The sequence below is a fragment of the Ictidomys tridecemlineatus genome, chromosome 6 (genome assembly GCF_052094955.1).
Source record: "Ictidomys tridecemlineatus isolate mIctTri1 chromosome 6, mIctTri1.hap1, whole genome shotgun sequence".
Classification (NCBI taxonomy): domain Eukaryota; kingdom Metazoa; phylum Chordata; class Mammalia; order Rodentia; family Sciuridae; genus Ictidomys; species Ictidomys tridecemlineatus.
The window spans coordinates 169110361-169182449 of NC_135482.1; the positions used below are offsets into that span (position 1 = coordinate 169110361).

The 72089-nt window shown below is 38.5% G+C and overlaps 1 protein-coding gene across 3 annotated transcripts; it reads right to left on the bottom strand.

The window, feature by feature from the left end:
• Positions 1-20535: 20535 nt before the first annotated feature.
• Positions 20536-42523, bottom strand: Sertm1 (serine rich and transmembrane domain containing 1). Of its 3 annotated transcripts, XM_078016110.1 has the most exons (3): positions 42283-42523; positions 41522-41755; positions 20536-23446 (listed from the first exon to the last, which is right to left on the bottom strand). In XM_078016110.1, exon 3 carries the CDS (start codon positions 23257-23259, stop codon positions 22936-22938), a length of 324 nt encoding a protein of 107 aa, XP_077872236.1. In that variant the 5' UTR covers positions 23260-23446; positions 41522-41755; positions 42283-42523; the 3' UTR covers positions 20536-22935. The 3 variants fall into 3 exon arrangements, with proteins under 3 accessions (XP_077872236.1, XP_005317163.1, XP_040137524.1); XM_005317106.5 differs by lacking the exon at positions 41522-41755; XM_040281590.2 differs by lacking the exons at positions 41522-41755; positions 42283-42523 and adding an exon at positions 41883-42236.
• Positions 42524-72089: the final 29566 nt, after the last annotated feature.

A 72089-nucleotide genomic window follows, 5' to 3' on the forward strand; every position in this document is an offset into this window, starting at 1 on the left:
CCAAAATAAACTTTTCCTTCTCTACATTGTTTTTGTCAGGTATTTTGGACACAGTGATGCGAAAGCTGACTAAAACATCCACCTACAATCCATTTTCCGAAGCTGCTAGCCTAATCTCTTATTCAACTCTTTTGATAATTTTTCATTTTGCTTTGAATAAACTCCAAGGCTTACGTTCTAATGCAATTTACTATTGACATGTTCTGTCTCCCTGCTTTTCTCGCTAACATATTTAAGCCCTCTCTCCATTGTTAGCAAGCTCCAGCCTCTCTGTTTCTGTTTGTCAAATGTGCTAAATTCTGATAGGAATTAACTGGGTGGTAACTGTAGGCAGGTAGGGTGAGGGCAGTGACATATCTATTTTGATTCCCTTTGTATTTCTATCACGTAGGACAGGTCCTCACATGGTAGGCTTCCCATTACTATTTGTCAAATGACAAGGTGAAGGAGTGAGTGGTCCACAGTTCCTTACTGCTGTAGGATTTCCACATATACACAGAGTATCAGATGCCTCTGAGGAACTTGGCAAGGACCTTTCTGCCGGAAAGGATCTATTCTATCACATCTGTATGGGTTCTTTGTCTCTGTGAAGAACTGGAAATTTTTCTGACCCAGAATTACTTGTTGGAGATACTGCCTCTGGAAGGCCAGTGTTACAAAATAAGCTCCCAAAATCATGGTATTATGAGAGTTCTTATTGCTTCCTCTGTTTATCTTCTAGTGAAGATTAAGGGAAGATTAGCTCCTCCCCTTGGAAATCTTGGCAAGAACATACCTGCAGCACAGGTAAGATCCATGAGAGGCTGGTAAAAGGATCGGACTCAGGAGCCAAGGAGAGTTTGGTGAGGATCAGTATACTGAAAAGGCACACAAACTTCTCCAGATTCATATTTTGACCTTGGGATGATCTCATTCATTGGCCCACTCATTTGTGATTTGAAGGTGACTAGGAATATCACTGTGGCAACTTAAAATGGCCATGGCTTCATCTGCCTTTATAGAGATCCCAAGATCAGGAAGCCCTGAAGTTATTTCTTATGGGAAGATGAAGAACCACCACATATATAGCCTTAGCCAACTGTCAATGTCTGGCCGTGTTAAAAATGATGATACACAGAGAATTTTAACTTAAGTTTGTTGCTTTCCTGCTTTGGACTGGAAAATGAGGCTTCAAAAGCAGGAATCCTCATTAATTATCTTTTGGCTTTTAAATATTCATTACCCTCGGCCACTTTTATCAGTGCTAACCTTTTCTATTCCTAGATACATGTCCTTTTCTATTGACTTTTGTCTCAGGAAGCTAAAGGAAAAAAAAAGTGATCTTATAATAACTAAACTAAAAGAGCTAGAATGGAGACAGGATTGTGGTAGCGGGTTCATGAAGGGAAAATTATAGTGAAGATTGGACATGATGAATTTGCACACTGCTAACTAAGTGAAGTTATTTTAATCTTGATTAGACTATGTTTATTCGAAGATATTAATTTTGTTGGTGTCCAAGGTAAGCATGAATGAAGAGTTAGAAATCAAGGGCTTCAATCTTTGGCACTTTGATTGGGGGCATTTCACTGGACGCCTTGACTTTGAGGTTTCCCACCAGTGAAGCTTACTGTAATAAGTTTTAACTTTTTTAATGGGCCCTAGGCCCTCACATTTCAGGTGCACAGGATATTAGACATTTCTGCCCCATGTCACACATTCTATAATCCCTTTAATGAGCCTCACTCTTGTGTTTTTGTTTGTTTTTTCGGGGGCAGGGGCTGGGAATTGAACCCAGGGCCTTGCATATTAGGCAAGACTTATACCACTGAGCTCTTTTAATTTTAGCTTTTGAGGCAGGATCTCAAAAGTTGCTGAGGCTGGCATCAAACTTGGGGTTCTCCTGCCTCCACCTCCCAAGTAGCTAGGATTACAGGTATGCACACCATGCCTGGCCAAGTTTCACTTTTGTTCAGCAGAGACCAGATGATAGTTGCAGGACAGGAGTACCTGCAAGGAAACCCCTGGTGTGTAGGAATCATGGGAGTTTCCACTCTCTAATTTATATCATGGGGCCCTGCTGAAAACTGAAGAACTGGCTTCCCTGGTCTCATCCCAGGGGCTGCCATTAGCCGTTTCCCATCTCTATGAAAATTTATCCATCTGGCATTTTGTTCTGCCTTCCTAGGTTTGGAACAGCTGGAACCTTTCCTGGGCCATGAGTTCCCCTAGGACCTGAGCAGTAGTTATGGAAGTGGAGTGGTGGTAAACCACCTGAACCTGGCTATCCAGGTCTGCAGAGGTCCGGCCATACTTAAACTGTCCAAGAGGTCTAACAGGGAGCATGTGTTTTATCTCAAAAGCACCCGCAGAAGCTATAAAAGTTCTACTAAAGAAACTTGGAGAAACGTTGACCTTGTTCTGACTGTCATGCTACCCTGAGTGCACAGATGGTGATGAATGTGATATGGTACCTTTAAGAAATGTGTCCAGGCAGGACCCTGAACAAGGAGTGTAAATGGCAATTTCCTGAACAGCCAAGGCTCACCTGCCCCACTCAGTGCTTTGTTTCTTGGTGCTTAAAGTGACCGTCTTCACTGCCCATCAGAGCCCTTGCCTTGCTCTGTCACCTAGGCCCTATACTGTCCTTTCTGCATTTCAAACTTTGTTTCCTTCCTGAATATAATTTTGTCTTTTTTCTTGACTCTGCTTTCACAGATAACTCTCAGGATCATAATGTAATTCTACCTAGATTGCTTAATATTATTAGTTCCCTTTTGGTAAATTATCCTCAAGTTAGTTTCCTTTTTTTTTTTTTTTTTTGGTACCTGGGATTCAATTCAGGGGCCCTTGACCACTGAGCACATCCCAGCCCTATTTTGTATTTTATTTAGAGACAAGGTCTCACTGAGTTTCTTAGCTCCTTGCTTTTGCTGAGGCTGACTTTGAACTTGCCATCCTCCTGTCTCTGCCTCCTGAGCTGCTGGGATTACAGGCATGCGCCATCGCACCCAGCTTCTTCTTCTTCTTTTTTTAAATTATATTAACTTATTTTCCATTTTACTTTTTAAGCAGGAAGTGATAGTGATAGTTGCAGGAACTACTAAAAATGGTGCCAGGAAGGTGTTACTCTTCATCCTAATAATAGCTTATGAAGAAAGACTGAAGGGCTTTTAAAAATCCCTAAACCTACTCTTCTGTAATTTAGAAAAAGAGCATACTGGAATCTCACCTTTCCTTTCAGGATAACCATGAACCCAGTTGCAGTGAGAACTCAAAGAGAATTGCTGAAGCATTGATATTACTTTATAGAATGAATAAATGAGGAACATTAATATATCATTTTGAATCCATTATAAAACCTGGCTTCCTACAATTTACGTAAACTGCACTTAATGCAGAAGGAGAAAAACACGGGTTAAAATAAGGTCAGCCTAGAAAAGGGCATTTTAATATAAAAACGCAAGGTTTAACCTACTAAAATACTTAAAATACTTGACCTCTTGCCAGGAAACCCACAAAGAAAGGGTCAACTAAGACTTCATAATTGTCATTAAAATGTGAAATATACTAGATGGACTTTCTAAACACGAATAAGCTAAATAGTTTCCACTAAGGATTTCAATATATACAGATTAATGTGCAGGGTCTTGGTAGTAAACACGCATTCACATTTACATGTAAAATTATATACACATGTATATGTGTATGTTATTTACTACCAATAATTTGTTTATTTTATATACATTTATTAAGAACTTGCACAGTGAGATATCAATATATATGTGCATACATATATATTTTATGCTTACTATGCCCCTATTGGATGGCAATCATGGAGCTAGGCTGCGGGTATATAAAAGTGATTAAGACATCATCTCTGCCTTCAAAGAACTCACAGAAGGAGGACACATGATACTATATAGGTTGATGAGTGTTTGGGGAGGTGTGGGAAGAAACAACAAAGTTTACTTGGGAACTAAAGAGGATTCCAAGGAATAAGTCATATTTAAGGTAAATTCTAAAGGGCAGTTAAAAGATATCATGTATACAAAGTAGATGAGGGCTATTCCAAGGAAAGAACAGAGATACAGAAGCTTGAGAGAGATGTGCTTGAAGAACAGCTACAGTTTGAATGGCAAGTGTGCCGAGCACAGGTAGGTTAAGGTAGGAGGAGCATCAAGTAGAAAAGGGGCTGAAAAGAGACCAGGTCAGGGAGGGACTTGTTCTTGCAAAGCAATCCCAACTTCATCTCTCTGGGATTCATCAGTCAAAAGAGTGATGCCCCTGGCATTTCAGAAGCATCACAAATCAGAGAAGGATCAGTTGGAGGAGACCAAGTCTGAAAGCATGGGCTCTAGAAGATGATAATAGTGCTGGACAGGGAGAGCAAGGGCCTGCATGGAATAGTAGAAGTAGTAGAAAAGAAAATACCAAAAAGGTCTTTAAGATGTGGACTGGAAGCTCGGTGATTGATTAGACATAGACCATGAGAAAGAAGGTAGAACCTAGAATGACACTTTTATATACTTTGTTCTTTTATGTCATTCTGCATCTCAACTCCTTTCAACACTCCATTGATTTATTCAGTTAGCCTATATTGTAAGGCTGGGTTGTAGCTCAGTGGTAGAGCACTTGCCTATCACGTGTGAGGCACTGAGTTCGATCCTCAGCTCCAAATAAATAAAGTTATTGTGTCCATTTACAACTAAAACACATTTGAAAAACCATGTATTGTGGTTCTCCGATGCACAAGTGTTATACTGAACATTGAAGATACAAATTCACTTATTCAGCACATGTTTAATAGACACATGCTGTGTGTCAGGCGCTATTCTAGACTTTCAGAAGCTAGCACTGAATAAAACTTATAAAATATGTTGAAGCAAGCACACATTAAAAAAAGGAGGAAAACTTTTCTCTTACTTGGTGGGCAGCAAGGAAGACAGCCTGTGAAGTAGTTGCCTCAAAAGGATTACGCAGTGAAAATGTTTGGACAGGTAGCAGTGTGAGGACAGGTAATAGACATTCTGACAACAAAGGCCAGACAGAGCAAAGCTCTGAACATCGCACTGTTAGAGTTTTGGCACAACTGGGTATTGGTGATATTGCTAGATATGAATAAAAGAGGAAAGACTCCTGCAATTTCTCTGGAAATAGTACAAGTAGAAGTTTCTTAGTAAGTCAGCCTCAACTTATGGTTGAGCAGAACAGAAAAATACTTCTGAGACCAGGAAAATTCAAAATATTTCAGAAAAATTCAGGCTTTTACATTCTTTCCCTCATGCAAGTGATCATTGAAAGATTTTAGGTACCTAAAGAATTTTAAATAAACAAATATTGGATTTGTTTTTACAAAGATCAAGCCGGAGGCCATGCTAGAGATGTAAGACAGTAGATTGAAAGGAATGAATCCTAAAATAGAGTTAGGGAGACCAATTTAGAGGTTATTAGTAAATTCAGGCAAGAAATGAAGAATTTCTGGAAAAGTTGGCGGCACTGGTAACAGAGGGAATAGAAAGCAAACTTGGGAACTATGACAATGGTTTCTGTTGAAGGCTCAAATTTTTAGGTCACCAACCGATTTCTCTATATATTTCATTCCTGCAGTTGTCCATGGCTAGATGTTCAAATAAACCCTTCCACTTCAAAAACTCAGCCCAGAAGAATCAACCTGCCCATCTTTAGCGAAGTTAATCAGCACTACTCAGGAGCCTCAAGCCTTCTTATGTTTGTGGTGTAAATTGTTCCACTGGATCTCTGCTGTGTGGCAGACATTGAGGAGGCGGGTATGCAAAGGAGTAAAACATAGCATTTCCTTTTGGAAGATGAGCACGAGAGGATAGACAGGTCAACAGGTAATGTCCACAATGTATACTATGGCAAGGGCATGAGAGACTTGGAAGTAGGTGCTCAAGAAACATCTGTATCTTCAAGAATTAAAAAAAAAATACTGTTGGAATATGAAGTAGGAATGCTAAACTCCAGTGGAGCGGCTTCATGAAGAGAAATACATCTGAACTTGATCTTGAAGAATAAATGTGTGGTTCACCCAGAAGCACAGGGACTATATTCAGTTAAGATGAACTGGTAATAGCAATGGAGCCATGCATAGTCAGCTGTGAAATTATTTTTCCTTTTTGAAATCTAGTTTAGGTCCACAGCTATACTCTGTAACCCAAATTCATCCCTGATTAGGCAGGAAGGAAATGATTTCATTCTGAAGACAGAGACATAAATAATCACAGAAAACCAAAAATATAAATGCTATTTATTTCTGGTTCTTCTGTTAATGTATAATTAACATTTAGAATAAAAATCCAGGGAGAAGCTAATTCTAATACTGGAAATGATCGAAGAAAGATTTTGGAGAGTCCAGGAAAGGCCTGGACCTTCTGGAAGCTCCTGAGGCCTTGAAGAGCTAAGCCAAGAATCCCAAGTTCTATTCTCCTCAGCCATACCTCTCTTGAATGAGCCAATAGTATTAAAACAGGTACTAAATGTAAGCACCTTTGTAGTCGTGAAAACACTTTCAGGTCAGATGAACACAGTGTGTTAGTCCAGTCTAGCAGCTGACATAAAGTAATCAGGATGATCAAGTCTTAATGTTGTTGCAGCCATAAGTTTTCCTATCAATTATTCTCTTTAGCTTTTTATCACACTTCAAATAGGACACAGATTCCAAACCAATTGCACATTACTGAGAAAGCAGCAAAAACCTGCCAGAGGCAAACATTACATTTTGGATAACGCTGAATGAATTAATAGAAGCTTCTCTCTGAACCAACCAATATAGATTTGCATTTGTTAAGGATGTATGTTTGTAGAAAGAATGTTAGCATGACTCTCAGGTTGCTGATGTTCAACCTGAGAAACACTGAGGCCTCAGAGCAAAAGGAAAGTTACTTCCTTTGCAATTTAGACTTATTCTAGGATAAGATCCAGCAGTTATGTACATGACTTGCTTTTTCCCTCCCTAGGTAAGGTAGGGAATATTGAGATTCTTAAGACAAATTCCCAAGGAAGACCCAGTAAGAACAATTAAGTTTATCCCCAACCCCCATTTACCTAGTTTATTTTTATTTATTTATTTTGCTGTATTGAAGGTTGAGCCCAGGGCCTCATGCATGCTCTACAACTGAGCTATGTCCCCAGCCCTTATGAAAAATTGTTTTATTTTTTGAGACAGGATCCCCAAGTTGCCCAGACTGGCCTTGAACTTGCCAATACTTCTGCCTGAGCCTGCTGAGTAGCTGGGTTACAGACATGTGGCACTGTACCCAGCTTAACTTTTATTTTTAATTAACACATGTTATTTGTACATATTTATGAGGTACAGGGTGATAATTTGATACATGTATAAAGTGTGCATGGATTAAATCAGTGTAATGAAATTTCCATCTCAAACATTTATCTTTTCTGTGGGTTGGGGATTTATCTTTTCTATGGATTGAGAATCTTTGTACTCTTCTAGTTAGTTTAACAGTAGGACAACTATAGTCTACAGCAATTTATTATGTTACCTGGTTTTGACTCTGCCATGGTCAGAAAGAGAGCAGTCAGCAACAGCAGGAAGACTCAGAGTACTCTCTGGAAGTGGGGAGGAATTTGGGAAGGGGCTGGAAGTGAAGGTAGGTGTTCCCACTGTTGGAGGAGTTAGGAAATGCCAAGGACAGGCGGTAGGGAAGAGATGAGAATGACTTTGTACAGAAAAGAGATGGTTCTATCCATGAGGTCAGAAGCATAAACTGATAGAACTGGAGCCCAATTCTGAAGACCTTAAAAGCTGTGTGAATAGGGCCTGGGGTTGTGGCTCAGTGGTAGAGCGCTCATCTAGCTTGTGCAAGGTGCTGGATTCGACCCTCAGCACCACATAAAAATATATAAAATAAAGGCATTGTATCCAACTACAACTAAAAAATTATTTTTTAAAAAAAGCTGTGTGAATAAATTAAGACTTGATGTAGAAGGAAATAGGTACCTTTGTATGTTCCCCAATAGGGCCTTAAAATGATAAATGATGACTGTATTCAGAAACGTATCTGGCAGTACAGTGCAGAATAGTGAGATATAGGGAGATTGCTGCTGTTCTCCAAGTTGTTCAGTTATTTGATTCTAGCTGACCAAATGGAGACAATGGGAATGGAGAGAAAAAGAAAAAAAAAATCATCACTTATTATCTGAACATCAAATCTTGAGAAATTTGAGGAGGGAGGAACTTGGAGAACTCTGCCTGATTAGCAATCTAGGAAAAAAATGGAACAAGTTTATCCACTGAACAATCTGGGAAGATACACAATTCTCCAATGTTCCCTGATAGTCATCTCAGCCTTCTCAGCCTTGGAAAGTGGCTGGTTTCGTATTCTAATCAGTGAAAGTCTGGAAAGGGAGCCCATGATCTTTCATCTGGAACGTGGAAACCAGTATGTGTGGAAATTCAGACTTACCAATCAGAAAGGAAAACTCAGATCCAGAGGGAAATAAGACAGGCAGCGTTTCTGTGACAGAGGTCATACACTCTGGACAGACTCTGCTCTTATCTGGGGCCAGGGTCATAGTACTGCTTCTGATGGCACTTGGAGAAATGAATGGAAAAGATAAGCCCTTGGATTCCATTTCTAAATTCTCTACACATTTCTATCTCTTTCAACATAGCTGTAGGACTAAAGTCCTGTATGATTATTTTTTTAAAAAAAGAGGTTCTTAACATTTTGTCTGTTTTCTTCCTATGGATCCTCTCCCATTGGATTAATACCAAGTTAGAAGGGTAAATTTCCACATTTCATTCTTAGTTTATGCATCTCATCTTTTATTTATCCATGAATGTATCCTACTACAGCAGCATGAGAATATTTGTCATATTTTAAATAAATCTGATTTTCACAATGCTCAAAAACCCATTTTCTTTATAAAGCATGTAATATCAAACTATTAACAGCAAGAGGCTTATGCCATTTGTAGTTAAAAATCAGGACAAGGCCATTTTAGCATATCTATTATAAAATCATTGTTGATAAATCATGTTCAACTTAGTGTGCTCCACTTATTTTTTAAATAAAGCCTTCTAACTGTGAAATTGAGGAAAACCAATGAGCTATATTTTGATAATGTTTTAAATACATTCATTCATTTCACCCACCAACATTCAAGTGCCTCCTTTATTCTGAGTAGTGTGCATGGCATGGATTCTGTTGTCTCAGGAAGAGGTGATCCCCTTCCTTTTGTCCAGAGCCGAGCATCTTCTGAACTTATTTCTTTTCCCTCTTGTTTTGGACCTCACATCTCTAAGCATTGATTAATTAAGTTATTCAGTCAGTCACTCAACAATCATTTCTGAGGCTCTATGTATAGTGCTATGCTATATCTGGGGTAAAAAGGTGAGAAGACAAATTCAGATCTGCCATCTTGTGGGAGAAGACTATCCCCTTCAGGCCTATCTACTACTCTCCACTCTGTTGGACTGTTTCTCTTCAGCCCAAAATCAATCCAAGCCATCCCATATTAGCAGGAAAGTTCAACACAGCCTTCCTTTGACACCCAATCTTACTTGTAGCTTTTACCCCAAGGTACCCTGTCTTCCTGCTCCTTCTTTGTCTTGGTAAACTCCTCTTCTTTCATGTGTCTCTCATGAATTTCTTTTGTTTCTGTGGTTCATTTTAACCCCCATATCCAATCCTCAGCCTTTTTACCTGGGTTTGTGCATAATCCCAAAGGATCTTATTTATATTTTCAGCTCCAGCTCTTTCTGACACCCAGACCCATATTTTTAGCCATGTAAGACGTGTTCTCAGGAATGAGTTTCAGAGATATCAAAATTGGGATGGTCATACTCATTTGGTCCAGCCAACCAAGATCCTTCTACCTTCCTATTTCTTTTCACTTAATTACTTGGATCTGACCCTTTCTCAGGCTTTTGAAGCTCTGTCATATTGCTTTGTAACAAGTTATCACTTATGTAATTTTGGAGAATGGATCTCTCTGAACCTTTCTTTCTTTGTTAGAGAGGATAATACCAACCATGTGAGATTATTGTGAAGATTAAAGAAATGATATGTAACATTTCATGTAGCATCTGACACCCAGAAGATACCCAGCACATTTGTTTGTTTTTTCTTTTGCTTTCCCTCCTCCTCACCTTCATTAGACTAGCAGTAACACAAGGTCAGGGTCTGCACTTTCCTAATAGTCAATGTGGGGTAATTGTTTAGTAGATCACAGAACTTATATTATTGTAGTGCAGACCTAAAATTTGTCAACTCTCCAGATATAGATTTAAAATTATTTGAGGCTGTCAATCTTGTCATCTTCTGTATTCATTCTGTAAGGAAGTATGAAGAAGTAAAAATTCAGGATAGACTCTGTATAGTGATTCAGTAAACATTCATTCACAGTCTTATATAGGGTGAATCTTCACATGCATTAGAGACAGATCATCTCTACAACCTATTAATGCATTCAGAACATAATCTGGAACCCCAAATTCTCAAATTCAGCAGTTTTCCATGTGCATCTTGTTGAACGCAAAGGATTTCATATCTTTAACAGAGTCTTATATTTTTATTACATTTGCATTATATTGAATGACAAGATCTAGGCTATTTCTAAGGAAAATATCATCTTTATCCTATTGGAGGAAAATCAGAACACTGAGTACTAACAGCACAGTTCCTTTATGAGGACTTGTTTGCTGCAGTTCAGCATTCACTATGACAACGTGGCCGAGCATAGCTGAACTGTGATCTCACCTTTAAAAAAAAAAAAAAAAAAAACCTGCCGCTTGTAAGCAAGTTCCTTCTGAGTGTGAAGAGTCTTCAGTGTTTCTCTAACTGAATTGCCTAGTTTGCTTTGCATACAAAGGTCTAAGTTGTTGAAGGAAGGCTGCAAGCTGCTGACTCACAGAAAGCTTCCTTCAACAGTGAGAAAGAGAGAGGGTCTGTGAACAAATTAATGAGTGGGAGCACATGCAGTTCACAGCAGGGGCAGGGTGGGGTGTTGAATACTGCTGCCCTTGCCTCACCTAAACCTAAAAGGAACAGGCCAAATCCTTAGATCAGGACGTGCAAACATTAAAAGGGGTGGCACTGAGCTTTCTGCAGCTAAATAACCTAGAAAAACCACTTAAACTAAGACTTTCCTTCTGTTTTAATTTGTTTTAAGAGGTATTGTGTAGCTCACAAACAAACATTTGAAAGTGAATTTTAGCCAGGCACCATGGAGCATGCCTGTAATCTCAGCAACTCAGGAGCCTGAGGCAGGAGGATCACAAATTCAAGGACAGCCTCAGCAACTTAGTAAGGTCATAAACAACTTAGCAAGATGCTATCTCAGAATAAAAAATAAAAAAGGGCTGGGGGCTTAGCTGACTGGCAAAGTGCCCCTGGGTTCAATCCCCAGTACCCCCCACCAAGAGAAGTGAGTTTTATTTGGTTTGTTACTGTAAATGAATTGTGTATATTGATACACACAAGGAAAATTTACTTCTGTTTCCTTAAACTGTCACTCAATCGTTTTGTGGACTCTTTACTGGGGGAGGCTTTTGTGCCTGGCCTGTGAGGATAATCTGCAGACTTGCCTGCAAAAAGGTCAGAGCATCCTGTGTGAGGGGACACAGATGAACCACCGGAGTGGTGAGCATCCTTCCTGCCAGGGCTGGTGAAACCCACAGGAGACGCCTTGCCTGGCATGGTCATGGAAAACACCAGGGAGGAGTTGACATCTAAGGAAATGCGAGGATAGGCCTGGGCTAGCCAGGTACTTGGGATGGGAGAGGAACTGGTGGCCCAGGTAAAGGGAGAGGTCTATGCAAGCAAGAGGTGGGGAGACAGAGAAAGGTGGAATAGTGATAAGAGATAAAAGACTGAGGGGGAGTATCCAAAGTCCTCATAACCCCTAGAGAAACTGTATCTTTATTCTGCACTTAATGGAAAGCCACTGGGGGTGGTAAAATAGTGGGTCATATTTTAATTTTAGAAAGATTACTTTGAATCTTTGAAAAAAGAATTGTAGGGGGATGAAAGTGGAAGTCCCAAGACTGGTTGAGGCTATTAGCTAAGTGGCCTGAAATATGGTAATAGTGTAAGTGAGTAAATTTAAGAGGGTCCAGACTTGGTGATTGAATATAGGTTGGGGTGGCAAGTAGAGTCAAGTAAAGGGAAACCAGCAAGGTTGGGGCCAAGGACAGGAAGATGAGGAATATAGTTTTGGGGATGCTAAATTTGGGGCAGAAGGTAGTTAGGGTCTTGATCATTGAGAGAAAATAGCAAGTAGATGGAAATGAGGCCAGAGGAGTGATGGTGTCCAGTGGAAAGAAAAGACTGAGCACCTGTGATGCAGACGTTCTTATATTTAAAAGAAAAGCTGGAAAAAAAAAAAGATGCAGAGAAAGGTACCAGAAAGGAGTGGCCAGAACAATGCCAGGTGAGTATATGGGGCCTTCTAACAAGGAGAAGGGAGAGTTTTGAGGAGGGATATTCAACAGTTTGTCAAATACCACAGGGAGTTCAGACAGGGCAAGGACACAGATGTGGACACTGGATTTAAAGACAAAGAGCATGGCAATTTCTGTCACCATATGCATGCGGTGCACTTGTGTAGATGCCAGACTGCTGGAGGCTGAGTAGAGCAGGCAACTCTCACAAAGTCCAGCTGAGGAGGTTCAGAGGAGAGTGATAGCTCAGACCCCTAGTGCTGCTGTGGGCACTGGCGTTGGCTCACTCAAGTGTCCACCTAAGAACCCTCCTGTGGGGACTTGATAGTTTCCCTCTGTAATCACTCTGCCTGCTCCTGGTGACTCTAAGCCATGTTCCCCCAGGTCTTGCCATCCTCCCCACTTGCTCTCTCCAAACATAACTTAGGACCAGGGAAGTTCAGCCACGTATTATAAGGAAATAAACACACTTAAAAAATGCAACTCTAGCCTGGTGTGGTAGCACACGCCTGTAATTCCAGCAGCTCCAGAGGCTGAGGCAGGAAGATCACAAGTTCAAAGCCAGCCTCAGCAACTGAGTGAGGACTTAAGTAATTAACTTATCTTAAAATAAAAATAAAATTGAAGCTGGGGATGTAGTTCAGTAGTAAAGTGACCTTAGGTTCAATCCCTGGCACCAAATAAATAAATATGCAGCTCTTCATATGGAACATTGTTTTTGTTGTTGTTGATTTTGTTTTTTACCAAATTATTGTGTAAAGTTTGAGAAACTGGGGTTGGCATTATAGGTTAGTGGCAGAACACTTACCTGGTATGGGCAAAGTCCCGGATTCAATCCCTAGCACCTCAAAACAAATCTGAAATAATGATTGTAGCATCCAAGTAGGAAAAAAAGAGTGGTATCAGGATTAGAGTGAAACATCACTACACAGTTTATTTATATTTTGGAGCAGAGGTAGGGCTATAGCAGTATCCCAAACCATTGCCAAAGCAAATATGATCATTCTAATGCATTCTAAAGAAATTTATCAGATATTTACTCAGCTTCAAAGCACATTTGTTTCATAAATCCTCTTTCAGAACTTTTTCATGGCAATGTAACTGAAAAACAAATTCTATAGAGAAAGTTTCATAGATCTGAGTACAAATGTCTCTAGGATCTTAGCTTTGCTGAGATTGCCATGTAAGATGGTTCTCAGGAGCCCAGGACACAGAAGAAAAAGTCAAGGGGTGGCAGACTCTGAGCACAGGGTACTTTGATATGGACATGTCCTTAAGTGAGAGGTCTGCTTTTCCCGGGTAAAGTTGACAAGCTTGATGAAAATCCTGGAGAAGAACATTTGGGGATTATGAAGGAAGGTATCAGAAGGAAGTGGGGAAAGGGGAGTAGAACAATTTATTCTTACAAGTTGGAGGAAGCCCAAAGCAAGAGGTGGCAAAAATCTCTAAAGGGGAAAAAGAATTCAGGCAGAACTGTGAATTTCATTCAGCCCAGTAAGCTGTGTAGGATAAATTGTCTGCAGGATCAATGAAGCAAAGAGTCCAAATAAGCTTGAAATACTTTGATATTTATATGAACAGCAGATTGAGAGCTGCACTAGCAGAGTACAGAGGTTTAGTCTCAGAGAGGCCAAGTTTCATAAGCCAAATAAGATCCTTTTCCCTATTCAGTAATTTTTGGTTCTTTGGCTTATAACCACTTCCTTTGTGTCCTCTCGGACCTTTTCAGGGCATGTGGTGTGCCTTGCTTTATCAAACGGTGATCCCTGTGGTGATGTGTCTTCCGGTGTGACTTTCCACTCACTTTTCTAGGCAAATAAATATTTCTCCAGCTGCCACAATGACACAGGCACGTTGGAAAGATCCTCAGAGGGCCTCTGATTCACATGGTTTCCATTGATTTTTTAGATGGAGCTACTGAAATTGTGAGTCAGTGAGTTCCAATGCTGTCCTGGGAGCAGAGGGAATTTGTTCCTGCATGGTTGGCCTGTCTTTTAGTATTTTGTTCATTCTACAGACATTACTAAGCCACCTTGTGTGCCCAAGAACTGAAAAAAAAAAGTCTTTAAAGCTCATGACACACTTTTCTCTATTATTACTTTTACATTCAAATACACGTGTGAAGTCTATGATCACGATATTCCCCTGTTTATGAGAACTGCCTCAGGATAATGCCCAAATCTATGCAAGATACAAGGTCTGCCTATGCAGTCCTGCTGGTGGAGACCCACTGACCTAGCTGGTGGATACCCCTTCCTTCTAGCCATTTTATCATCTTGGAATCATTAACAGGAAATGTCCACGCAGATCCTCACAAATGGAGGCACATGGGTGAGGTGAGAGAGAGAGGTTGCCACTAGTCCTCCATCTTGGGTTTCAGATCCCATCCTGTCAAAGTGCTGCATGGAGTATCTAGCTAAGCTCTGAGGTTCTGTTCAGATGTAAGGACACTGGGATTTAAGATGCTGCAACAGGTGTCAAGGGTTGAGGCACTTTGAAGGTGGTTCTTTGGTGATATACTGATCCATCTCCTACTATGTGTGTCCAGCAACCCCTTCCATATACTCAGCCTTCTCGTCCCTTCATGCCTTTGGATTTGGCTGTTTTACCAAAATGCCTTCTTCAGCTCCATCCATGGGGCAAAGGCTGACTCAAGGCTCCTCATCCTGGGGACAGGTTGCTTCCTCTGCTTGTCTGCTGTACCTTATACTTCCTTCCAGTAGAGATAATCTACATCCAGCAAGTTCTAATAACAGTGGAATCCAGTTTCTAACCATTTTATCTGAGACTAGGTTGGCAGGACACTGAAGTGTGCATTCCTTTCAATTATGTGAAACAAACAAACAAACAAAAAACCTTCAGAACCTCTGAACTTGCAATTGGTCACATAGACACCTCTTCAGTGGGTGAAAGACAGTAATGAGAGTTCAATTCAATGTAATTTCTCTCTTTCTTTCTCTCTCTCTTTTCAGGTAAATCTGAAATCTGTATTTTAATTTGTAGTTTTATCTTGGCTGAATCTAAGCATTTGAATAATGGAGGTCCAACCACCATTTTCACACTAATCTTCTGAAAGATCATTATGTGCCATAATTTTGGGACTTTGGGGGAGATTCTTTTGAAACTCAAATGACATCTTCTCAGAAAGGTCTCAACTGTATCTTGTGTGATGTGTCTCCATGGTTCCCAGGCTGCCCATGGAGCAAAGATGCCTGAGTATCTGCACTCCAGAAGCAGAGCCCTTGTTCAAGATTGCATAGCTTTGGCCTCTGGTGTGTAAGGAGTGAGGAGGTTGGGTGGGACCTGTGTCAACATTTGGATTTAAAAAAAGCAACACCAAATGTTCTTTTCTCCATTTGCAGCAAGTACATGTTTATACTGGTCTGGGATCTATTACAAAGTTTGGTTACCCATTTATTCCTCCACCAACTTTTTGAATAGACATTTCCCCAAACATATCTATTAGAAATGTCTATTTCTGTTGTGTACATATGCCACATTTTTTTTCTATATATGTAATAAGAATTGTAATGCATTCTGCTGTCATTTATAAATAAATAAATAAATAAAATAAATTTAAAAGTGAAGCATATTTGCAACTTAGAACCTGACTTTTTGGCTTGAAGCCTTCATTCTGCCACCTTTACCTTTGTGAATTTCCTGTTTTCTAATATGTAAAATGGGAATATTAATAAAACCTACTTCATGGAGTGAAGTGCTCACAAGTGGGCCTGACATATAATTATGATTATACAAGTTCTAGCAATAATATTATTAATTGCTATTTTTATTTCTGCTTGATGAATCACCTTGAACTAAACCAGGCTGTTTTTATTCCTAGTAGTGTGTTTAGATACTTTTAATGCTTTTATGAGTGGCATCTTAGTAAACTAATTTGACATATTCTTAACCAGAATTCCCTCTGGACTGGCATTTATTCACACAGAGTGAAAAGATGATGTTTATACTAATACTGAGGCACCAAGAGATCTTGAATTAGCTTCTGAATCATCTAAACTGAGTTACTATAGCTTTGGAGTTGAGTAGATTTTATTATAAAGAAATTTTAAGCTTCTTTTTTTTGAAATTTGGTAATCTATAAGTAGCAATATGCAAAAATCCTTCAAGAATTTTACATCTTTGAATGCTAGGAATAAGCAGTATGATGACTACTTTAAATATTCTTAAGACAATAAGGCTAGTTTGGAAATTAGTGATATGCTTGCAGTTTAATTGAGCCGGATAACACATGTGCTAGTTAATTGAGTCAACTCTGGGTAATTTGAGCAAATAGAGAGATAAAGAGAAGCCATGCTTGCAATGGTTTGATGAGACCTCTGGGCAGTTAGAAGTGACCACAGGAGTTAGTGGGCTCGGTTGCTTTAAAACGTAGCATTAATAAAAATTGTCTCTTACACAGTGATAGATGCTTAGGTATGGTTCTGAAATAGTAGGTACCATCTCCCCTTCTCTGACTTTCCTTGGATGATTTCAAGTTTGATTTCAACCTCAAGTCCTTCCAATGCATTTGGTATGCTTTCTGAATCCACAGAGTGCTTACCAGCAGTCCTTGTTCTTCCTCTGTGTCTCCATGGTTATTGCTTGCATTGTGACGCATGACTCTGTCCCCAACACCCACAGTCCATGGGAAGGGGATAGGCTGGCTTGGCTAATGGAGCTACTTGGAGAGACAGTTGCCCTGAATTCTCCATGTGTCCTGCATGTCTTCGCTGAGGCCATGCAGAGACTTAGAACACAGGCAAAGCAAGAAAATGCCAATGGAGCAAGAAGGGCTCCATGTATAAGCAATTAGGTTAAGTGAAGAAAGGAAGAATGGAGGAGGAATTAGATACAGGAAAGCAGAGAAAGTGGTGGTAGAAATAGGAAATTCTGAACTTTCCAAAATCAGAAGTTCTAAATGATGTTTGCTTGACATTTGCATGTGTAATATTACTCATCGTGTATTAAACAATGTGTTGTCAGTTTACACATAATTTCTTACTTAATCCTTACAACATTGAAAGGAGTTATTATTTTCTTCATTACCAGCACTTATGAAGGCTCAGAGAGGTTGCCTAAGATCACAGAGGTAACACTCAGGAATTTGAACAAACCTTTGTCTGAATCAAAAGGACTAGAATCTTGGGCGGTAGCGTGCTCTCCTGGCATTCGCGGAGCCTTGGGTTCGATCCTCAGCACCACATAAAAATAAAATAAAGATGTTGTGTCCACTGAAAACTAAAATAAATATATACATATATAAATTCTCTCTCTTAAGAAAAAAGGACTAGAATCTTAAAGAATGGACCACATAGTACCTAAAAATGATAGTTTTTTCAGAAATGGGACTTTAAAAGAAGCAAGATTTTAAAAGCTTCAAATTTACTGCCATATTAGCTTCCTTGGAACATTAGTCACATATCATATTAAAAATTCTGGAGTAAGAGTTACAGGGATTTAACAGACAATTTTACAGACAATTAAAGACTTTAAATAAGGGCTAAATAGGGACAAGAGAATAGAGGAGAGGAAGAATTTGGGAAGGTATGTGTGTGTGTGTGTGTGTGTGTGTATTAGGAGGAGGGGAAGAGAGAGAGAGAGAGAGAGAGAGAGAGAGAGAGAGAGAGAGAGAGAGAGAGAGAGAAGAGCGAGGTGAGTGCATGTTGGAAACCAGTGGAGGAGGGAGGGGGTTGTGTGGTAACTCATTCTTAGCTAAGACCGTTTCCATGGCTAGAAGATGAACAGATATTTGTAGCAGGGATAACAACTCTCCACCCACTCCTATATCCTACCAGGGGTGGATCTGAATAGGACTTTTTGTCCATCTCTGGTCTATTTTTCACAAAGCAACTAGAGTAATTTTTCTTAAACCTAAATTCTCTGCTCAAAGTCCTTCAATGGATTCCAGTTGTACTTAGAATAAAATCCAGGTTCCTTCTGTAATTACCAGGCCCTGCCTACCTGTGCATCCACAGGCTCTGCACCCCAACATTCTGAATTTTTTTGACCATATGAGCTGAGGTGTTTTTGTATGTTCTTTTGTAGAGATTATTCTTCCCCAAACCCTTCAAATACTTCCATATGATCTCATCAGAAAGGCCCTTCCTGACCACCATTTCTTACGTGAATTTCCCTCTTGGTCTATCATCTCAAAATCATATTCTTTTCATAGAGCTAATTGAAATTGCAATTATGCATGTTGGTGTTCATTCGTTTTTCTGAGTATCTTCTTTACCAGATTATATGCTTCATGAGGCAGGAACTAAGTCTGTTTGTTCTATCTAGTGCCAAAGGATGTCTTCATTTATTTAATAGATGCCTATTGATAATAATGTCTCCTTATAATGTTCGGGGTGATAAATACCCTAGCTCAGCTTGGATCCAGTCAAAGATAAAGAAAAGCCACATTTGGGATGGTTTGATGAGGTATCCTGATAGTTAAAAGTGATTACAGGGGTTAGTGGGCCCTGTTGCAATAAAAACACTACTAACGGGAAATGTCTCTTACAATGCAGTAGATGCTTAGGCCTTTTTTTTTTTGCTATTGGGGATTGAACTCAGGGTACTGAACCACTGAGCCACATCCCCAACTCTTTTTTGTATTTTGAAGTAGAAGGATAAGTAAGGGTTCTCTGATTGCTATTGAGGACAAGGTTAAATTGAAGAAAGACGACTTTAACAATCCAGGTGGTGTCTTTGCACATTGAGAATAATTGTCTGTTCTTGGGAAGTGTGTTTGTGAAAGCAAGTGTATGTTAGTATGTTAGTGTACATGTGTGCAAGTGCATGCACACAGACACATATTTGATCTTAAGATCCACCCATTAGCTAACTAGGAAGCAAAAGAAGCACATTGTCTTCTCAGTGATGGAGAGCTGATGAAAATAGCTGGACCAGGAGCCCAGAGCTCCCCTCTGACTCTTCTGTTATGGCCTCCTCTCCAACACACACTCCTCCCAGACTCATACTCCCACACAGCCTGGTGAGATCTCTCCTGAATAACTTAGGCTTTCTGAATTCTGAGGTTCTGCTAGGAAATTATAGAAAGAGCTTGAGTTTTATTCTGAGTGCAGTGGGAATCCATCGAAGGACCGCAAGCAGGGAATTTAGGGTTAAGAAAGATCACTCTAGGGGCTTTGTGAAAAATAGAGCAGAGATGGGCAAAAAGTCCTATAAAGGATGCTAAGGGACTTTCTAATAGAGAACAGAGGGTGGGAAATGGCATTAATTAGAAGTGGGAGGCAGACCTCAAGGCAGGGAAACAAGTCTAGAAACATGCTGCTCCTTGAATATTCCATACTCAAGTTGCCTCATTTTCCTTTGGACTAGTGGATAGTCTTACTCAAAGCACAATGTAATATTTTTTTTTCTCTCATTATAAATCTCTTCAGTTCCTCTCACTCCTCTAGTCTGCTAAATGCACATCATCTTGTAAAAGTGGAGCTGGGGGGAATCTAAGAGGGGAAACAGGGAAGAGATGGGACCTTGTTCATATCCCATTTCCACTGAATCCATCACAACACAGCAGTTATCTATTTCCAGGAGGGGGGCCTGGAGTTCAGTCTCCAGCAGAAGAGGTCCCAGTGAGGCCTGTGAGCTGGGGTTGGGAGTAATGCTCACCTTGGAGAACTGCAGTTATGTGGACAGTGGCTGAGAGGGAAGACCCCCTGCAAGTATGCCCGAACAATCAACCTGAGGCTTCCGCCATGTGTGCCCTGCTCATGAGCAGCACCACTTGGGTCCTTCTTAAAGATCCCCATTCCCTGGCTCCACTCCTGGAGGTCTGGCAGGGAGTAGCCTGGGAACCAGTGTATTTTACAAGCCCCCAGATGATTCTTCTCATCAGGGAAATGTGAAGCTCACTGTCCCAGAGGAAGTCACCCTTGCAGAGTGGGGAGAGACCAACATTTGGGTCAAACATTATTGACCCTACTTCAGAGAGGACATACTGAAAAGGAACGATTATATAATACTATAACATAAAGACGTATATGATATTATGGACATTTAGATATAGACACACTCTGTAGACATAGATACACTTAAAACTTCCAGGAAAAGCATCCTCTCTAGGAGAGAAGAGAGCAGATTATTGCACAAGAAAAAAAAAATCAGAGAAGAAACCAGGCTTTCAATGGACTCCACTTCTTTATTTATAAACCCATCTTCCAACCTTTCTGAACTTCTTAAACAACACAAATTCTTCTCAAGTTGTACAATCTGTTACCTTGGCAAGCTAGTAATGACAAATCCTATTTTCCATTTTGAATGTTGTTCCTAATTACTCCACTTAACATGGAGTGCAAGAAATCGTGCGGCAGGAGAGGGGTGGGAGTGTACTTGCAGATTTGATTTGATTTGTTTTTTAAAGGAGTTTTGCTGTCAGAAGGCTTTATATCTCTTCCAGAAGGAAAGGCTATAAAGTTACCCCTTAGGACAGATCACAATCAGATTTTACTGTTCTGTGTGGAACATGTGTCCATTTATTTTTTAAAGTCACTTCACCCATGTCCCTTTGCCTCTCAGTAACAAAATAACACAAGAATAATTGAAAAGAAAAAGTGTCATCATAGGTGTCTCTGTACTCCTGTGTGGCTTTCACACAACTTTCAACTAGGAGCATATGAAAGTAAGTGTGTGTGTGTGTGTGTGTGTGTGTGTGTCTGCATGTGTGTGTGAATACACACAATACATATATATTTATATATACACATCCATGTACATACATACATATACTCAGAGAATGCTAATACTGATCTAAAACAGCAGAGTTTCTCTAGTCCAAATTTTAAACTACATAATGCTTTCAATGGCAGCAGAGGCAAATTTTTCACTGATTATACATTTAAGGGCAGCAACTCTGTGCAGGTTGTATGGTGTTTGGAGTATATGAGTAGTTAAACAGGGTTAGATTTAAGTGAAGCTTATGGATTGAAAAAAGAACAGGAAGTTAAAGGCTTCTGATCCTCCTTACCAGTCCTCAATCTCTCAGCATTTCAGAGTGACAAAGACAGACCCTGGAACACGGTGGATCCTTCTTCCCATTCTTGTGACCGTAGAGTGCTGACTGCACAGGCCAACCTAAGGACGTGTTGAAGCTCCACCATTTAAGACCATTAAATGTTGTGAGCAAAGGTTGATTCCGTTGCCACGGGAAGACTGGCATGTCGCTGCAGTGGCTTCTGCAGATCAAGTTCAGTGTTTATGCTGTGGGCCATTTATTTTTCAAATTAAATTAAGATTCTTGTTCTTAAGAAGCTGTAGCATTTGCTTTGTTTTGCTTTTAGGGGCAGCTTGATTTCTTCCACATTCAGCATCTATGCTCATGAGCATCTCACTTTGAGGAACCCCTCCAAGTTCAGAGGTATTTGACTCATCACAGTGTGGCAGCTGCTGGCATAACTAAAGCTCTCAGCAGGGACAACTGGAGGGTCTAGAATTTTAATATAAGCACACATCCTGGAATCCTAATGCAGAATATTCTATTAACATACAATGACTAATTGACAGAGACACAGAACATTCACAGGGTATTTAAAAACATGTATATCAGCAATTTAATCTCTTAAGTTTTGCAACCTGAAGTGAATGAACAAACATCTGATGCCTTGGAGCCTTAATATAATTCTGCACTAAAATTATAAAGACTGGGAAGCTGAATAAAGGAACATACATGACTGCCAGAAGTTATGACTGTATAAAATACAACTAAATGAATATTTTCCCTAGGCTTAATTCCCACTGACAGAAATTATAGACAGAAAGTAAAAAATCCTTGGTGTCTCTTCTGGTATTTCTCTTAGTAACAGTAATAACAATTATCATAAAGAATTCCACAATTGAGGGCTATTATAACTGCAACATAAGTAGAAGAAAAAGCCCAGGAGGCACAGATACATTACAAACTGCTTCATGACGCATATTTGTCTTGCTACTGAAAGTCAAACTCTTCCAAAACTTTTCCAAATGTCATATCTATCCATAAATGCGACTTTCATTTGTTAAAGTGAAATTAAAGAAAACATTTTGTGTATTTTTTCCCCCGGTTTAGAAATGTTACACATTAATTCTAGACTGACTCACTTTTTCTCTTTTTCTTTTTAAATTTGGTGTCTCTGCTTTATCTTTCAAGTTTGGAGAATATCTTCTTAATAATTCAATTTTGCCAGGTGCTGCTGGCTCAGTTGATCTTGTGGTTTTGTAAGAGAAATGAAGTGCAAAAGCCCATACCCAGCATTCTCTGAGAAAGCCTCCCAGTGAACATACAACAAAATGCTGGTCAACCTCCAAGAAGCCAGCTCCGGATCTGTCAAACGGTCTGTGTGAAATTCTGCACCTCCAAGTTTGCACGCATTTCTGTCAGCATCTGCTTCTCCATTCAGAAATGAAAAGCATCGGGGAACAGAAAAGAAATCAAAGAGGAAGGAGGAAAACAGGTCTAACCCAAAGAGGTCCTTTCTTTGATGACTCAACACTCCCCATAAAGGAAAACTGAAACTGCTGTTGCTTTAAGGATTCTTCCACTTTCTTCAGGATGAAAGGTTTGAAAAAGTGGACCTTTGAGAGGAAATGCTACAGACTTCTAAGTTGGTGAAAGAACTTCCAGCATCACTTGGGTACTCGGGGTAGGAGGAGCTGGAGGAGATGATGTTTTTGAGCCTCTGGAGGGCAATAATTAAAAGCAAAAGCAGAAATGCTAAAAGGCTGAGGAATATGGACACATAGATGTAGACATTGGACAGGTGGCCTGAGGATGGGTCCACCGATGTGGACAGCGATGTGGGAAACAGCTCAAGGAAAGTTCCATTCTCCACACTCCCTGCAAATCCAGATGAAGAGTCAGGCTCAGACATCTTTATGAAGTCGAAGGAATGAACAGGTATATTAAAGTCAAGTTTTCACACAGGGGTTAAGAAGGACGAAATTGGCATTGCTTTTGCATGTGGCCACAGTAGAAATTATAGACTGGGAAATCAGCACAACAAAACCTCTGGGTTTTTAAACAAAGGCAGCAACAGGGGATCAGGTATCCATCGAGACCTGCAGAAATAAAAACAAACAAAAAGCACTTAGTGTATTTTTGGGGGGAGAAATACCACATTTAAATAGAAGTTTTAGTTTTTATTTCAGTAAAGCTTAACTATAAAACTGACCAGGAAAGGAAAACAGTGAAGTAACTCCCCTAGGAATAAGTAATGCTATGTCTTTATATTACAAGTGATGATATAAAGTGAACTTTTATTTCTCCCCACAGTGCAGTAGGTGCCAGGTTTCTTTAAGGAACTAAAGATAAAACATAAAGAAAAATATATTTCTGATGTGCCCCATCTGCTGAGATTTCAACAGATGCTTCAAATGAATGCTCTGAGACAAGAACCCAAGAAGCTCCAAATCTCCCTCCTCCAGAAAATTAATTCTGTACATCCTGCAGTCCAGAGCACAACTGCTGACCAGTGTTTCCCTCTAGCACATGTTGAAGAACCCTGAACACACAAATGTGCTTTTGGTGGATGTTCACAACATGCTGATTTCTTTGTAAAAATTTTGTCTGCTCAAGATCATCGAATATTTCTATTTATTTTCTTTAAATGTACTCATGTAATTTGTTTTAGATACCTCAGGCATTGAATTAAAAAAACAAAAACAAAAACAAAAAACAAAACTTTAACCTGCCTGGAAGAAGAGCAAATTGAATTGCCTCTGAATGGTAGAGAGAGTACCAGGTTTGTGTCAAGAGACAGGTTTGAGGCCTGAATTCCCCATCATCTTTGAGCAGCTGGGCACACTTTCCCACAATTCCTGAGCTTTACTTTTATCATTTGAAAAATGATTCAACACCTGCCCCATCTCATGAAGATATTGGACATGGAAGGAGTCTGTGAAATGCAAAGATTGGACCAAAATGAGGTGTGTGTGTGTGTGTGTGTGTGTGTGTGTGTGTGTGTGTGTCTGCACGCATGCAAGCAAGTGCACAATTGTGTGTGTGTGTGTGTGTGTGTGTGTGTGTGTATGTGTGCGTGCACGTGCGCCCGTGCCTGTTAGCCAGGTGCAAAAAAAAAAATAAGGCTCTTCACTGTGTTCAGTCTGTGATTTAAGCAGCCTGAGGAAAGAGCAGCCCTCCAGGTAGAGAACTCTAGAACTCTCTTGAAGTCCAGAAAAGATGCTCTTCCTGGCTCCTGGCACTAGATCATTTTGCTGTAGAATTCTAAAACTCACCTCAGGCAGTGGTGAAATGCTAATGGAAAACCTCCACTCTGCCCCTGGCTTTCCCTTGCTACACAATATCTGGCATTTTACCTTGAAAATTTGCCTTTTCCTTCTGTTCTCCAAATCTAATTAAGCAGCTGATTCTTTGAGTGGCTGACATTTGCCACTGTGGCCAGAGCTGAGCAGCACTAATGATCCCTTGGAAGGGAGGACACTTCAGAGAAGGCTGTCCCTGTCAGGTGTCACACAGAGTCTTTGTGAGCTCTTCGGAGTAGGCCAGGGACAAAGTCTCAGTAGTTCCTAAAATAATTTGACTCCTACTCCTCATTATGCTTTGCCTGGTGATTTTAATTCCATTAGGCTGTTACACGCTTCTAACAACCAGTTTTAAAAAAATAATAATCACAGTGGGACTGCAAATGTGTTACACTGATTTGGCAATACTGATCTTTTTACTGCACACAAACGTTCTAGCTGTTTATCTTTAGTGAACATGGTAAAGTGTCTCAGAGGCAGCATGGTGTACAGGAAAAAAAAAAGTAGCATAGAAACCTAATAGACTGAGTTAGAAAAAAAAAAAGGTTCTGGTACAACCAAAAATCAGGAAAAAAAAAAAAAGTTCTGGTACAACCAAAGTGTAGCAGAGGAGATAGAGAAACAAAGATGCCAATTGATTTGATATGAATTACATTTGTAATTAGAAGATAAACCAGGGATTTAGGCTTCTGGCCACCTCAGTCCTCATACCATCTGGTCTCAATTTTTAAATTGTTTTGGTAGTAAGAATTGTATGTCATCTTTTTTATTTTATTTTTTAACATGGGGAAAGAAAGTAAGCACTATGAATCGATTGTTTCTCTGGCAGGTAGGGTGATAATTGTGCCTGTTATAGTTTTGATCTAGAATGTTCCTCCCCAAATTATGTGTTGAAGGCTTGGTCTCCAGCTGGTGGCACTATTAGGAGATGGTGGACACTTTAGGAGATGGGTCCTAGTTGGAATAAGCAGGTCTTTGGTGGTGTGCCTTTTAAGGGTTTATTTTGACTGCCCCAGCCTCTTCTGCTTCTTATCTATATGAGGTGAGTAGCTTTCCTCTGCCACACCCTTCCACTGTACTGCTGTGATCCACTCTCAGGCCCAAAGCAATGGAGCCAGCTAACTATGGACTGAAACCTCTGAAATCATGAACCAGAATAAACCTTTAATCCTTTAAGTTGTTTTTGTCAGGCATTTTGTCACAGTAATGAAAAGCTGACTTGAACATAGTGCCATTTTGCAGATGAGAAAACTGAGGTGTAAAGATATTGTGATTTACTCAGGATGCACAGCTAGTTGGTGACAGAGAAGTAATCAGAACCCATATTTGAACCATGTTCTTGGTTTTCTCAACTGTGGGAGGAAGAGAGAAGTCACAGAGTTGGGTAATTGGTTCCTCTCTGCCATTTACCTTAGGCAAGTCCACAGCCAGCCCTGAGAGTGCAGTTTTCCCATTTACACAACAATAATTAATACTCATCTTTCCTACCTCTCCGGGTAAGCCCGTGTTAAAGAGGTTGCTTTCTAGGGATGGGGCTGAAGGCACAATATCACTGTGGCATCAGTAAGTCAGTAACAAAACTATCAGCTGACTCCAAGACTGTTTGCAATGACAAAGGTATCTCTTTACAGAGTAAATATCCAAGAGTACTTTCCACTTCCTGAGGGTCACATTCTTCACCATACATGAATTAGTTACAGAAAACAAGGTGAAGATTTGGAGAAAGGGTTCGATCTCCTTGGCTTTGGAAGACTGGTAGAATATAAACTAGAGAAACCTTGTGTCTTTATTTGAAATTTCACAATTAAATATCCTCTCCTTTAAATATCGCTTCTCAGTGTTCCAGATGTCATATCATTTCCAGACTTCTTAATTTAAAATGACAGCGACACAAATTTCATTTCATTGTTATATTCTGAAACAACAGAGTATATGCATTGTCAGAGATGATTTTAATTTGCCAACATTAATTCTCATTTCCTTATTGAAGCTTAAAAAATTGGCCTATCTTCTATCTGTCTGGTGAATGTTTTATTCGACAGTGACTGCATAATGCTCAGGATGAACCAAACTCTACATGTTTAGGTATTGTGACAGGTGGCACTGTGGAAATGAAATCAAATGAGTGTTTCAAGATGATGCTTCTTCGGTTCTTTTTTCCCAGATAAGGCTTAAAGAAAGACTTCATCTCAAATGTATAGCCTTGACCCATCCTGGGGCAGCGCCGGCAAACTCTCATTTCAGGTGACACCGGAAGCCATGCAAGGATTTTTTTTTTTTTTTCCTGAGCCATCCTCAGAGAGTGATTTTTGAGAAAAGGAAAAATGAGACATCTGGATCACAACATTATAAATGAATATCTGTGGCAATGTTTTAGCTCATGGTCAGCCAGCTTTCTGTTTGTTTCTGGAATGAAAATGTGTGTTAGGAAGAAATCTACGAAAAAGCAGTGAGTGGGGACCCAGAGAGATAGCATAGATAGGGCAAATCTTGTTCCATGTCATAGGACCAGGTTATCATCCTTCCTGGAAGATGGAAGCTTCTATTATGATTTGGATGCAAGGTGTCCCCCCAGAACTCCCGTGTTCATGCAGGAATATTCAGAGGTGATGTGATTAGATTATGAGAGCTGCAACCTAATCAGTTCATCCTAGTTGAATGAATGACTGGTGGTGACTGTAGGCAGGGGGGGTGTGGCTAGAGGAGGTGGGTCACTGCGGGTTCTGGAGGAGTTCATCTTCCCTGTGGGCCCTTCTTCCTTCCCTCTTTCTGCTTCCTGGTTTCCATGAATGGAACAGTGTTCCTCCACCCTTCTACCATGATGTTCTGCCTCCCCTTGGGCCTAGAGCATTGGACTTGACCATCTATGGACTGAGACCCTGAATCTGGGAATCCCCAAATAAAGTTCTGTCCTCTAAGTGGTTCTTGTCAGGCATTTTGTCTCCACAGGCAGAGTTGACTATAACATTTTCCTTCCTACAGGGTGGTTATGAGGATTGTAATCTTTGGCAAGAACAGAGGCATACTGTAGAGCATGTACTTCATCCTTTCATTCCTTCTAAATGGAACAGAAGTTGTCTGGCCCTCTTCTCAGAGTCCTCTCTCATTAGCATTGCAAGACCCCTGGCAGAGAGACAGCATGTGGGCAGAGCCCATGCGTGCCATGGCCTTGATTTCTATTGCACGGTGGTTTATAAAACTCAGCCTATGGGTCTGCTTCAAATGTGGTACAACAATTTTGACCATGAGAACTTTATTCAAATACATCTCTATGTGAATTACAAGCATGTAAAGGTTTTTTTTTTCTTTATTATTGTAAAAAAAACTGGGACAAGCTGCTTTGTCCCCTTGCAATATTCTTTTAAGAACCTAGCTGTTACGATCCACAATGTCACATCAACATTTCATCTATGAGTCCTACTGTGTCACACTCCAAAGGTAATCCTCCCCAAACCATGAGGAGTGGTGCAATAAAAAATTAACAGGACATGGCAAAATGCTTTTTATAGTACACCAATGTGAAATTAGATATAATAATGTAATTAATGGTTTTAGATGATTTATTGAATCTCTTTCTCTGAGGAACACATAGAGACCACCATTTCCAGAATCCAGAAGGGAAATTATAACATCCAAGCCCAGCTGTTTCTAGCTTATTAGGAAATAGCATGGTTTCTATAAAACCTTGCAGCCATTGCCTTAGCCTTCACAGGATCATCTTTTCTTCTAATGCTTTTTCTCTGCTTTGGCCTTTTAGGTCATGGTGGATGGGAGAAAAATCTGTGTTGACATTACACCCTTCCTACCACCCTCTCTCAAAGTACATCTTCATCACAGGGAATGACAAACATTTACCCCTGGGCTTGAAACAGTAAAAAAAAAAAAAAGAAAAAAAAAAAGTTTATTGTCTTCTAAGTTATCCTAACTCTTAAGTTGATTCAGCCCTCTACATATTCGCCTATTTAAAACTGCCATTACTTATCAGTTCAGTGCTTTGGGAGAGTAGAATTTCATGTGAACTCCCATTATGATTCCTTCTATGAGTCCGGTAAAAACCAAAATAAAGTTTGGGAAATAAACTGCATCTCTCTGCTATCACACATTGAGCTAGAAGGTCATCTTATAAGAAGAAATGCCTAGCGGTGGAGGTTGTAACTAGCTCATTGAAATTCATAGATCTGGACAGATAATGTAACATGAAAAATTAAAATTAACAGTCCTCTTTACCTACAGTTCAAATGAATGATCAGAAAATATTATCTAAACTTTTTCATTTATGTTGGTGAAAATTAGAGAGATGACAAAGCAATAGCTTGGTATCAGTGACTTATTTTCAAAATAAATTTAAAGGCAGGTCATTAAGTTGCTTTGGATTTAATCTAATCTTCTGTCTCTTGGTGATGACTTCTGATGACCTGGTATAACCTCAAGCTTTGCAAAATAATTTTTCAGCAAAACAGCAATAACAGGGAAAATCCCCCACTTATTCTCAATATTTTTATGTCAGACAACTTATTTTGTCCAAATTATTTAATGATTAATTATCCACTAAGGTATAATTTGCAGAATGTTCAGATATACTTTGCTCAATACATAAAACAGTAAATTGAGAATAGTTTAAAAAAACACAAGAAATCATTGAGAAAAGGGGATGTGAATATAACTGGTTTGGCTTTTGCTTGTTCAGTCTCAAATGGTATGAGGACTTGCATTTATAATGCTGTTTTTCAGAAACGAAATCAAACTATGATTCCTTTTTTAAAAATAATTTTTTTAGTTGTAGATGGACACAATACCTTTATTTTATTAATTTTTTATGTGGTGCTGAGGATCAAACCCAGTGCCTCACACATGCTCGGCAAGTACTCTACCATTGAGCCACATCTTAGCACCAAACTATTATTCTTAATAAATTTGTAGTATATTTATATTCCATGAGAAGGTTTCATGTCCAAATCACTACCTTAGCAAGAATAATCATTTTTAAAACATATGATCTTGGAATTTTAAACTAATAAGATTTTAGAATAAGATAGGTAATTTAAGCAGGTTATCTCCCAGATACAAAGGAAGCCATTACAAAGCCAGTTGCAGGCATAGCAATTTATAATTCTTTCTTTCTTGTGCTGGGGACCAAACTCAGGGCCTTAAACATGTTGCAAGCTCTCTATCATGAGCTACACCCACCAGTCTGCATTTTTATTTTCTTTTATGATATTTAGAAATGACCAAGAAAGAGACTTCCTGCACTTTGGGAGAGACTGGGCCCATCTTGGCTAACATAATTAGTCTAAATCAAAATGAGAAAAGCAGCATCTTCAAGGTTGAAAGGAAGCTCTGAATGGGATGTGAATATAATTGGTTAAAAAGTATTGGAATGATAAAAGTCATTTTTAGGGAGCAGAAGAAAAGGTCATTGGCTAAATGCTTCATTTACAGAAAAGCAAATAGCCAGAGAAATAATGATTTCACAATCTCAGGGAAGGTCGTGATGAATCAGTGGGAATAAAGAAGGTAAAAAACAAGACTGGCCTTTCAAGATGTTATGGCATATTTAATGAGGGATTTCAAGCTCCATTCTCTCCCTACACCCAGCTTTGATCATTGCTGATATTTGGGATGTATATTCACCAAACATTTCTTTTTTATTCTCAGAGCAGCTTGAATTAGTTAATTCATAGCATTCATATAGAATCACAGCATTCAAAAAGACTTGCTTGGTTTTAAGCAAGACTAGGTATGTTTTTAAAAATTCACATTAAATCATGTTGTTGTGGGACAATGGAATGATGTTTGTTCCTTTTCTATTGCATCTTATTTTGTCTTTATAGTTAAAATAATCTGTCTGCTACAAATATTTCTGTCCAGTCAAGATATGCTTGTAACAGTTTCCTGATATAGTGTGATATTTGGAAAGGTTTTGTTCTTGCAAATTACTTGTGATTGTCATAAATTCCTGAAAGCAAAAAAAAAAAAAAATCCAATCCTTTACATGGAAACTACTAGCTATCCTTAGGCTTTCTTTGAGTGCCTCCAAAACTGTTCTAAGGGAGCAAAGAATATCTTGGAAATTTGGTTGTGCTATAACCACTGATGAAGTCCACCCCACATCTAAGCAGCTACCAGTCATTGAGCCATTCAGAACAAGGGGAAAATAGGAGACGATGTTACTCCCTCTCTACCAACATCACTCTTTCCTTTCTTCTTTATTTCTACTGCTTCCTCCTTCTATAAATACACACATGCCTCAGTTCATGGTCTATTATCTTACACAAAAGAATACACCAGATTCTAAAAACTATTACATCTCTATAAAATCAAGTGTATAGGCACAATTTGAAGAGAGAAGTCATGATATTGGTGGCCTGAAAAAAACTTCAGTATTAGCACAACAATAAGAAGGCCACTATTTATGTTTATATCCATTGAAAACTGTACTCATGGGTTTGCTTGAAGTAGGGTACTTTAGAGTCTATTCCCTAAAAATGGACTGGAATATCACAAATATATCTCTGTATTTCCTAACAGGGACTCAAGCTTATAGAGTCTTTCACTTAGTAACATTTTAAATCTAGCAGTTTACTTGAATTAATGAACCATTATCGCTCATAATGCAACTACAAATAGAATCTGAGTTGATTACAGGGTCTGTAAATTGCCCATCTCATATGAATATTAGTCGAGTGTTTAGCATAACATATACATATGAATTTTGCCAAATATATTCTCTCATTCTTCCAGTCTTCTATGGATGACATTCAAAGTATGATGACACTTTCACAGCAAAATAGATATTTAAAAAGAATAATGCTTAGTAATTGCTGGCTTAGGCAAGCTAAGTTTCAGATACATCCACTTTTGGACACAGGACATTATTTAGTAGTCAGCTGAATACACAGAGGGAAAAAAAAGTAAGATGTAGATTTCAAGATTTATCCCCTAAATGCAATGCAAAAAGTCTTTGTGGATCTTGGATCGGTTAAAAGAAAAAACAGTTTTGTTATAAAGGTCAACATTTGAAAATAGACTACACATTAGATAATTGTATTAAATCAGTATTAAATTTCCTAAATGTGATATAGGAAAATGTTCTTGTTTTTGAACATCAAATATGTTGAAATAGCTAACTATAAGGTGCCATAAAATAAGCAACTAGCTCTCAATGGTTCAGTCTAACAAAACAAAACGAAAAATATACACATCCACATATATCCAGGCACAGCAAGAAAAATGAAAGAGCAAAAGTGTCAAAATGTTAACAGCTGGTAATGTAATCAAAGGCTACAGAGGCGTTCATTGTTCATATTCTTGCCACCTTTCAGTATGTTTGAAATTTTTCAACATACAAGTGGAGAAAATGATTTATCCCCAAAGATTTCAAGAAAACATGCTTGGATAATGTGCACTAAGCCAGGCAAAATATAAGAAGCTTCTGAAGAAATACAAGAATGAAAGCAGGACTCTTCTGTAGTACCAGAAAAGTACAAATACTTGCTGATTAGCTCAGGATGCTCACTAACCCACAGGTAAAGCATTGTAGGATGAGTTAGAAGAAGTTTCCTATGACCCGAAAACTGGATCCACGGCAATGAGAGATGCTGTCTGAAGACAGGCACAGTGACTCACCAGTCATCCTTATTCACAACTTCAATCCTGCCGCCTCCCACTGGACTCCTGGACCCAGGGACCCAGTTATGTTCCTCTTAATCAGCTTGAGAAGCATCCAAGGCTATCCCTTTGCAGCTTAAATAACCAAAGGTAGGGGCTTTGGTAGTACTGTCAGTCCAGAGAGTACTAAGGAGTAAAACTAAGGAGAGAACTAAGTACTAAGTACTAAGGAGAGAACTAAGGAGTAAAATTCATGAAAAGCCCACGATAGCCAACAAGGTCTAGGTTCAAAGCAAAGACCTAGGATATGACAGCAACTGAAATTAAATACAAATAGGAGACTTGATCTAGGTAACCAAAGTAAAGAGTCTGCAAATAGTGAGGACCTCTCACTTTTTACAACTCATAGCTAGCAACCATATCCTGGATCACCCTGGTTTAGGAAAGTTCTCTGACATGGCAAGAGGCTAAACTTGAACTCATGAATACACAGTTCAGAGTCAGAATATTTTGAAATAGAAACAATAAATCATTTAGAAATTGGACCCATTCACTGAAAAATGCAGATATTGGTGAAAAAAAAAAAACAACTGGGAGCATTGATTTTAGTAGTGTTTTTCCTCAATCATACAATGGAGTTTAAAGGTAGGTACCCTGAAATGATGAGTACCAGGTGAGTCAGGCTTTAGAATGAAGTTTTAGGAAATGCCATCTCTATGAGGAGACAAAAATTCTCTCTCTAGGTGATAGAAGTACTGGGTTTCTAGGTAGATGTGGAAAGGCAGGAAACAGAGGATGCTGTGTCCATAAGAAAAACATGTTCCCGCATGTGGGGTTTCTCCAGGTCCTGCTAATTCTTGCTGTGAGCAAAGCAGCATAGCTGGCCTAAATGCTCTCTTTCTCCCGTAGGAGATGCAGCAAACTCCAAAGTCTGGCTAACAAAGAAAATGTCTGCATGTTCCTCCTAACACAGAACAAAACACTATGGCAGGCTATCGAGTGTGGGAGGAATGCAAACCCCCGGCAGCCTGTTGTCATTTTAGACAACAACTCAAGACCAGACTCTGTCAAAGACAATATGGAAGCAATAAGCAAGTGTGGGCTCAATTCTCCCAGAATGTATTTCAACTTAGAAATGTAAGTAAGTGAAATTGAAAAATAGTTTAGAATTATTTGTAGTAAACAGACTACTGCACTGGTGACCTATAGAAAAAATAGTCACACATTCTCCTAAAAATGTAGATAAGTATGGTTTTGCTCAGGAAATCATGAGCAATCTTTTATAGAAGATAACTGACTTTGACTTTCTCTTTGACTAAGACTGAGCTCTTCACCTTAACACTCAAGGTTGTGTGCTGTTTTTCTTCAGTTGTAGAAGTAGCCTTTCTCAGAACACATATTCACTTTCATTCACTGTTTTTATATCTGCTCTTCATTGGTAGATTTCCATGGTATGGTCTGGGATGTGAGGACCCATCAGGCAAAAAAAATTGGTGGGAAGTAGAGATAAGCAGGTGTGTGTTGGGGGGGGTGGGCATCCCTAAGTCATTGTGGAATGGCACTCTATCTTCAGGACATGATAGGAAGAAAGCAAATACAGGATGCCATTATAGGAGAAAGAATGTCCAGACAAGCCAGTTTAAGAAAATCACAATCACCACTACAATCACAACATAAGTGATAGCTGCCAACACTTATTAAATAGAAAGCATATGCCAGTTCTGGATGTGTGTGTGCGCACACACACACACACACACACACACACACATTCATATTCTTTCTAAACTTTGCAACTCTTATTTATTCTTATCTCCCACTTTTTTTTTTTGTACCAGGGATTGAACTCAGGGACACTGGACCACTGAGCCACATCCACCGCCCTATTTTGTATTTTATTTAGAGACAAGGTCTCACTGAATTGCTTAATACCTCACTTTGCTGAGGCTGGCTTTGAACTCATGATCCTCCTGCCTCAGCCTCCCAAGTCCCCCACCTTTTTTAAAAGATGGGAAAATTAAAGTTCAGCAAATACAAAGGCCTGCCCAACATTACTCAGCCACTTAGAGGCAAGGATGAAATTTAAATCTATATTTCCATATTCTATATTCATTTTATTTCTTCTCTCCGGGGGTCTACAGTTGAAGAGGATGCCCCTTGTAGTCCTTAAAGCAGTTCATGAAATGTTTCTGAGGTTCCTCCTTCTAGACATGTTGTAGGATCATATATTCCTACTCTCTCTGAATTTAGGGTGGGTGGCTAATGAAATGTAGGAAAAATGGCATTTATCACCTCTAGATAGGAAATGTAAGAGCTGGTATGAGATTTGCATATCCCTTCCTTCTGCTGCAGTAATTGTGAAATTACCTGCCCATCTTCTTTTGCATCCTTGAATGATCACAGTGAGTGCCTTTATCCCTTGCTGACTCCACTGACACTTAATGTCAACATTGAATAAATTTCTGTTGTTTTAAGCCACCAATGTTCTGGCTTATTTGTTATTGTAGCATAATCTACCTTCTACTAACTAACATAAAATATCACTGTACTGAGACAGCAGAATTTATGATGAGTCTTCAAGTATTTGTAAAGAAGTCAAATTCTGAAAAGCTGAGAGCTGCATAAATTGTATATAAAATGTCTTGTGACATTGGTGAGAAAGAAGGTTTGAAATAATGTTTGGTTAATTTTTACTTTATATGAGAATTAGGTTTAAAGAGATAAAGCTATTGATGGAACAAAAAATATTCTCTGATAAACTGGAATATGATGAGCTGCTACTGTATAAGGATAATCTTGACCAAATGTCACTTAAACATGCACATAATGCTTTCAAGTGGAAATAGGTGACCAACAATAAAGACACTACCTCATGACCCCAGTGGAAAAAACAGCTCATTGTACAATTAAGGGCCAATGCTATTGCCTTTGGTTAAGAAAAGCTATGTTCTTTGATGCATGCATTCATGCATTCAATAAATACTTGTTAACTATGTACCACCCAGAGGAGTAAAATATTGTCATTTTATGCATAAGTCTATACATGTAAGTTTTACTGTTGCCATATTGAGTAAGAAATCTAGAAGACTTCTCCTACACTATATGACCTCTGTTATGTGTCTTTTATTATCTGGTTACAGGCTCCTTTTCCAATCTCATTTTTATCATTGCATTTAAGAATGATGTTCCAGGCATATTAAGCTGTTAAAAGTTTAATATCCTAATCATTTTTAAATACTTACATTTAATCTTATAATCTTCACCTATTTTCTCCATGCAAATTGTTAGCTCCCTCTTCTGTATTCTCAGGACTCCATACCTTTCAACACTAGCATTTCTGGCATTTCATTATACTTATTATATGTATTTACCTGTCTGTCTACTTCAATAGACTGAACTCCTAGGAAAGGAGATAACATTTTACTTACTTTTCTCTCCATAGACCAGAACAGACTACAGCATAAGGATAAGCAATGAGCATTTGTTGGATGGTTGCATGAGTGAAATAACAAAATAATGAAGAAACTTGAAGCTTCTTGGAGAGAAATCCTGTATTTGGTCTGTTTTGAAAAGTAAAAGAATATTCATTGAGTGAATGAATGATCTTGCATAAAATCATGGAAATTAATCTAAAGGTAAATATTCAATAAGAAAATATTAATGGACCTTCCATAAATTTTGTAAATATTTTAGCTATAGAAATAAAATTAATAGTTTCCAGAGAAAGTTCTGCTCATACTTTCTTATCAACCAGTTGTGTCTTTTAACAATATCTAACAAAGCTGGGATTTTATTAGGACAAGCATTCAGGACCCTTGAGGAAGACATGCAAGAGTCAGCTGTCAGTTCTGAAATACATTCTTGTGAACATGGCTAGAGGATTGTAAAAAATGTATTTCGAAGAGCACAATAAATATTAAGAGTTTACCATAGTGAATCAGTGAAGCTCTGACTGGGTATGCAATGAAATGCATTGAAAAATATTCTTTAAGTTAAGCTCCATTATAATCCCATCCTTTGAAAATTACAGATCATTTATAATCACAACCCATGGCACTATGCTTATCTGTGGAGATAAAAAAAAATACCTACTTCATAATCGCTGTAGGGGAGGTTCACTGTAATTCACTACACTGAGGAATATCATAAGCCACAGTACTGTCAGCCACTCTATCTTAAGACTAACCCAACCAGAAACAACTGAAATATTCAACAGAAATTCAGCACAGAAAAAAAAAATGTTTGCATTTTTGTACATTTTTTTCAATTTGACTACAAATTGTCACTTCAGAGACTAATGCCACCAGAAGTAGCCACTTGGCTCCCTCAGTGACATGTTGGTCATAAGTCCTTGTGAGTCCAGTAACGTGCAATGCACACACTGTTTCCTGCATCAAGAATCAATTATGTTATATATATGTATGAATATCCCACAATGAAACCCACTATTCTGTGTAATTGATAGACACCAATAAAAGTTTTAAAAATCTCACTACCAAAAATAAAATTAACTAAAGTGTGCTCAATGACTTATTTGACTTCAATTCTGACACAAATTCAGCATCTTATCATGAGTACTGGGTATTGACCATGCTTTGAGTAAGCACTACAGGAAGATCATAGCCACAGTGGTATAAACAGGAATACTTAGCAGTTCTGTGCTAGGGAATGTGTGCAAAAATCTCAGCTTCTTATAAAAAGAGTAATACACATTAAGACAGATGAGTACAAAAGAAGTATTTTTCTCTTATCATTTATGGTGTTGCTAACATCAAACATTTGTTGTATATCTAATTTATTCTTTCTTTATAGTCTTTCTCAATCTTAAATTTCCTCTACTTAAACAAAACAAAAAGTAAACTAAACAAAATAGTAACCAAAGGAAAAAAGTTTTCATGAAATCAGAGAGCTAGAAATCCTTAAAATTCAGGAAACTGTAGGTGGATGTGGTGGTACACACCTGTAAGCCCAGCTACTGAGAAGGCCAAGGCAGGAGGATCACAAGTTCAAGGTCAGCCTGGGCAACTTGGTGAGGCCCTGAGTCAAAATAAAGGCTGAGAATGAAGCTCACTGCTTGTCTAGCATGTGGAATCCCCTGATTTTCAGCCCCAGTATCCACCCCAAAAGCAGGACATAGGGGCCAAAAAAGTTTAGTGTATTTTGAAGATCACTGTTAATGCCTTGTCTGCTTTTGAAAAAGATTTGCAGAAGACTCAAGTTGGTCAGAAACGTATAAAATGGAAGCGAAATAACCCTTTTCCAAACTCAAATCCACTCTATACTCATAGGCAAATTGGATTGCCAACAAGAGGAAAGTAGACAAAAACCAAGTTATTCAGTTTCTTCTGTTATCCAGGAATTTTTCCTCTATTTGGATGATTAGTACCATTAAAATATATGCAAATCAGGGCCCAAGGGGCTAATTTAAGATCAAATCTAACAAGGATAATAAAGCAATAAGGGGGAAAAATGAAATATCTTGGACTAGAACAACTTTGACCAACTAGTTGTACTAGACCATCTTTGCTGGTAAGGAGTTTTTCCCGAAGTCTAAGAACCCTTTCTAAGTCAATATTATGTTAAGTTAGTGCCCTTAACTTAACACCTGTAGCATGGACACCAAAGTCAAAAAGCTCATACAGGATTATTAGAAATGACAGGTGGCCAACGCATATGAAGGGCAAGACAGAGGTATTGGTAAATATTTTCTGTTTTTAGCTGGATCCTAATGACTTGGATGTGTTCAAATTGAACATAAAAATCACTGCTTATGTCCTTATGATTTGTATACTTTTATACATGAATGTTAATTGGCAATAAAAGTTTTTTACAGGTAAAAAATACAACGTATTTGCAACTAAATACTGAAGGTGAATTGGTTAAATAAATGCTGGAAGAATCATACAATGGAGTATTCTGATACTAGCATCAAAGGATTATATTTTTCTATTATGGAAAGATGCCTAACACATATTGTTGTCTTGTAGCTAGGTAAACAATGTAAGTTTTAGAATATTGCATAGTATAATTATACTTTTGTAAGACTACTATAGTTCCTACTACATATACATGCACAATTGTGGATGTAAAAACAAAATAAGAGGCTATGCACTAAGCTTTAATTAACGTATGTTTTTGTTAGAAGCTAGTATTATGGATATGTCAATATTCTGTTTTGTGTGTTTCTGTACTTAAATTTTGATACAAAGAACATGTACTGTTTTATAATCAGAAAATAATAAAGGTATTTTCATTAAGAAATAGAAATAAAATTTAATTATGGCATACACAGTGAAATGTTCCTGGTTTTTAAGCCCAGAACTCTTTCCTCTCCTTCTCTGTGATCCTCCTCCTCCTCCTCTTCCTCCTCCACTTGCTTCTCCTTCTATACTGTCAATACTTAACACAAACCTTTGAAATGGCTCCTTTGCACCATTGCTTTCAAAGTTTAAGACTCTCAGTCTAAGGCCAGAAAGTATTTCCAATAGAACTTATTGTGCTTTGAGTTAAAGCTACATTTTATAGGGGGTTTGTACATTCGATGTAAAAGACAAGAAGAGTATATCTGGGTGCTACAATCCTGATCTCTGGGAAACTGAAAGTGAGTAAGAACCAAAACCAGTTTAATGGGTAGCAGTTGATAAATTACCAGACATTACCGACTACTGTAGCAAATTAATCAGGAAAGCTGCTAATTTGGCTTCCCTTGGGAGCTCCCAGCATGTCAGGAGTTAATGTTTTAACTATGGGTAAGTAAGTCGTCTTCCTATGTTTCTGAATTTGGAGCCAGTTCTTTCAGCCACTCCTCTTTTTGTTCCCCATCAGAGGTTGGATACAGGTCTGTTACCTTCGTAAGTGACTCATTTAACAACTGTTATAGGCTTGCGTTTTCCAGATCCTTTCACTATTGTCTATAATAATACCAGCATCAACAACCAAACCCATAAGAAAAATAGTAAACCTGGACTGACTACTTTTCCATCTAAATATAAACTAATAGGTGGGAATTTAAGAGTTAGGAACTCAGGAAATATTAATGGCATATACCGTTCCTGATATGAACTGACAGCTTTGAAACACTGGCACTGTTTTGGCTGAATTGTGCCATTTCGTGCTCAGAGATCGGTGTTAAAGTGTATATGGTTACTTGAATGCTCAGAATTTCTCTATCTCCCTTTAATTTCCAAACTTAGCAAAGGATAAATAATGGCCATATCTTGATTCTGAGTGTTAACATAGTGTGGCCATATACCTAAGAAACTCCTGAATGAGGCAGTCTGTGTCAGGAGACTGAGCCTTTGAGAATACTATATTCTGCAGACACATCTCAAAAATCAGAATCAGAGGTGAAGGATCACAGAATTTGGCTCAGTCTCCTATATCCTACACCTGAAATAGCTAGTGGATGCACAGATAAATTTTCTGAAACCAAATTAAAGGCTAAGCCACAAATGCATACCAAGGACTTCTTCATTTAAACCTCTGCCTTGAATCAATCTTCTAGGTACATACATTGGCTAAAAGGAATCCTGCAAATTCATGCACTTACGGTTTGAGCTACTTCTTTGTTGGATTGCCCATTCCATTAAAGGCTTTATTATTTTTTTCTTTTAGGTGTCATTATGAACAGTAATAATAGTGTATGAAAAGCAGGCCTGTGCTAACTTATATTTATATAGTAATATAATAATATAGTATATTCCACGTTTGTCTCTTCTCCCTAATAATGAATTAAACATAAAATCATTATATAAAAAGAGTATTAAAATACAAGTGTGGGAGAAAAGTAATCCCAGAGAGAAGAGTTATCATTAAATGAGCTCAGTCTTGACTTAGAACACAGGCTGAATCAGAGAATTTTGCCTGTGATGGGTTAATTTTTCATTGTTATAATGAATGTATAACTCCAGGTTTACTTAATGACGAGTATGCTTAATCATTCTTACCAATCATCTCTGCCATCCCTCATCTGCCCTCATTAAAAAAAAAAAAGAGAGAGAAAAAGAAATTCAAGAAACCTGCAAATAAATCTCTGGTGGATTTACTGCCACACGCGTTCACACATCATTTGTCTCTCAACTCCTGATATGCGTGTTCATATCATAAACATCTAGTAAAATCTGGTGAACTGAACTAACCAGAAGCAAGGTGAAGAGAATGGACCTCACCTTACATCAGGTTCTTTAATGACAACCATGAATGTGTATTGAGCTTCTTAAAGCACTTGTCTGATTTAGAGGAATAATAAGTAAGATATCCATACTTAAAACACACAAACACAATAATCCACCCACTTTCTGGAACTCAGGATTTCCGGATCATTTCTTTGGTTGGCAGATGAGTTGCTATCTCCACCATGTACACCTTTTGAAGGTGACTAGGGCATGACCTGAGGGCGTGCTGTCAATGCTGCCTGTGACAAAGCAGCTTCATTCACATGCACTTTACAAAAAGTCACTTGACTACAGATCAACAACAATTGCTGATTATAAAGGGTGCTGTCCTGCCCTGCGTATTGTGGGGATACAGGATATGATGATTCTCTGTTTAGCCAAATGAAGCATATTTAATCGCAAAAAGGTATTTAAGAACCACTATGAGCCATATCATAAATAATGCAAAACGCCCAGACTAGCTGCATAATTAAGCAACTTAAAATATTATCTTTTAATTTTTTTTTTTTTTTTTAAGGAGGATGCATTGAGCAGTAAAACTGCATTAAGAGGCAAATCTTTTACGAAAAGCCAATCTCTTATCATGCTTCTTTCCCTCTGGACAGGCTGTTGTCTGAACAATGAATCTGGGAAATCTGAAGTGAAGCGCACCCTAGGAGAAACATCTTGGGGAGTGGTCCTCTGGTCAGTCGCGGGACAGTAACCATTGCCCATTTCCCCATACTCTTCACCTGTAGTGTGGCCATAAAAAAAAAAAAAAAATGCGAAGGCTTTGAGACGTCCTCTAGGCATCGGATCTCATGACCCAGCACAAAGAACCAACGGAGTACTTACTTTAGCAGAAAATTTTCTGAAGGAAAATTAACCGGCAGAGGAAATGAAGGACATTAAGAAACAGACCCCGTATCTGGAATCTGACACCAAACCCGAGCTCTCGGGGCATCTGGCTGTGCAAAACGCACACGCACAGTTCTCAAACCTGGTACTCAACAAGATGTTTCTGTGAATGAATGGGTCTTTGTGCTCCTTGGCGGAGAGCACATAATATACCCTGTCTTAATAAGAATTTAACAATTGCCCATAATCCACGCACCTCGGCGGATTCAGCGTCTCATCAGACCCGGAAAAGGGGATAGATAGCTGATGCAGTTACTTCTGGGTTTTCACGGGAACTCGGGGAAACCACAGCTGGGGAACGAAAGCTGGGAAAAACTTCTCTGAATCTGGAGCCACTTGGAAGACTGGTGAAAATCCTTGCACTAACCCGTAAGGCGCAGTCAGCGGCCAGTGGTGAGTGTGGCGATTCTCAGGGAAGGGACAGAAGACCCTAAACATTCAGATAAGCGTAAAACAAACACAAAAATAATGACCACACACATCACAAAGGCCAAACAAAATGCAGCTAGAAATACACTGCGCAAAGTGTAAAACTACACTTGCTCACAGAAATCAACCTTTTGTAGCGGCAGACTCAGAGCAGACCTTCCTGATCCCTGCGTCTGAGAAGGAGGTGGGTCATCCCGGGGCCAAGGACACTGCGTGCCGGCCCCCCTCGAGGCTCTGGCTGTAACCGGAGGAGTCTCCCAGAGACCCGTAGAGTTGAGCTGCAGAGGCTGCTCCGGAACCCTAAGAACGCAGTCAGCTACAGAAAGGATAGATTCGGGAGGTGTTTCCCAGAAAGGTGCAAAATCTCAAGGAGCCTGGAGAGAGTCTGGGAGGAGTCTCCGGAGGCCAATGGACTCAAGGCCGCCCTAAGGTGAGGAGTCGGGAGCCCCTCGTGCTCTGGCACCCAGTGCGTCTCGGGTTCCCCACTCTGCCTGAGCTCACTGGCCGGGTCGGGAGGCTCTCACTGACCTGCTGGTCGCGACGCGAGCCCACCTGCACCGGGCTTTGTTGCTTCGGGTGGGGCGGCGCCCCTGTCTCAGAGATTCGCGCCCGCAAAGCCGTCCCCGGGAATGCTGAGCGCAGGGACACAGAGCGCGGCCGGAGCGCACGGGCAGCGGGCGCAGCGCGAGTGGGCCCGGGGCTGCTAGCTCTGCACGGCCCTCACCGTGTCCCTCCGCCCCTCCCGGCCCCTAGACCAATGGCTGTGAGCGAGGCCCACTCCCGCCGCCCCCCAGCCGCTGCTCTGGCGGGCGCTTGGCGCTAGGACAGCACCCCGCTCTGGCGAGGGAGGAGCTCGCGCCACGGTTGGAAAATCCCGGAGGGCGAGGAGGCGTTGTTTGCGCAGGGAACCCCATCTGGGGAGGACAGGTGTGCAGCGCTGAACTTTTGTGGGTGTTTATGGGGTGGGGGTGCAGCTTCTTGGGGACTCAGGGGCCTCTCTGCAGGCGAAAACATTCACTTCTTGCCAAGTTTCTTCTCTTGCATCTTTTATGAGTCCTGCGCAGCCCCCACCCTCAAACAACGACAGTGCATCATCACAAGCCCAGCTCTGACTGTGCAGCGTGGGGGCATCACCTTATCCTATGATGAGCTTCATCTGAGTCCTCCCTCATTCAGCGCCCCTTTCCGCTACCCTCTGATTCCTCGACCAAATCGTCAAATGAATGAATAGGATTGCAGTTTCTATGGCTGCCAGTGATAAAAGTCCCTATGAGTAACTGGCATAGAGAATCTCATATCATAAAGGAACCTTTGGAAAAGAAGCCCTTAACTACTGTGCCTCACTTTGGTGACCATCACCTCTTTCACCCCACACTCTATGTCTCTCTATTACTGTTTTTTTTTATCTTAAATGTTAGTCTTGGCTCATTTGATGTCTGAGGTCTCTTTCTCTCTGAAATTCCATAATCCTGTTGGCTCTGTGGCCTAAGTGGCCTGAGCCCCTGGGAAATATTAGTGTGGTTTTCTTTTCCTTGATCCTCTAGTTTACCTTCCTTGCTGTCTTCACCCTAAGACCTATCTACCTGTGGCAGGAAAGCAAATCAATATAAAATCATGCTGCCCAAATCTCAGTGACCATTTACATTTGCACACAGATTGTCATTCACCACTATCCACTCCTGTTACTTGGGCCCATCAATTGTTTTCCTGGTAGAGACAGGCAAGGACATCTGGCTTAACTTTGAGGCATCCTGTTAAATAAAGGTTGTGTCTCTTCATTCCTTCTTTAGCGCAGTTGAGTGTGTGTGTGTGTGTGTATGCATCATTTCTATGTGTAACTTTCTGTGCCTGATCTAAAATGCAGGAGGGTGGAATGAGCTATATCATCAAGAGGTCTAGATTCAGAGAGCTGCTTCTCTCTCAATACCCTTGCACTTGCATCCTAAGCCCCACCTGTGCTGTTCCCATGAGGTTTGTTACATCCAACTACCTCCTTCTCTGTTACATACTTAATAAAATTTACCTTAAATTTTTACTTATCCTCTTTGTAAGCAATACCCATGAAATCATTGGTTTTTTAGATACCAGTTATATTTCAACCTACAATAAAATCGTAAGTCCTCTATGCAACCCCAATCATGTAGAGTACTGGTTGTTGTCATACCTCGCCTGAGAAACCCTGGGAAATATGAAAGGACAGTTAGACCTGTTGACCTTGAAGACAGTGGTCCTCAAACTTCTTCTTTTTTAAATGAATTGGAACTTTTTAAAATAACTTCAATTTATTTATTTATTCTTTCATGTGATGCTGAGAATCAAACCCAGTGCCTCACACATGCAAGGCAATGCTCTGCCACTGAGCCACAACTCAGCCCCTCAAACTTCTTTTTGCTTAAGATTCCTAGCCTCAACCAGGCACAGTGGCACATGCCTATAATCCCAGTGGCTCAGGTGGCTGAGGCAGGAGGATAGAGAGTTCAAAGCCAGCCTCAGGAACTTAGTGAGGCCCTAAGCAACTCAATGAAACCCTGTCTCTAAAAAAATACAAAAAGGGTTGGGTATGTGTCTTGCTGTTTAAGTGCCCCTGAGTTCAATCCCTCCCTGGAAACCCCCCCCCCAAAAAAAAATTCCTAGCCTCAGTCCCTAGATCTGGTTCATTCACACTCTATGTAATGCTAATGTATTTTTTCTATAGAGAAACCCTGCAGATGTCTTGCAAGTTTCAGAGAGGGAAAGAGAACTATTCATTGCCTGGCAAGACTTTTCATTCAGATTGATATAAAGCAGTTTCATTTTCCTTGTCTTACCTTTGGAGACAAGGTAAGTGAGTTTTCTTTTCCTTGTCTTTGATATCTGTTCTGCAAGAATTTTCTTGACATTTTCCTGAACTCTGTTAGTGTATTAGTTTCCTAGGGCTTCTGTAACAAATGACCATTTAAGCCATTACTAGGTGACTTAGAGCAGAAATCAAAACATCACTTTGTTCCTTTTGGAGGCTCTGAGAGATTCCATTATATACCTTTCCATAGATTTTAGCAGTCATTGATGCCCTTTGGCTGTAGATAGATGCATTGCCCAGGTCCTTTCTCTGTCTTCAAATCATCTCGTGATGTGTTTCTTCTTCCCTTTTCTTTTAAGGACACTTTCATTAGAGTTAAGGTGCACCCTAATCCAACAGGGTCTCATTTTGAGATTCTTAATTATATCTTCAAAGACCTCTTTCCCCACCAGTTCCACATTAATAGGTTCTACGTACACATACATTTTGGACCATTCAACCTGATGTAGTGTTAGCATTTATGCAATCCTTCTGCTCTTGAGTCAGGGTATTCTACTTCCCCAGCATGACCACTGGTAAACTTTAGTGATGCTAGGCTTTTGGGTAGTGTCAAAGTCAGCGGTGTCATTCTGCAACTATTAAAAAAAATTAGAAAATTGATCACTCAGATGTGGTATAGGGAAAGCATGTAAATGTGTTTTGAGATCTTGGTAAATTCAGAGATTAAATCAAACTCCTCTTATTATTAAGAGTGGAATAATAATGTCATCTTCTATTTGAGACTATATGAAATTTCTTTATTGCTTCCAAGAACAATGAGGAATTGAGGTCAGTTAGGCTGATATCAGAAACAAAGTTCCTGTTACCTTTAAAAATTTCATATCCAAACATCTAAATATTTTTAAATATCAGATTTTCTTTTATAGAATGTATAAAGGTAGTTCAGACACCATTCAAAGGCTGGGGAATTTGAAGTCAGAGTTTCTAGTGAGCAGGATTATTCCTCCCTACCCACCTTCAGTCTTACTCAGGGAGAAATAGGTTGTTGAAAAAAGTGTGGAATTTGGATTCATATAGAGAATCAATAAATTCTGATGCTTAATATATGTGTGCCTGAAACTCATCATATAATATTTTTGAGTCTCATTCTCCTCATTTACAAAGTGTAAATGATTTTGTCCACCATATATATTAGTGGTTGCCAGAAATGTTAAACACACACACACACACACACACACACCATCCAGTTTCTAGAAAATGTTTGCATGTAGTATATACTTTAAAATATTAGTGTCACTTCGCTGCTCTCAAAGCAGTATTCAGAATCCTTTTTGCATTTATTAATTTTCTTCTAGATTATCAGGAAACTTCTGTTGCTAATACTCCTTGGACTAACTCTTCTCTCATTTTCTTTATTCCTTCATCTCTGCCCTCCTTTTGATGTTCCCTTTTCAATATCTACCTTCTCGCTTCTTCTTCAACCTCTTTTCTATCAAGCAATTCCCTCATTCTATCAGCCACAATTTCAAAGATCTGTGCTCTGTAGAGGAACTGCAAGAGAATTACTCTGGAAGAGTATAAATCAAAACATTTTTGCTTTTTTAGCTCTTTCTTGATGTGTTAATAAGAATAATTATGATCCTTCAAAAAGCTCAGAGAAATTTATGTTATCCAATGGTACAGAAAAATTTCTCGGCCACAAATCTTATTTAATAGGTATCTGCTATCTGCTGGGCAGTGTCTTAGGCACTGGGGATATAAAAACAAATAAGCCAAAGTCTCTGCCCTAAAATATGTACAGTCCAATAAAGAAAACTGACATATAGATAAATTCATATTTTGAAAAATTAAGCCTTGAAATCAATATGTACATGAAAGAATTTCACATACTTTGTTGGTTACACTGGCCAGTCAAGATCATCACCCTTCCCATGAGCAGCCACATCCTGACTTCCTAAGCAGGGAGTATTGGCTCAGATGGATTTGTAATGGGAGGGCAGCCGATCATGAGTTAGTGCAATCATTTCCTGCATTTTCTTCTTGATTTTCTATCAACTAGCCCTCTTACCATATTCCCTACCGTTTGAGACTCAAAGGCAGGCAGAGTCCATTTCCTGCTGATGAAACTCCAAAGGCCATATACTCTTTACCTCTCACCTTAGCTTGTGATACAGACTTGGCAATCAAGTCTGGCCCTGTGGTTGGGAGGTGATTGGTGATACAGGGAAGCTCAGATGGGGAGAGGTCTTTGTGGTGGTAATTTGCAGCAATGTTCAATTTCCAGGACTCAGGGGGACAAGCAGTGATACTGGTTTCCAGTGTTCAGGTGTAAGTTACAAGTCACAACTCCTACAGTTGGTTGATGGCAAAGAGTTCTCCCTCAGCCGATTTAGTGGTATGATTTGGCTTCTCTGCCTCCATTTGTTTACATTCATTTTCTGAGTATCTCTCTAATCATTTCAATAAATTTATTTTTTGCTTAATCCAGCCAAATTGATTTCTGCTGCTGGCAATGAAGAATATTTTAGCTGAAGCCTGGAAATGTTTCTTCTCCAACAAGAAGATGGCTAATTAACAGATAAGTAACTTCTCTTTTAGGGGCATTTGCTAAGCTAAAGACAGAGACCATGGGAGCTGTGCAAAGGCTGAAATTATGAGTAAGCAGAAGTCAGAGTCCATGTAGAGCAGAGAGAAGGCATGGTGATTGGCCAATAGCATCAGGCACATAGAAACCAAGAGGAACATCATGGCAGGAGAGGTTATGAATTCATGCTCTTCAGGAACACAAAGCCAATGCACTCACTAGCTCTGCCTTGAAGACTAAACTATTTTCATATATACAAACTATATTCTCATTTCTATGAAGTTAAATGACCTTAGCTATTCATAGGTTCCTTGGAAATTCCAGTGGCTCTTATTTGGATATGTCTTCTTCATACTGCTTCCTGTTATTTGAGGCAACCAGCTAAATCTTTATTGTATGTGACCAAAGATTTATTCTATATGATCCCAAAGATTACAGTGATTACTGAGAACTAGTAAATGACCATCAAATAGTGTAACTCGGGAATCATTGGCCTGCCTTTCCCAAGATATTACTTCTCTTCCAGTTCCCAGCAGGTGGGGCCCCTCATCTAAGCTGAAAAGTTAATGTTTTGTAAGAGAGCTCTATTTAAAGTGCATTCCTGAAGGGGATGAAGAGTCAAAGATATTTCTCTCTGTGCCGATCATTAGCATCTAAGCAGATCATGTGATTTGATTCTTTAACTACCAGATGTCTGATACTTAGCAGATGAATCTAGCTTTAGAGGGCAGGAAAATTGGGCACATGGCAGGTGAGAGTATAGAGTAGATAAAAGAAAATACCAACGAGAGGTCTTTGGGACATTCTAAGGGAATGTCTTATGGAATATTCCCATAAGGTATATGGGTAGTCATCCCAGTATGAAGAGTGCCAGGGTCCAACATGGCCAAGATAGTGGCTGTAGCATGTTGGACACCGATGCCAGACAGTCTTACCTTTCAACCTGCCTTGTACCAGCTTCAGAGCATGAACTTGCATGAATTCCCTTTACCCTTTAGCTCTTACAGGAGAGAAAGCTGGGCTAAAGTGGTCAGAGTTCCGGTGGACATCACATCTGTCCACTTGAGATTCTGCTTGGCATTATACAGCAGTAGTTGTGGCTTGGGGTCACTTACTTGAAACTCTAATCTTTATTTTTATCTCCTGCAACAGTGTGTTCTCTTGTGGCTTGTGAAAAAGGAAATATCTATATATGTCACCCAGTGAGCAAATGATAGCTGATCTAGGAAAAATATTGGTGATTTTGTTAATGAGAATTCAAGCAGGAAGGGACTGCTGCTTTTGAAAGGAGTGAAGATGAGTCGAAGCTCCTTTAATGAAAGCAGTAGTCTGAAGTTATCCCTAAAGCGCTTTATTTACTTTCTCAAAGTTTAAAATGTACCACAGGTTTTTTTCCCCCTTCTTCTTCTTCTTTGAGAATAGTGGGAAGAGCTGTTCCTGGAATAGCAATGAGTCACATCAGGGTGCAGGTAGGAGAAAATTACTAAGGCACGGACAAATCTTCTCAAAGGTAACAGTCTCCGCAATGCCTGTGTGGCCAGATGACTTACTGTGGATTATAAATCAATGATGAGCAATGTGAAGAGCAGATGGGGACTTTAATGCATCCTCCACATCGCTGTCTTGTGACTGGCTGAAGTCCATGTGCAATTTTGAAAAGGATGTTTGAAAAGGATATTCATCATTTTAAATTGCTCTGTGGGAGCTTTGCAGTTCCTAATGTGCCACTTAGGTACTTCTCAAAGATAGGTTTTCTTTGATGTGGTTTACAATTTCATAAAGCAAAAGGGCAACTTGGGGTATTGGGATAGAAAAAAACCAACTTTGAAAGAATTAGCAGGAAATATGGGGTCAAGTGAAAAAGTGAAAGCTAAAGGGGTTGAGATCTTCAAGCTGAATTCTCCAAAATGTGTGTACTCAGAATTTCCATCGTCTGACAATAGCTTTGCTATGGATTCCTCCGTTTAACCCTCAAATACTACTGAGAAATGTACTTAGAGCCTTCAGTGTGACAAAAATGTATTCTCTTGTGGAAAGATGTTAAAAACCCAAAAGTTTAATGATAGTAGAGTTGATCTATATGAAAATGGAAGAGTGTCAGTGAGATGGTTAGGAGCTGAGCATATCTGCTCTATTTTTTAATTGACTTTATTTTTAAATACATGACAGTGAGGGCTGGGGTTGTGGCTCAGTGGTAGAGTGCTTGCTTAGCACATGCAAGGCCCTGAGTTCGATCCTCAGCACCACATAAAAATAAATAAATAAAATAAAGGTATTGTGTCCAACTACAACTAGAAAATAGATATTTTAAAAAAAAATACATGACAGTGAAATGCATTACAATTCTTATTACACATATAGAGCACAATTTTTTATATCTCTGTTTGTATATAAAGTATATTCACACCAATTCATGTCTTCATACATGTACTTTGGATAATGATGTCCATCACATTCCACCATCATTGCTAACCCCTTGCCCATTCCCTTCCCCTCCCACCCCTCTACCCTATCCAGAGTTCATCTATTCCTCCCATGCTTGCCCTTAATACCCCACTATAAGTCAGACTTATATCAGAGAAAACATTCAGCATTTTTTTGGGGGGGGGATTGGCTAACTTCACTTAGCATTATCTTCTCCAACACCACCCGCTTACCTGCAAATGCTATGGTTTTATTCTCTTTTATTGCTGAGTAATATTCCATTGCATATATATGCCACATTTTTTAATACATTCATCTACTGAAGGGCATCTAGGTTGGTTCCACAGTTTAGATATTGTGACTTGTGCTTTTATAAACATTGATGTGGTTGTGTCCCTGTAGTATGCTGTTTTTAAGTCCTTTGAGTACAGACCTAGGAATGGGGATAGCTGTGTCAAATGGTGATTTCATTCCCAGTTTTCCAAGGAACCTCCATACTGCTTTCCATACTGGCTGCACTAATTTGCAGTCCCACCAGTAATGTATGAGTGTGCCTTTTCCCCCACATCCTCACCAGCACTTATTGTTGTTTGTCTTCATGATAGCTGCCATTCTAACTGGAGTGAGATGATATCTTAGAGGACACAGAGACTAACCCACAAAATTACAAGTATCATATTAGACAAAGGTGCCAAAAACATGCATTGGAGAAAAGATAGCCTCTTCAACAAATGGTACTGGGAAAACTGGAAATCCATATGCAACAAAATGAAATTAAACCCCTATCTCTCACCATGCACAAAACTCAACTCAAAGCAGATCAAGGACCTAGGAACTAAACCAGAGACACTGTATCTATTAGAAGAAAAAGTAGGCCCTAATCTTCATCATGTGGGATTAGGCCCCAACTTCCTTAATAAGACTCCTATAGTGCAAGAATTAAAACCAAGAATCAATAAATGGGATGGACTCAAACTAAAAAGTTTCTTCTCAGCAAAAGAAACAATCTGTGAGGTGAATAGAGAGCCTACATCTTGGGAGCAAATTTTTATTCCTCACACATCATATAGAGCACTAATCTCTAGTTATATAAAGAACTCAAAAAGCTAAGCACCACTAAAACAAATCAATAAATGGGCCAAGGACCTAAACAGACACTTCTCAGAAGAGGATATAAAATCAATCAACAAATATATGAAAAAAATGTTCATCATCTCTGCTCTATTCTTTGCCTTATTTTGTGGCTTTTCATGAAGGGATTCTCACCAGAAGTGCGTATTTAAATGGCATTGACTTTCAACTGGGGAGCTGGCGTACAGGTAGCTCCTCCTGGACACAGAGGTAAAAATGAATGAATTATCAGTAGCCTGGGAAAATAGGCATGTTGAGCCAATGTGCTCAACCTCTAGGAAAGAAGAAAACAGAATTGGACACTAACTCTTTCAGTCGGTAAATATTAGCAGTGTATTGTGTGTGCAGAATAAGAGAGCGTGCCGTTTTCACAAACACTGCAGGGGAGGGGAAGGAGGGAGCTGTATACCTCAGAGATTTATGATTGCGTATTGGACTATATTTTTCACATGTTAAAAATGTTCTTAAAAAAGTTCAAGGAGGGCTTTCCGTGCAAAGTGCATGTAATTAAAATGTTTGGGGAAGTGATGCAATAAAAGTAGAACCAGTGATAATGACATTTTCGCTTCTTGCTTTGATATGCAAGGCAGGTAGGTGGAGAAAATTATCCCCAAATGTGCTTTGTGGTCTATGTTTTATAAATACAGTTCTTTAATAAACAAATATTTATGGAGCACCTTTCACATGTCAGGAACTGTTCTTGGTTTAGGAGACACAGTCAAGAACAAGATAGGCTTGCTGAGGGGACATATGGTCATCATGAACACTTCAGACCTTCCTGAAAATGATATGGTATGTAGTACTTTCCCAGTGTGCCCCCACCCCAGGTAGCATGCAGATACCGAAGTTGGTCTTGCCTTTTCTTATTTTCTCCCTTTCTTAAAAAAATTAAAAATCTAGTTTTTCATCTTCTTGCTCTTCTTGCTCTCTTTCCTTGTTTACCTACTTCTCCAGGTACTTTCATACCAGTGCTTCTTCCACTTCAACAGACCCATCAAACCAGTGACCCTATGGCTTTTCTCAATTGATAATCTCCTTGCATCTCCACTTCCCTCCTTACCAAAATTAGATTCCAGGGTTCATCATCTCAGTGGTCCTCAAACTAGTTACCCATAGGTATGGGAAGACTTGGCCAAGGAAGGACTTGTGCAAAGACAGTTGTAAGGAAAACTCTCAACCTTCATGTCAAGTATTTTTCTTAAATTGATCCACCTGAGAACTCAGTCATTTACAGTGTCCTTCTCCTGCTTTAACAGAGAAAGGTACAGACCTCCCCATCCCAGATCTTACCATTATGTATTCAACCAGACTATGACAGCTTCAGGGTGCCAAATAAAGTGATGTCAAAATATTATTGGGGGGTCATTTTTCTTGATGATTAATTAATTAAAGCTCAGGATTTTCCTCATTTCCCTGTCCTCTATATATTTTAAAGAGCAACATGGTCTCATAAGGAGTATATTTTCCCCATGTTGGTATGTTCTGAATTCAGATATGAAGTGGTATGGCAGAAGAAAACATAACAGTTTTTGTTTAATGACTTTGACTCTCATCTGCAGTCTGTTATCAATGAAAGTATTGCTCTGAGAGAAACTCATATGAGAGCAAAGCAAAGGCGGTATCTTCAAGAAATGCTGAAAATTTAAATACATGTTTTTATATATTTGCAAACTTTACCTCAGATCTTCAAAGTCCTTAGCCATAGGACTTTACATACAATAAAAACTGAAATTTGAGAAAAATTATAGGTTGACAGAAAAGTTGCAAAGACAGTACAGCATTTCTCCTATATTGTATACCCAGCTCTCCTATTAGTGACAACTTACATTGTTAGGGTATGTTTGTCACAATTCATGAACAAATTAATGTTCCAGTATTGATGTACTCTTCTTAACCAAAGGCCATAGTGGATTCAAATTTTCTCTGGTTTTACCTAACATTTCTGTTTGTTTGTTTTTCTACAAGCTCATGCAGAAGACCACCTTGCAGTTAGTTACTTATCTCCTTAGTCTGTTCTTGGCCCAGATAACTTCTCAGACTTTCTTGGTTTTGATGACCTTGTCAAGTTAAAGGAGTACTGCCTAGGTATTTTGTAGAATGTCCCTTGTTGGGATTTGTTTGAAGTTTTTCTCATGATTAGGCTGAGGTTATGGCTTCAGGGAGAAAGACCCCAAGGGAAAGTGCTGTTGTCACATCATATCTAGGTACATGACATTAACATGATGGCTACTAGAGACTAACTCTGACCACGTGGCTGAGTGGGCAAAATAATCATTTTCACTCTGTCAATACAGTAAGTTTGATGAATGTTTTCATCAAATTTTTTACATTAAAAGTCTTATTTTGAGATAAGATTCACATGCAGTTGTAAGAAACAAGACAGGGATTACTCACATACCTTTCTTTTGTTTTCCACACCTCGTGTTAAGGATTGGATTAAAGAAAGTACCTCTAAGTGACAGAAGAGCTGGTATAAATTTATATTCAGATAAGTCTTGGTAAAGTTTTTGGTATACATATCAGAAATTGAGAAAATAAATGATACTAATAACTGAATAACAAATTATTTTGTAAATTAGACTTCTAATTCCTTACCATTAATAAATTGAGTTGTCAGCTGATAGATTATTAACATATTCCCTATATCACTTTTTTTAAAACTTTCAACTCATAAGGGATTCAGAGCCAGGTGGCATTACTATGAAGCACCTTCCATTCCTATCCACTTAGGTATGAGAAAGTGGTTTCTCAGCACATATGTGTAAATACAATGTAAAAATATTGTTACTCTCCTATTAGTATTTTCTGTAATTTAATCCCAAAAGTGTAGCATGTACCCATGGATGAAATAATTGGCAAAAAGTATCCTCACTAATCTTAACTATCCTAGTTCTTATTAAAAGAACTTTAAATAAAATCTTATTTTTTATGTTTGACAGCTACTTATTAAAATGTATTATTTTAATGTTTTGACAAAAGGTTCAGATGTGTAAACAACGTCATCAGCACTTAATAATAATTGTAATAGTAACTTGGTCTAGAAGAAAATTTCTAGGACTTAGAACCTTATGCTCATGGCAAATATAAAAATCACATTCAACTTTAGTTTATATACATATTTTTGTTGCAGAGGGATGTGTGAGGGTGATAAATAAAAATCTTATGAGTACAAAAATATATTATAAAATTCAGTTGAGGGGGTGGGTGTGAAGGGAGTGGACTGAAAGTACAGGCTCAAATAGAAAGAAAAAGATGTAAAATTTCAATTTAAGAAGCTCTTTGAGATGTATTTTTAAATGGATGATGGTGGGTACCAAAATTATATGGTATTTAAATTCATTGGTTACATTTCTTAAAAAGTGACACATAAAAGTACACTATATGTCAAAAAGTCTACCACATTTAAATTTACAATGAAGAGTGTAGATGTTACCTTAAAAATGTGTGGAGGGCACACAGCTTTTCAAAACTATTTTTAGGGGCTATGCCAGCAAAAAGAGTTTGAAGACATGGTAGTCACTTCTTTCCAATCACCTTCACGTCTTTTGTTCCTCTGTCCTGTCCTTGTGCTCATCAGACAATCAACTCAGCAACCCAACCTCGGTTACATCAAAATATTCCCTGACCCCATGCCTGCGCCCAGCAGTTCAAGGTTGCTGGAGTGACACCAGACTGATGGATTTCATGTTCTAGCCATGATCACAACACGTGGAAGGCACGCCATGCTGCCTAGCAATCCTCCAGTCCTCCCTGACAAATTCAAGCTCTCACCTCCAAACAACCATTTCACACCTTGTTTTCTCTCCTCAAAAAATCCTATACTACTTCTTCCACATCTCAACTTGCAGCTTAAAACTCGACCCTCATACTTCCCTGAGAAAGCTGTTGAAATAAAATAAGAACTTTCTCAGCATGCCTGCACCGCTCCCCAAACTCTGCCTTCCCTCTCTTTGCCAGGGTGGACATCATTCCTCTGGGAGCCCGGTGCTTCCCCTTGTGCTCCGGGTTCCATTCTCTCCCAGCTTCGTGACGTTATTTATACCCTTTCACCTATATCCTCACTCATGATTCTCTATATGCCAGGACTTGCTCAGCTGTTCCTAGAAAAGCAAATCTTGGTCTCTGTGGCATTATGATATCTTGGTTTTCCTCCTACCTCACTGGCTGTTTCTTCTCAATCCCCTGCACTGTTCTTCCATTCATCTTGACCTATACATTTGGAGTTCTCTCTGGCTTAGTTTTAGTTTCTCTTTTCTACCTGTAGATACCTTCATTGGATGATTTTATCCTGGGGTTGAAATTTCATTTTTATTATGGTATTGAATTTCTAATCTGTATACCAAACTTGCCTTTTTCCCAGAAGGGCCTCCTTGGAATCCTCATTTATATCTATACAATCTTTGATCAATTTGCTTATCATAGAACTCTGGATTTCTGTTCCCATACCTCAATTTTGTCCTGTATTTATAGCCTCAGTTAAAGGCATGAATATCCACCCAGTTTTTAGTCAAAACTAAGCAGCTACCCCTTGATTCTCACATCTAATACATTAAAATTATCTTTTATATTTTCAAAGTTGCCCACAGTGTGTGGCAGCTTTGAAAATATAAAAGATAATTTTACCATCTCTTACCACCTTATGAGATCCTACAATGAGTTGTTCTTCTTGCACTTTGGACAGTAATCCTTTTCCACTCAGAAACTTGAGTGATTAAAGAAAACTTTTAATAAATGAGACTATCTCATTCAGCTGCTTAATTTTTCTTTTTAATTTAGAATCTCTTGGCATTTATTTGCTTATTTATTTATTTACTTACTTTTGCATTACAATTCTTACACATACAAATTCCTATATCCTGTCCCCTTGATATTCCTTGATATTCCTAAATTTGACTTGAGGAGACCTTTATATTTGACCCACTAACAAACTAGGTAAATTGACTGAAAATCTAGTTTATATGTATACTTTTGTAACAAATAGCTGAGTGTCAGCCAATGACAGCAGCTAACAGTCAGTTAATAGCTGGCAGCCAACTGATCAGATCATGTCCAAATTAAGCAAACACAGAGCTGTAACCTGTCTAGTTCTCTCTATTCCTCACTTCCATTTCTTGCCCATAAATGTTGCCTGACTACGTTCCAAACTGGAGTTCTTGGAGCCTGTTTTGGTTTTGAGGGTTGCCTGATTCATCAATTCTTTTTTGCTCTATTAAACCCCACAAAATTTAATTTCTCTATTTTTTTTTCTTTTAACATTACTCATCTTGTACTACTTTCCACCTGTCCCTGTACCCTTCATCTTGAACTTTCTTCTTTCCTTAGAACACATCAAACTCATTTCCACTTTGGGCTTTTCTCTAGATATTTCCTCAGCCTCTGTTGTTAGTTCTTTATCTCCACAGCACGGCTAGCTGCTTCTTATGTGGGTCTCAACCAAAATGTTATCTTCTCAGAAAGTCCATCTTTGACCTCTAAAATAAATTAGCCACTCAGTTACTCCTTGTTATATCACCATCTTTTCCTCTTTTTTTGAAAAAGTTTTTATTTTGAAATGATTATAGATTCATAGAAAGTTGCAGAGATCAGACAGAAAGATTTTCTCATGGTGTTTGATTGGAATAGAATGGAAATCATTGAAAACTTTTCTGTCTTGCTTGGTTTCCTCTTTGCCTGGTCCTGTGGCTAAAGAAAACAGACTTTTCTTGTCTCTATGTTCATTTGTTTCTGTTCCCCTAGCATTTCCTGGCAGTACATCTCTAATACCTGGTTTGGGATTTTTAGGTTTATGAAGCGAAAGAAAATCATTCCCGGAGTCCTGAGCTCAGGAGCTGGTCTACTTTCTTCTCTCTTCTTATATTTGTCATTTTATGTATGATGCCCAGGGAGTCTTAACTGTGCTGTGCTTAGTAGGAGAAATAGGCAAAGCACATCTCCTCCACTCTCCTGGAAGCAGGAGTCTGTATTATCCCCATTTAATTCTTATTATCATATACTTCCAACCGTTAAAATATTTAATAAAATGGCTAATATTTTAGAAGAAAAATTGAAAAATTTCCAGATAAATAGGTCCTAAAAAGTTATTTTATTATTGATTAGGTGCGTTTTGTTAAGAGAGAAATGTTCTTTCTGATCCTGTTTCTTTGAATATGTTGTGTTGTTTTGTGGTCTAATAATTGACTGATTTTGGAAATGTTTCATCTCAGGTACTTAAGAAGAATGTGATTTTCATTAGTAAGATGTCTATGAGATCAATTTTAAAATGTATTTTCATACTAAATCTATACTCATGATTTTGTGCCTCAACTACTTTTTTCAGAGGGAAGTCTTAAAACTCTCCACCATTTTTTTTTTGTATAAAATCTTGTAATTTTAGTTTTTATATATTTGAGAACATATTGTTAGGTACATATAAATTTAGAATTAGCTATCCTCATTAATTTTAATTTTTCTCATTATATAGTGACTCTTTTTATGTCTGATAACAATTTTGCCTCAAAAATCTGTTTTTTTCTGATATTAAAATATCTGCACCAGAACTATTTTAATATAGTTCTTTCATTCTTTCACTTTGAAGATTTCTATATAATTTTGTTATAGATATAATTTATTATAGATATGTCTTGTAACAACTCTTATTTGGTTGATGATCTTTGCCTTTCAACTAGAGTTGAGTACCTTAAATTTAACATAATTTTTGAGAATTTGGAATTATTTTTATCATTCTTATCATGGTTGTTTAATATCATTTATTTTTCCTCCTTTATTTAAGTCTTTTAAAATGAGTATTTTTAAAATGACTTATTTCCTTCATTAGTATTTGGAAGATAAACCTTCAATTTCTATTTTCTCAGTGATTACTCTTAAAATTTTAAACTGAATACTGACTGAAGGTCTAAAACTATTCCATATCTTTACTCTTCTTCTGAATATCTTAGATAATTTAAGCTTTGATTTTTTTACCCTATTTTACATTGGCTTTTTCTCCTGTTTAGTTCTATTTTTTTTAATTTTAAAAATTTGTTTTAATTAGTTATACATGACAGTAGAATGCATTTATGCATTTTGATGTATCATACATAGGTGGGGTATAACCCCCCCAATGTTGTAGAATCACATCAATCATGCAGTTATATATGTACATAAGGTAATAATGTCTGTTTGCATTCTACTATTCTTTCTGCCCCATATCCCTTCCTTTCCCCTCCCTTCACCCCTGACTACCCAATCTAAGGTAACTCTCTTCTTCCCTAGTGCCCACACTGATCACTGTGAATTAGCACCTGCGTATCAGAGAAAACACCCCACTCAGCATGATATTCTCCAACTCCATCCATCCACTAGCAAATGCTATAATTCCATTCCTCTTTAAAGCTGAGCAATACTCCATGAATATACATATCACACTTTCCTCATCTATCCATCTATTGAAGGACACCCAGGTTGGCTCCACAACCTAGCCACTGTGAGTTCAGCTGCCACAAATATTGACATGCTGGGTTGCTGCAGAATGTCAATTTCAAGACCTTTGGGTGTAAACCAAAGAGTGGGAATGGGACCATCATTTGACCCAGAGTTTTCTGAGGAATCTCCAAACTGATTTTCATAGTGGCCGCACCAACTTGCAGTTCCACCAACAATATACAAGTGTGTCTTTTTCCTCACATCCTCACCAACATTTATTGTTGTCTGTATTCTTAATAATTGCCATTCTGATTGGAGTGAGACGAAATCTTAGAGTAGTTTTGATTTGCACTTCTCTAATTGCCAGAGATATTGAATATTTTTCATATATTTGTTGATCAACTGTATTTATTCTTCTGTGAAGTGTCTGTTCAGTTTCTTAGCCCGTTTGTTGATTGAGTTAGTTCTATTTTTAATACTCAGTTTAGAAATTACTTCATAATAACTCTATGCAGTCAGTATTTCTTTAGTTTTACTCACATACTTAGCAATTTCCTCACTCAGAATTCCTTCTTCCATTTCAGTTTTTCCTTTTCAAGTCATTTTTCTTATGGATGAATATTGTGGGCTGAATTACACTTGCCAAAAAGATATATTGAAGTCCTAATCCCCAGTATTTTAGAATGTGATCTTATTTGGAAAAAGAGTCCTTGTTAGATGCAATAACTTAAAATGAGGTCATATTGGTGTGAGGGTTCTTTAATCCAAGATGACTGATGTTTTTATTAGAAGAGACAGAGAGGCCCACAGTGACATGTGACAGCAAAGGCAGAGCTTGAGTAATGTACATTGTCCCCTGGCCCCCATATCCACAGGTTCTGACTACATGGATTCAACCAACTGGGGATCAAAATGTACTAAGAAAAATTGCATCTATATTAAATAATGTCAAGAATTCTTCTTGACATTATTCCTTTATACAGAATAACTAGGCAGTATAACAATTTTCATAGCATTTACATTATATTAGGCATTATAAGTAATCTAGAGACAACTTATTAAAATAAATTTTATTTATTTTAAAATAAATTTATTTATTTAAAATTGCATGGCATTTGCATATAACTTGTTAGGTTATATGCAAATGTCATGCAATTTAAATAAAGTATTTTAGTATCTTTGGGTTTTGGTATCGATGAGGGGGTCCTAAAAAATCCCCCATGGATACTGAGGGATGACTGCATTTAGATGGCATGGAATGCCAAGGATTGCTGACACACCAGCTTGGAAAGGTATAGACTTTTACCCTCCAGAAGTGTGAGAATAAAATTCTGTTGTAAGCCACCTAGTTTATGGCTAGGAAACTAATACAATGAAGTTCAACTTTTATGAGTTTCGTTTATGAGGATCAGTTAGTGGTAAACTTTTAACTTTTGGTTTTATAAATGTTTTAATTTACCCCTTATTTAATATGTATAGAAATAATCCTAGCCTGACATTTTTGCCAGTACTTTGTAGATTTTATTCTTCTGTTTGATGGCTTCCATTAAAGATATTGAAAATGCTGCTATAAGTCTAATTGCTATTTAGACCTTTGGTCTTTCTTCTTTAGATGTGTTAATGTCTTCAATTCTCTTTAGGACTTTGCAATTTCATTATGATGTGTTTAGGTATGAATTTCTTCTAAATTCTGTTTGGGATTTATGATTTTTATGTTTGAAAAATAATGTCTTTCATCAGTGCTGTAAAATTCTCTGTAAGTGTCTCTTGAAATATTATGTTTTCCCTTTTATTTTTTCAAACTTTTCTATTCTCCCTATTATTCACATTTCTTCATAACTCTTTAATATTTTCTATCTTTTGCCTTTCTGAGTCTTTTTTCCCACAAATAATTCCTTTGAATTTATTATCTATTCATGTTCTCTCATAAGCTTCATCCAGTATTGCATTTAATTTATCCACTGAGTTTTTATTTTTACATATTCTCATTTTATTTATAGAGATTCTATTTTTTTCTCTGGTTTTAATCTGCTCAGTCATGCTTAATGATCTCAGTTCCTTGGATAATAATTCAAGTATCTGAATTCCATGGGAATCTTATTCTACTATTTCTCATTTATGCTGACTTATTTCTGGTGGTTTACTCCCTCTTGGGGAAATCTAAAGGACTTGATTGAGGGTTCATCCTTCTAGAGGCGATTTAATTTTATTTCTTCCAGGTCAGAACCACCTGATGCTAAATTCTTAGATTACTGTTCCCTGGACCCCAACAGATTGTATTGATTTTTACTTCCATCCTGCAAGGGAAAAACTGTGATTAGAACTTTCCATGGGGGACTTTTTTTCCCCTTGAGATAACCATTATACTTCAAAGGCATAGAAACACTTTCTTGCATAGTCCTCAATTTGTCAAACAGAATATACAAAAAATGATGTATACACAGGGCTGATATTTATTTAATAAAGTTAACATTTATACTGCTTCATCAAGGATGTTTTAAAGTGAAACTTTTCTGTGATGTTTCCCCACCCCTCACCAGTGAGTGACAGGGAAGCACAATGTATCGTGTACTAGTAACTCACTATTATAGAGTTTTGGGCCACCGCCTTGCGTAGTGCTAAGCCAACAACAGTTTTACCCACCATTGTCCTTGTTCCATGAATGCAAATATCAACACAATGAAAAAAGGCATATAGAGAGTTCATCATGAAAATGATTTTGAGTTTTAGAGTATCTTGAAGGTGTCTCAGGGACTCTCAGAGGTCCACGGGCCACATGTGGAATTCTTCAGGGTCCTAAGGTATTGGCTAGTAGCCAATTTCTCCTGAGAAAGTGAATCTCTCATAAGCTTGAACCTTTGTTTCATCTTTGCCACCCCTCCCCCACCCCCTGCTCCCAGTCACCAATGCCTCTATCCATCCAGCTGAGGAAGTAACTATATTCTTTTTCTTGGGAAATGTCTCTTCCATCTGCCTTCTTTTCTTCTTTCCTCCTTTCTCCTCCTCTTCTTCCTTATTCTTCTTTATTTTATGTTATTATGGTAAAAAAATCTTATGATAAGCTCTACCCTCCTAACGTCGTTTTAAGTGTACATTACAGTATACTGTATGATACAGGCACCATGCTGTACAACAAATCTTTAAAGTTCAAAGAATGTGCACAACTGATAATTTGTACGTGTTGATTAGCATTTTCTCCTTTCCCCTCTTTTCAGCTCCTGGCAAACATGGTTCTATTCTTTTCTTTTATGAGATGACTGTTTTAGATTCTTTATGAAGAAAATTTGTCCTTTGTGACTGCTGTTTGAACTTAGAATAATGTCCTTCGGGTTATCAAACATTATCAAATATGGAAGGATTTCCATCTTTTTGAAGAAGAGATTATCCTCTGACTTCTTAAATTCTGTGGAGAATTTTTCTGAAAATATTTACTTTACATATTAAAAGATATTTCGTGCGGATGATAGAAGTTACTTTAATTTTTTAAAACCACATACTTGGGGCTGGGGTTGGGGCTCAGCAGTAGTGTACTTGCCTGGCATGCGTGAGGCACTGGGTTGGATTCTCAGCACCACATATAAATAAATAAATAAAATAAATACATAAAGGTCTGTCAACAACTTAAAATATATATATATATATATATATATATATATATAAACAAAAACAAAACAAAGCCCCACATACTCTATCTTGATTGCATTAGAAGTCTGCCATACCCTTGTTATTAAAGTTGTTGAATTGTCTACAGTACAGGGCATGCTAGTGAGTCATGAAATGAAGAGTGAGGGAAATGTATTTGCTAATTGGGTTTTGAGCATTGTTCTGAACTCTTAGCCTTTCTCTTTCAGGGTAATTGGTGAACATCAGTGGATCAGAACTGCATCTGTGTTAAAGCTGTGATGCATTAGCTCAGTGGAGTAGAGCCTGCCTGAGGCATGGTGTTCAGAGGCCCCTGAAATTCTTTAATTTTATTTCTTCTTCTCACACTGTTTGAATCTCTGTACCACATTATTCATCATGGTGTGGGCCGGCTGCTGAGCTTTCTCAGGGCTCAATTCAGCTTTTGGTGACAGATTTGGGGGCAAATCATGCCTTTTTGCCATGACATTTACTTGATTCTTCAAAGCCTTGTGGAAGGAGCCTGCTTAGTAATGAGATTGGAATTAGCCTCTGCCTTGACATGTTTATTGCAACGATCCCCTTGTTGTTATGAGGGTCTGTGGTGCTACATCTAAATTAGAGCTCTCATTTGCCTCTGAAGACTAGTGTTCACTTCATTAAACGCCAATCTCCAAATGATGACTTACGCAGACCATTTGCCCACTTTAACACAAATTACATCAAGGGCTTTGGTGAAGCTGTTGAAACTCAAAACATTTCAATTAGAAAGATCTCTAAAACAAATTTCCTTTTCCAAAGAAGTTCTTTTTATTGTGGGACAGGGGCAGGTTTTGTAAATTCTGAAATTTATATGATTTGGAGATTCATGAATAGGGGGTGGGATTTACAAATGATCTTACTTAAAATGAGTGAGTAGATCATAACAAATTATATGAACCTTGAAGATTCAGAGATCTCTTTAGGGAACTTACCAGAGATGGGTACATAGAAATGCTTCCAGATAGGAAGCTGGCTGGGTCTCTTTCTTATGCTCCTCAGTCCAGCGGCTTGGGCACTCGCTCATAGTCAGTGACTGAGCAAGGGAGGGACACTGAGGCACCAGCTTCGTTAGCTTTACAGTGAACCCAGCTGTACTTTTGGAGAAATTTCAGTTCCAAACAAGCCAGTCTCTCAAATCCTGCTCAAGAGGAGGTCTCTTTTTCAAGTCATACTGAGTCATGTCTGAAGTTTGTGGAAGCCATAAAAACACTTTGTTTTTTCCCTTTCAGGAATCTGTGTCCTACTTTAGATGATATGTGACTTTATCTTAAAATTATATTTAAACATTACTATGTGTGGAAACACCCCACATTTATTTGTATGAAGTTATAATCATTACTATAAGGAGATGCTACAAAGCTCACAACCACAATTCATGGCCCCATTAGTTTTTTTAAAAAGTGTTTGCCTCTCAAGAAGGCAATTTGGGAAGCAATATTTTAATGAGCTCTATCTAATAACAGGTAATTAATTATCCTAACATATTTATTGTATTAGAAGATTTACATGCTAATGAAAGAGCAAATCATAAAGCACAGCTTGTTTTTTTTTTTTTTTGGCACAGGGAATTTAACCCAGGGGCACTTAACCATGAGCCAGATCCCAACCCTTTTTATTTTTTATTTTGAGACAGGGCCTTTTTAAGTTGCTCAGGTCCTCACTAAGTTGCTGAGATTGGCCTCATTCTTGCCTCAGCCTCATGAGTTACTGGGATCACAGGCATGCACTACCACACCTGGCTCATACACCACTTTTGTGATCCCAGAGTGGTGCATGTGGCCTTTGGCATATGGTTCTCATCACCAGGACACTAGTAGGACATTTTGATTATATAGTCATTTAATCAACCATTCAGTCATTTATTTTATTAAGGTGCAGTGGAAGATCATTCTGAACATCTCCTCAATGGAGTGATTGACTCTCAAGGCCTGAATCAACATCAGAAATCACTGAAAATTCTTTTTTTAAATTTTTACTTTTTGTTAGTTCTAGTTGGTTATACATGATAGCAGAAAGCTCTTTGATTCATTGTATACAAATGGAACAGAATTTTTCACTTCTCTGGTTGTATATGGAGTCATACCATTTGTGCAATCATACATGTACCTAGGGCAATGATGTCTGTCTCATTCCACCATCTTTCCTACCCTCATGCTCCCTCCCCCCTCTCCTTTGCCCCATCCAAAGTTCCTCCACTCATCCCATGCCTCCCCCTGTGGATTAGCATCCACTTATCAGAGAAAACATTTGACCCCCTTTTGGGGGGGATTGGCTTATTTTGCTTAGCATGATATTCTCTAACTCCAGCCATTTATCTGCAAATACCATATTTTATTCTCTTTTAATGCTGAGTAATATTCCATTGTGTATATATACCACATTTTATTTACTCATTTATCTATTGAAGGGCATCTAGGTTGGTCCCACTGTTTAGCTATTGTGAATTGTGCTGCTAAAAACATTGAAGTGGCTGCATCACTGCAGTATGCTTGTTTTTAAGTCTTTTGGTATAAACTGAGGAGTAGGATAGTTGAGTCAAATGACGGTTCCATTCCAAGTTTTCTAAGGAATCTCCATACTGCTTTTTGGATTGGTTGCACCAGTTTGCGGACACCAACAATGTATAAGAGAAATCACTGAAACTTCTACATTCATTTCTTAATGAAGTATATTTGAGATTTTCCATATTTTCTAATTTAATATTTATAGATAATAACAGAATTACAAGGCTCCAACTTGAGAAAGTTTGTAGCTTATCTTTATATTCTTGTGTCTTCAGATAGTATTATACTTAAAACTTCCTAGATAGATGATGTCTGTTTTTAAAGAAGTTTAAAGATGATTTTATATTTTACTTAATGTAACTAATAGAAAATGTGTTTTATATTTTACAGTTTCCTATGCTCTGGCTTAAATTTCCCAAGTATTTATTATGAATTATAAGGTAATTTCCATGCTAGGCCATGGCAGAAGTTGGAGGGTAACAAATGAATGGCTCAGAGAGATCTCTAAGGACAAGAAAGACATGTTGAAGTGAAATAATAAGGCATGATGACAATGTGTGTGTCAATCCCTGTGGTTCCAACAAGGAGTGCTAACAGGACCCCAGAGAAAATAAAGTTCCACGTGGAGTAGACTTGCCTGGGAAAGGTTGGAAAGCTGGAGCTTCTTGAATGACCTTGAAAGGATTGCATGTGAGGAGGTAGACAATGAAGAAAAGCAAAACTTTTCATGGAAAGAACATGGAGGGCACCAGTGTGGAGAAAACTTTTATTTTCTATATCATTAAGAGAGATTTTAAAAAAATATTGCTCCTTTTTTTTTTCCTGGAAAATTATTAAGCATCCCTTCAGTCTTCTCTTTTCTAAGTTAAACAGTTCCAACTCCCCCACCTTTCACTCTACACCCTCTTTTTCAGTCTTCAGCCTCTTCTCAAACTCTGCAAGCTCTAGCTCACTAATGAACCAGGTGGCCTGTTCATCAGACCTCCGTATCCAAAATCGTATCCATCAAGGTCTGAGCTGGGTATTCTTGTTGGTCATCATTCATTTTTAATCTCTTCTGTGCTTTGCCCTAGACTGCAGGAGGCTTGGGGTTCCAGCTTCTCATTCTTTTTATGTGGTCTTGGCCAGGATGTTTTCTCTTTGAAGGGCCCAAATTTCCACCTGTCCTTTAAGGCACTGGACTCTGGTCTTTTTAAAAAATTTCCTTCCATGTCAAAATTCTGAATCTTAAAATTGTGAAGATAGAATTCTAGGTAAGTTTCCAGCTATGGATCATCAAGTCAAAAGGTTAATTTCCAACCCTTCCCAGCCTTCAATGTCCTCATTCATTCGACATTTCAATATCCTAAATACCTTTAAAAATCCCTGAGTCCAGGAAGAAGTTTGATAGAAACTGGGTTTACTTTTTCAAGATTTTATCAACAAAAACATCCTTTATATCAACAATCTAAAGCTCCAAATGATGCTAAGTATGGAGAAAACTTATTTTTCTTTTAGGGATAAAGATAATTGCCTTTGCTTAAATGATTTATGCTCATTTCAAGCTGTGAAAAACATGAAAAGATAAGAAAAAAATCACTTCAAATCACACCATCCAGAATAATGATTATATAATCTTAGGTGATCATTATCCTTGACTTAAGGAAGTTTTTCTAGAATATATACCATAGAAACATAGCTACCAAAGACAATCATTAGGCAAACAAAATAAAACAAAGCAAAACCCCCTGTATTACCATCTTGGAAGTTGTTTTTATGATGTAGATCTCTTTATTTAAACAGACTGTACCTCCCTACTCCATATCTTTCCTCTATAGCCAAGTTTCTTCAAGGAGACTACACCTTAGCCGTATTCTCCACATGGTATGGAAACTTGGCTTTGCCTGATTCATTCAAACAGAACCTGCCAGGGTGAGCTATGACATCAGGTTGACATACCCAATGGACCACGTCAGTCCCTGCTTTATTTCATTTCCCACCTGCATTCTGAAGACCACAACCTCCTTCTTAATATTTGCTCAGATTTTGTGAACCCCTCCACCTTTTTCCATCCCTTGAATGTTGGCAGATCCTGGAGCCCTGTGCTTGGAATTAGATCTTCTCAGACTGCATCCTCTTCCTGCCGAGGAGGAGGAGTGGATGGGTGGGAATTATTCCCGTTCCATGATTTTGGCTACCACTACTAAGATGAGAATTCCTAATCTTTATTTATATCTCTGACCTACCTTTTCAATTATTTTACCATGTACTTCTACCTGGATGTCTCATAGGCACTTCAAAGTTAAAATGTCCCAAAGTGAATTCATCCCAAAGCTGTTTTCCTCCTGTTCAGAAAAGCACTATATCTAAAATCCAATTTGTTAAGAACTGAGCTGAGTATCGTTGGTAATCATTCATTTCAAATCTTTTCTATGCTTTGTCCCACATTGCAGCAGCCTGGGAATTGCATGTGGAATTCTGGATGCAGTTGATAATCTATCAAAGAAATGTTCTTTCTTAGGGAGAAGTAGAGGAGGCATAGTCTTCTCCCTATAGCAGCAATGGTGGCTAACTCATGCCCTAGGCAGACCTGAGAAATGACCATGTTTCATATTTCGCTTCCAGTCACCCTTTGGGGACTGCAAAGCACCCATAACATCCACAACAGTTTCCTGAATCCTCCTGAGTTCTGGGTAGCAGGAACCTCAGCTTCTTGCCCTCCAGAGTACAGCTTCAGTGCTGTGCTTGAAAGTTGAGTATCCCTCTCCTTTATTCCTCTAGTCTTTCAAATTGTTTTGTAGGCATTTTGTGAAGTTCTGCATATTCAATATCTTTTTGCTAACATGCCTATTTTAGTCAGCTTTTTCACTGCTATGACTAAAAGAGTGACAAGAACAATCGTAGAAGAGGAAATCTTTATTTGGGGGCTCATGGTTTCAGAGGTCTCAGTCTTTGGAAGGCCACCTCCATTCCTCAGGGCTCAAGGTGAGGCAGAACATGCAGAAGAGTGTGACAGCAGCTTACAGTTGCTAGATACAAAATATATGCTCCAAAGGCAAGACTTCAATGTCTGCCTCCTCCAGCCACACCTTGCCTGCCTTCAGTTACCACTCAGTTAATTTCTGCCAGGGATTTAATTCATTGATTGGGTTAAGGATCTCATAACCTAATCATCTCACCTCTAAATGTTCTTGCACTGTCTCACACGTGAGCTTCTGGGGGACACCTAATATATAAACTGTAACAATACCTTACATGCGTCCTATTTCTTACAATAACTGTAACATGCGTCCTATTTCTTACATTATCTCATTTCTCAATTTAAAATCCTTCCTAAAAAATTGATCTCATAGAAGTAGAGGATAGAATAGTGGTTACAAGAGGCTGGAAAACATGCAGGGAATTGGAGATGGAGAGATGATTAATGGGTACAGGGGTGCAATTGAATTTGAGGAATAACTTCTAAAGCTGCAGAGCACAGTAGAGAAGCTCTGGTTGACAACAATTAATTGTATATCTCAAATTAGTTAGAGGATTTTGAATGTTCTTAACACAAATAAATGGTAAATGATGTGATCTATATACCAATTACCCTGATCTGATCTCTATACATTGTCTAATGTATTAAAAATGCTACATTCTATCCTATAAATATATACAGTTTTAATAAGTCAGTTAAAACAAAACAAAACAAACAAACAAACAAAAAACTTGCCAGGCGCAGTGCATGCCTGTAATCCCAGTGGCTCCGGAGGATGAGGCAGGAGGATCATAAATTCAAAGCTATCGGTGATCAGCTTCAATGATTTAGTGAGGCCCTAAACAACTTAGTGAGACCCTGGTCAAAATAAAAAATTAAAAGGGCTGGATGTGGCTCAGTGGTTAAGTACCTCTGGGTTCAATCCCTGGTACCAAAAATAAATAAAATAAAATACAAAAAACTTAATGTCCTAGAAAAAATTATACCTATTTTACAGATGAGGAAATTGGAGTTTAGAAATCAACATGACTTATCCCTTGCTGCTAAGAGGTGGAGCTAAGAGGAAAAAAATTCTCAGCAGTCAAAGCTTGTATGTTCTTTCCTTCTACACCATCCAGCTGTAAAAAGAAAGGCGACACAGCAAGTCATGTCTTTGAAAATCTTCCTAGATTATTCTTCCTCTCGGATCCTTTCTTTTGTCACGTCAGACACTAAGCCTGTTCATTTTTTCTTGGGGCTCTCTTGGCAATCAGCCTCTACTATGCCTCATTCTACTCCCCTGAGTTGAGTCACTATCATCTTTCTTCTGGATTAGTCTAACTTGGCTCCTTAACTAGAATTCTTGCCTCCATTCTGATCTCATTTAATGCATCTTTCATGCTGCTGTGTGCCATTAGGATTTTAAAACAAAGCTGGTGTTACTGCTCTGCCTAAAGTCCGTCAGAGGCTCTCCATGCCTCTGGATGGTGTTCAAACCCCTTCTCCCCTTAGCATTGAGAATAAGCACCAGTGTTCCAGCCTTGGCAGGTGGCGCCCACCTTGTCTCCCCAACATGGCCCTATCTCTGCCTCCTACCCACAGGCACTTCACCCCTTCATCTCTGCCACTAGCTTCGGGTAGGAACAAAGATTTATCTTTGTACCTTGCATAATGTTGGCAACTTTTAGGGGCCCAATGAATATTGACTGAAAATAATAGATGAAGGAAAGATGTATCACTGATGGAAAAACAAAACAAAAACCCCAAAACCTTTTATGCTTTGTCAAAAATCCAGGAAGAAGTTGAAGGAAATTTTTCCTAAACTGGAAACTACAATGGATTCATTATAATGGTGTAGAAACAGAGGAATCCAGTTTAGTCTACTAAAACTTGTTCTTGGTTAGCTTTGACAGGGTACTCCTCTTTCTACATTTTTAAGCTCATCTTTCTTTCTTTCTCTAGATACTTACCTATAAAGTACTTTAAATATTAGCTCATAGAGGTTTGCATTGGAACAATACTGGCTGGCTGCAGATTATCCTCTGGCCACATCTCTCCCCACTGAATCATTCTTTGAAATGTTGTCTCTGTCTTTTACTTCTTTTTTCTCTATTGTACAGCAGTAAGGAAAATGAAATTAGGCCTTTTGCTGCAAAGCACAGTCAATTACATATATGCTCCATCAGAATAAATGTCATCCCTCCCTTCTTTAACCTTGAATAATACAGAGTGTTATAACCTATTAAAGTAACTATTTGCTTAATGGTGGGGTATCTGGAAGAAGGGAAGGTCCAAAAAATGAGGCAAATATATTGCTCTAAATGAGATATATGGAGTGTACAGAGGACCCATGAGTCAATGTTACAAAGATATTGCTCACCATGGATAATGTTCTGAGTATGAGTTCCAGAGTCACATGCCTCGGTTGAATACCATTTCCACCATTACTGACTGTACCCGATGGTAAATTAGTTAACATTATAAAGTTCCAGCTCTCTCCTCTGTAAAAATGAGGATTATAATAGTACCTGCTTCATGGAGTTATTATGAGGATTAAAGATGCTAATGCAAATAAAGTGCTCAGCACAATTTCTGACCAAGTGAGAGGCTGATTCAATGTAGCTGTCATTATTGTATCTAGCATTTGATTTTGGGGGTGGGGGGCAGATATGGGAGCTTGAACTCAGGGGCAGTTGACCACTGAGCCACATCCCCAGCCCTATTTTGTATTTTATTTAGAAACAGGGCCTCATTGAGTTGTTTAGACCTTGCCGTTGCTGAGGCTGCCTTTGAACTCACGATCCTCCTGCCTCAGCCTCCCCAGCCACTGGGGTTATAGGTGTGGGCCACTGCGACTGGCTAGCATTGAATTTGAGTGTGAATAACAAAGATACATAATAGGAATGACTTAAACAAGATAGAAGCTTGTTCCTCTTTTATATAAAGGCTCCCAAGTAGAAATCCAGCCCAAAGTGGTCCTAGGGGTCCCAGGCTCCTTCCAGATCACCTCTCCATCATCTCATCATCTAAGATGGTGCCAAGAGCTCTAGTCATCGTCTCTGTGGCAGGATAGAGGAAAGGATGATGAAAACTGGGCCAGTGGTGGCATGTTCTACAAGCTGTCTTCTAAGGAAAGATCTCAGAAATTGCTTGAGGTATTTTTGCCTACAATGTTTGGAGGACTGACCTTTGTCATCATATGACCCCATTATAAATTTAAGTTTTTAAAGTATCACAAATCTCTAGTCTCCTGTGGTCTACTATAATCACAGAATCTTTGTCATATTTTGACAATACTGATTAACTAAAATAGTTAATAGTAAATAGTTCTACTACATTGAGTGTCACTCAATGTAAACATCAGGCTGCCTTTGAAATATTGTTGTCTAGTGTTTTAGATGTAGCTGAATTGTTCAGATATTCAACTCTGTGCTTCAAAATATGCTTTTTCTTTCTCATCGTGATCCAGTGCTAAGTTAAGCCCACAGGGCAAGGTTGACATTATAGTTTGATTGTATAACAAATGCTTCCATCGGAAATCTTTAGAGCAGAAGTGTCCAGAAAGGTAGTGGGACAGAGAAACAAGGTGATGTGGCAGAAAGAGTAGCTTTGCTTCAAGATACACATGAATAATAGATACATGCAAGTAGACTAAAATAAAAGGGAATAAAACCCCAAAACTCAAGGTCACCCACCACGTACAAGTGGCAGGAATTCCTGCCACTGTGAAGCCTAAAGTGTTGTTTATGTACTTTGTTTGTTAAATGGCAGCTACTCATTAACATAGGCAGTATGATCACTGCACATATAACAAAATTGGAGTGTGTTATCTTTTGCTATATGGCACATTATCTTTTGTAACTGATCAAAATAGTTCATCTAAAGATACCCTATCTGGTATTTCTAATTATAATAAGATCTCTGTTGATTCAGTTTTTTTTTTCCAGTACTAGGGATTGATCCCAAGCTCTCATACATGTTAGAGCATTGAGCTACATAACCAGCCTTTTAAAATTTATTTTCAGACAGGGGTCTCACCAAGTTGCCCTGGCTGGCCTTACATTTACAATCCTCCTGCCTGAGCCTCCTGAGTAGCTGGGATTATAGATGTGTACCACTGTGTCTGGTTTGCTGATTTTATTTTTTAAGTCCTAGTGCTACTGCCTTTACTTGACAATCAGTAGATCACAATCTTACACAGTTGATTCAGAATGAAACACAAACTCTAGTTAATGCACAATTGGGCAAATTTTGAGAGGCAAATACATTGATGTTAAACATCAGTATTAAATATAAACCCTAGAGGGGCTGTAGCTGTAGCTCAGTGGTACAGCACTTGTCTCACACTGGGTTGGATCCTAGCACCATATAAAAACAACTAAAAAAATTTAAAAAATAATATAAACCCGAGAATGACTAAAAGTCAGGAGCATAAAATAAAATTGATATATTTATTAACTAAAATTGATATATTTATTAACTGTTTACATTTTAGATCAGTGCCAGCTGCCATAAGAGATGGGTGATGGCAGTTGATAGGATAATGGCTTTCAGATGTCAAAATGCACCACCCCTATGGCCTGTTCTCAAAGCAGTAAGAGTGACTAAACATTGTTTTTCTCCTCTAATGTTTAACAAGTATTAATGGTCTCTACTGAGTATCTAACACAACAACTATAAAATGTGTTCCCGATATGTAATGGTGACAGTCACTTTCAATTGCCTATTAAATATCTTTCCATTTCCTTATTGCTGTCAGAAGCCAGATTTTTTGAGGGCAAGAATATTCCCCTAAATATTTGCTTAAAAAGCTATTTAGGTCTGTGTGGCATCTGCGAACAATGAATCAAAGGTAGAATTTGGCTTAACTTTTGAAAAAAAATGCATTTTTTAAATTACATGGGACAGATA

Coding starts and splice junctions, on each gene's coding strand:
- Sertm1 (XM_005317106.5), bottom strand. CDS start 23,259: ATGTCTGAGCCTGACTCTTCATCTGGATTTGCAGGGAGTGTGGAGAAT.